This window comes from Oculina patagonica, chromosome 4, assembly GCF_052425735.1.
Source record: "Oculina patagonica isolate OP01 chromosome 4, crgOcupat, whole genome shotgun sequence".
Classification (NCBI taxonomy): Eukaryota; Metazoa; Cnidaria; class Anthozoa; order Scleractinia; family Oculinidae; genus Oculina; species Oculina patagonica.
This window is the reverse complement of record NC_135761.1, coordinates 37,356,081-37,428,169: the sequence shown is the minus strand read 5'-3', so window position 1 is coordinate 37,428,169 and position 72,089 is coordinate 37,356,081. Positions and strand designations below refer to the sequence as shown.

Here is a 72,089-nt window from a genome sequence, read left to right as displayed (position 1 = left end):
AACCGAATCAGGAGTACCCTTCAAAACATCTGATAAAAAACAAGTTCTTATAAACAAAGTCCGCGAGCAAAGAAATAAACGACAAAATCGTACTGAATCTACAGAAGTCGACGTTTGCTTGCAAGCGACCATAACACAGGAATTCACAGAACAGCAAACATTGAGCGAAGAAGACAGACTAGGAAACGACCTAGCTGATGGCTCAGAGAAGTTGCTCAACAGTGTCCTTAGAACAGAATGCCGTTTTCAAGTTATTTATTTTGATTCTAGACGGCATCGCTTGCTAAAGATATTGATCATTATATTGTTTTTTCTAGCCACCTCTGTAGATGTGAACATGTTTAAGTTCATTGAAGGATTTTTTGCATGTGTTAAGCTGTTGAGCGACCTTTTATGTGCTGAAATCGCTGAATTTTTTTTAGAGATTGCCATACTGTTAACGACTCTGTTGCTAATTTTAATTGCTTTCCTTGCAAATATGGCGGTTTCATTTATCGCACGTTATCTAGATCTCATAATCTTAAGTAACGAATTCCGCTTTCAAGGACGGGTTTTTTGCAGTTAGGTTAACTTATGTCAAATAACTTGAAAACAGTTTTTTAGCATTGTTTCAGTTTATAATATTTTGCTTGGGTTATAGTGTGCGCAGCTGACGGTTTTGTTGGGGAGCGAGTGAGCGGCAAGGTCGCTAGAAACAATCGGCAAAGTGAAAGAAGGCGAGTCTTCGCAGTAATCTCCCACGCGTGCTTTCCGACGAAATCGCCAGCTACGCAGACTACTTGGGACTCCATAGGTTGATAACATGAAATAGAACTAGAGTGAAGGAGGATTTATTTTCTATTGTCTGTTGAACTTTGCGTTTCGGGTTTTTTTGCCGAAAGTCCATAAATAAAAAATTTATTCATTTATTACTGTTACTTAGACAGACTGTTCAATTATCTGGTTGTATGAGGGTGAATTTAAGATTTGTCTTTTGTGTTGGATTAAGTTCGATTTGGTTCGATTAGTTCGGAAATCGAACGGAATCGAACTCTCTCACACAAAGTTTTGGGTTCGATTCTGTTCGATTATCGAACTAATCGAACCGAATCGTTCGATTAAGTTCGATTCAGTTCGATCAAGTTCGATTACCGAACTGTTCGATTAGTAACGTCGGGACTTTCTCATCGATCGCCAAAACCGCCGTGTTTAGGATCATTTCTAATGCCTTGAGAACCATCTCTTGAAAATATTTTCGGTCCAAAAGCCTTGGTAGTTAATTTGAAAAATTCCCAGTGTTTAAAATATCCAGGACTTAGACGGGTTTCTTTCAAATCAAAGAAATCTTCATTCAGCAAAAGCGGCCATGTTTACTTGCCTGGATGTCAAGGGTGGCATGGCTAAGTAACCAAGCCTTCAAAGCTATAATCACCTCGCGCGGGGTGAATATAGCCTCATAAGCCGAGCTTCTCGACCAATCAGAATGCTTCAATTCTTATAATCACCTCTGAAATTATACTAATTGTTATTATTGAAAGTAATAAAATGTAAGGGCAAAATGCTAAGTTAAAAGTCATCTTCAATGGGGACCTAATCAGACAGAGTGCTAAACACAGAAACAGACTCTTGAGCCACTTTTGGGATCAGGCAGTTTATTATAATTATACATAACTTCACTTAACTATATTACAATCACTGTTAAATAAGATAACTAAAGGCCCATACAGATTGAAATCACTACAAAGTTACATACACAAATTCATAACTGCCCTGGAAGTGGGTGGGTGGGAAAATATCGAAGTAAAAGCGAAACTGGAAACTGCTAAAGGCCGAGCTCTACGGCACTGCTGCTACGATAGTTAGAAATGTACAATACACTAGTCACAAGAGCTTTGTAAAGTACAAGAATGTCGACATAACATTGTGTAATCATGCTCGTGGATCTATTTTATTGGCTAGTCTAATGTCTTGTGATTTTCATGCCATCTATACAACTATTGCTCAATAGAACTGCATGGTCCGACCAGTGAAACTACTGAGCCGTCTCTTACTGTCTAGATTTATATTAATGGTATTAATATCCACCTAAACACAGAAACAGACTCTTGAGCCACTTTTGGGATCAGGCAGTTTATTATAATTATACATAACTTCACTTAACTATATTACAATCACTGTTAAATAAGATAACTAAAGGCCCAAACCCAAGGTAGAAGGTGAGTGGAATGTGAAAGGTTAAAAAAAAAAGAAAAAAAGTAAAAAGAAAAAGGAGAATAAAATTAGTTAGTGATGTGAGTTATGTTGTAAAATAGCTTTGCAGAGCATGTTAGCGGAATGTAAACGAACTGTTAAAGGCATGGTTAAATAGATTAGAATAGTGTCGGAACGCCAGTCGCCAAGAGCCTTAATTAGTTCTATGGGGACGCCTGACTGATAGGCAAAGGAAGCACCCCCCCTGCGAAATGAATGGCCAGCGTAAAGTGTAGGGTCGAACCCCAGCGAGGAGAGGTGGAGCCGCAACTTGGAAATGAATGGGCTATAGGTAAAATTATGGAGCACGCGAGAGTCGTCAACCCAGTTAAATGCTTGCGAAGACGCAGTAGAGAAAGACGATGTAAACCGAAAGGCATTGATAATGGCTGTGGTTGGACATAGCGCTGAATCTGGTATATATGGTAGCGGGATTTCCACTATTCGTTCCCGAAATTGAATAGTTTTGCTCCATCGATAGTGATAAGTGCACCCCAAGGGAAGATCTTAAAATCGGCCTTTGTTAATTGCTTAGAAGGATTAAATTTATTAGCGGCTGAAGGTAGGAGGTGAGATTTGCGAAACATACCGTAAAAAGCAGCTAGACAGATAGCCCAAAATGAGGCATCAAGGCTGGCGGTAAAATCTAACTTGCTGTGAAGGCGTAGCAATAAATCAGGTGTTATAGGTAGTTTTTGGTTAGGCATTAGTCCTTTGACCCTGTTTATACCAGTTAGCAGCGATTTAAGAGGCCAATTATTAAGTAGCGGGTTAGGAAGGCCAAATTCTTTATGTAGTAAGCCCACAATATTAAGGTAGTTCCGGATAGAAGCAGCCTTGAGGCTCCTGGCGAGAAAAGCGGCATATTGCAGCAAGTGATCAGGCTGGGCAGGTACAAGGCTGTATCCCATGTACTGACAAAAACGCAGATATGTATCACGGTGTGTTTTGTAAGTGGTCTTAGTGGATTCGGCAAATAAGTGCGCACGAAATTCAGACACTTCCTGTCGTAGTTGCAAGGCCAGTTGAGGATCGCGTGCACCTAGAAGAAATGAAAAAACTACTGTAAACAGACATGTGAGCGTCCAACGCGAGGTCGTCGACCGCTTGTTGTTGAAAGCGGTCACGCAGGATAGAATAAAACCATAATAGACTCCGGCGTTCATGGAGTCGAGAGATAGCGTCCGCAATGGAGTTGCGGGAGCCTTCGATATAAACCCCACTGATGTGAAAATTATAAATTGCTGACAGCCAGAAAAGCGCGCGTAACTCGTCCATTATGACTGAGCTACCGGTGGTGCCTTTGTTTATAATTTGTACAGCGGCTTGGTTGTCGCTATGTATAATGACTCGATGATGAGCCCACAGGGGGGCCCAGCGCTTTGCTGCCAAAATGATAGCTAGCGTTTCCTTGTGATTGATGTGCAAATGCGCCCATGCTGGGTTGTCCAGTGCAAAGTTAAAATAAAACCAATCGCCCCGAAAATATCCCCCTGCTGCGAGCGAGCATGCATCAGTCATAACATCCACGGTCGGTTGTTGATTTAAGAAAAGGCGCGTGCCGTTGAAGACTTTGAGAAAATTTACCCACCATGAGATATCGCGGTAAAAGGAATCAGACAACTTATGTTTCGCAGAGGCTGACATTGAGTTCATCGTGTCGAGCACACGTCTAAGAAAAGTGCGCCCGCCGTATACAACACGACAAGCCCAGTTGAGTTTGCCTGCGAGCCTCTGCAGCTGGTTCTTGGTGGCACAACGCTTGTTAAGGAAGGTACACACAATTGTTTGGAGCTCCATAAGTTTTTCAGCTGGTAGTGTCATAGTGCACAAGACCGTGTCAAGTTGTACACCAAGAAAGGTCAGTCGCTGCGTCGGCGGAACGAGCTTGTGTTGACTGATGGTGAAGCCTAGATCCTGAAGCAACGCCAGCAGAGTGTTGTACGCTTGCTCGCATTCTGCCCTAGTGGCTCCAATAACGAGAAAGTCGTCAAGATAGACTATAATATTATGATAACCCCGTTTGGCCATCATACGTCGCACTGCTTGTGTAATACGATGGAAAATCTCGGGCGAGCTCTTAGCGCCGAAAGGAAGCCGAGTGTCATAAAAAAAGGTATCAAAGTTGTCCCCTGTGAAACGCCATTTGCAGCCAGTTGCCTGATAGTTTGCCGGATGAATGGGAACTGAACGGTAAGCATGCTTAAGGTCTATTTTTGCCATGTAATAATTTGGTTGAAGAAGTTTAATAGCATCATCTAGTGATTGAAATTTGAAGGAGCGCGTAGTAATATAATCGTTGACCGCACGCCCATGCGGTCTAGAGCAATCGTGAATAATGCGCACTTCGGTAGAATTTGGCTTGGGAATAGCTCCCAATGCACTTACAACCGTAGGTTTAACGGTAGTGATAACATAATTGCCTTGCCTGAGTTCGTCGCGGATAGTTTGCTCAACTTTATCTCTTGCGTTCGCGTTAGTTGCCGATTTATAATTTTGCATGTCCACTGCTGTGAACGTAGTGCCAATGTCTGCCAGCTAAAAACCATTAACAATGCCATCGGATAAAAATGCCTCGTCTTCGTCGCCCGCAAGCTCGCATAGCCACAATGCTTGGTTTAAAGGCGAGTTAAAAGGGGGTAGTCAGGATTGCTGCATAGGCCTAGTTGCTTGCTGCTGAAATTGCGGAGTTTGCGAACTATGGGAATGCCCCGGGTGACTTTGGCCACAAGCTTTCCCCCCTGCAACACGCCGGTTACACGCGTGCTCGTACACACAATTGCTAAAACTACATCCCCTAGTACTATTAAAGCTGCGGCAGATAGTACGTCCCTCAGAAGTTGTAGATACAAAATTAGTGTTACGATCCCCAGGGCGATTAAGCAGGCGGTTTGTTAGCTGTGACTTGGGAATGGGCTCTAACAATACCGTGTGTAAATGATTGGAGTCGAAGCTCCACGGGTAATTATAGGTAGCTTGCAACAGACGAAATTCATCGTCATACTTAAGGACTGAGACCCACTGAAACCTATTAGCTAGTTCCATGATCTTAATAGTGTAAGCTAGATAATGTTGAATATCATCGAGCGATGGTAACTTATGGCTAGCTAAGAGATTGTAGAAAATTCTAGTGTTACTAACCACCCACTGATTCAAAGTAACTTGTTCAAGCCTAGGTTTTTTAGGGCCATAAGACACAATTAACTTAGTATTTCCGCCATCGGAAAGTGTTCGTTCGTCATCCCTCGGTACAATATTGTCAACAAAGTCAATAATTCGCAAAGCTTTCTCACCCTTGGGTAGATGTGCTGGTTTCAGGAACATCTCCGATGTTTTTGCTTCCAGCCACGAGTTGTTTCGGCCTGCGGGAGCTGTTGGAACTTGGCCGTTCCAGCTTGGAAGATGGTCTGCAGTGGTGATCGCAGCGTTGTGCAGTGGATCCAGAAGAGGCTGCAAAAGTCCATCTAGCGGCGTTCCAGGTACGGCTCTTTTCAGCGCTGAAATATTGCTTGGTCCTGGTGGTTGTCGTGGTACTTGGGGGATTTCACAATCCACATCGTCTGCTTGCATTGCGGCGGCTTGGATCTTCGTTCGCTTCTCGCTAACCTGTTTCTGTAAGGAGGCCACTTTGCGTAACTTTGCCTGCTTCTGCTCCTCCAGATCAAGTTGTTCCAATTCATCTTCCAACGCACCGATCTCTGCGTCGATGCTCTCGTAGCCGAGGTTTGTGGCAGCGTCACGGCTTTTCAAAGGCGAACTCCTCTCTTTTCCTTCGCAGAATTTACTGGGGATTCCCCAGCCGTGTTCGCTTAATGGAGCGCTACAACCGGTACAACGGGGCGTTCGTTTCGAAGAAAGATCTTCAGTACTGCCGGAATTTGACATCTTAACTGACGGCTGATGAGTACAATTGCGTTAAAGAAAAAATATCGAAGTAAAAGCGAAACTGGAAACTGCTAAAGGCCGAGCTCTACGGCACTGCTGCTACGATAGTTAGAAATGTACAATACACTAGTCACAAGAGCTTTGTAAAGTACAAGAATGTCGACATAACATTGTGTAATCATGCTCGTGGATCTATTTTATTGGCTAGTCTAATGTCTTGTGATTTTCATGCCATCTATACAACTATTGCTCATTAGCATAACCACACTGACCTACTATTGGTAATCGCGCAATCTGATTGGCTACACAGGTGCCTACTATCGATCTGTAGAAGGCTCTCGGAGCGCGCGCGTAGTCTTTGCTCAATTTTATCAATCAAAACCTTCAATAAATCAATTCTAGCGATATTCTGTGTTTAATAGATCGGTCAGTGGGTTATGCTAACACAATTAGACGGCTCGCTCTCGGTTTCTACCGGCTTTTGATAGTTGGCTCCGGGCTTCGCCCCTCGCCAACTATCAGCCGGTAGAAACCTCGAACTTGCCATCTTATTGTTAATTAGCATAACCACACTGACCTACTATTGGTAATCGCGCAATCTGATTGGCTACACAGGTGCCTACTATTGATCCGTAGAAGGCTCTCGGAGCGCGCGCTTAGTTTTCGCTGAATTTTATCAATCAAAACATTCAATAAATCAACTCTAGCTATATTTTGTGTTTAATAGATCGGTCAGTGGGTTATGCTAACACAATTAGACGGCTCGCTCTCGGTTTCTACCGGCTTTTGATAGTTGGCTCCGGGCTTCGCCCCTCGCCAACTATCAGCCGGTAGAAACCTCGAGCTTGCCGTCTAATTGTTAAATAGAACTGCATGGTCCGACCAGTAAAACTACTGAGCCGTCTCTTACTGTCTAGATTTATATTAATGGTATTAATATCCACATCAAGGCTTATACAGAGATTGGAGGGCCAGACCCCATAATGAAAAACAATATAAAAGAAATAGAAAAATAAACTGTGATAAACTTTGTTACTGTGTAAAGGGAAAATCTTAGTAAATCTGACTGAACGTTTGTATGTTAAGTAGATAGGGTGATCGTCTGGGAGAAACCAGCCATACACAGAAACACTAAAGCCCATTAGAAACATACCATGGCATTAAATTATTACTCGTAAAAGACAGCCTTAGACAGGGTTAGAAATGTATACAGTGACAAACCAGTGGGTTCGTCTCAATTAATCTCGAGTAAGCTGAACTTTCTGTGTTAAAAGACACAAGCCAGTCCGCAACACAACCATGGTGCTGCGCGCATTGCTTTGAGGAATTCAGAGTTTAAAGCAAAGCTGACTTCATCATCTTCCGACAGGAAGTTCCTTAAAGTAAAGAAGCACATAAGTGCCACATTGAAAGAGAATTTAACGTACTGGCATGAGAGGTTTACTTTAGATCTAGAGAATAGAGAACACGTTTTCAAATATCATTTTGTAGTTCAGTCAATCTTGCTTGTATGCCCATGGCATGGACACAAATTCCTTTGTTGTTTACTCTATGGTTGTTTTATTGTTGTCCTTAATTCTCTCGTCTAATCTAGAAAAGAATCAACCTTTTTACAACAACAACAAACAACATCAATCTTTTTCTCGTGCTCAGAAGAGTTTTACAATAAGTAAATAAATGCAAAGAGAAAAATTAACAATAAAAAAAGAGCACAGTCACTTAGAAATAGGTAAGGCTAATCGAGCTAAGTGGCTGGGCCAAGCGGAAAAGAGTATAAAAAAAAAACGGGACACGATTTCCATTCACACACACACAGACAGAGAACAAAAAAAGAAAAGTGTATGTACACACACAAAAATGAAAAATAAAGTACATCAATGTACCAGTTAGTAGTTGGAGATAATCAATTCTTTTAAGAGATTTTTGAAACAAGCACGACTCTTAGATTTAAGTGAGTCATCAATGGAATTCCAAACTTTAGCACCGAAGAAATGAATGTCAAATTTCCCGTTTTTAGTCCTTGCTTTTTTGGCAGATAGTATGAAATCTTACTTGCCAGTCTGGTTTAATATTGCTGCACTTTGTTAATACTCTTAAAGAAACTGTCAAAAATTAGAGGCAGACTAAAAATGAGATTTCTTTCAAATATGAAAAGCTTAGTTTTTTTTCAGATGAGTTGATAGTTCAGTTGTCAATGACACTTTTAATAAGCACGTTCTTGCTTCAGTTAAGACTTCTCCCTGGCAACAGCATTTGTTTGACAACATCAGCTTTCATAATACATTAAATGTGCAAAGGTCTAAGTTTCATGTTGTGTCATTCTTATCATTGTTACCATCAGTTCGATTACAACGTTAAGTTGACTCATTTCATTTGTGGAGTGAAATTAACATGATTAGATAACAGGGGTGCTTACCATTTACACCGAAAAACCGGAATCTCCGGGTGGAAAATTAAATGGTACGCACCATTCGGTTCTGAACTTTCCGGGAAAAGTGGGCGGTCGTGTAAGGTGATCCACATTTCCCGCTCTTTTTGGTTTTCCCGGTTGGTGTGCGAACCATTTCAACTTTCCGCTCTTTTCAAGATTTTTCTTGCTAGACAAACAAAATGGCGGACTATGGGGGAAACGAAGGTGAGTTTGAAAACTGCTAAATAACATCTGTGAATGACCCATTTAAGTTAATATTACTAAGAATTATTATGAGTCCCCTTTAATTAAAGCATTTTGATAGAAATAAAGACTGGCCTTTTCGTCTAAAATCTTAAAATGTTCAATGATTTCTGAGTATTATCGCAATTTCTGCTATCGTATCCGTACTAAAATTTTCCCTTGATCTTGTCGCTTTTATCGGCTTAGTTTTGTTCCCGACATTCGCAGTGTATCATTTTCGGTGTTAAGGCTTTTAAGCTTAAGCCAAATCAAGCACAATTACATTCAAGAAAGACGCAGAAACATCAAATCGACAGGCTCAGGCCGCGAACCTACAATATTTCTTCAAGTGCAAATTTAATACAACTTAAATTTAGACTTGATAACTTTAACCTCTGTAACTTTAAGTTCGGTCTATGTCCTTGATTCGACTCTTTCTTTTAAAGGATGTTTTGTCAGAATATTGATTATCAAGTCAAAAAAACTTCACGCTGCAGTTAAGGGGAAGTTGAATGAGACTCACAAATAATTTGGAGCAGTATACTGGCACAGTGAACGCATAATCAATAAGTTTAAGGTTACATGTATATTGTTCAATTGAAGGAAGGTCGGTTATAAACATGCATGTTGATATAATAAATGGGGACATTTAATGTAATTATCATGCAAATAATACAGTACTGATTGACCAAAAGTAAAATTTAGCTTGTTTTAATTCATGTTTTTCTTTTTCTTCTTGAATGTTAAATAGGATCATCATCATCAACTAATCAGAATTTAGATCGATGGGAAGACAGACACGTTAATTTATTAATTTGTTGCTGGAAAGAGCACAAAGGTTTGTTTAACAATGGCAAAACCACAAAAAAGGAAGTATTCCAAAAAATCTCTGCAAGTTTCAACTCATATAGAAAGCAGACTTGAAAGTTTCAGCAGATCAGTGTGCCCGAAAATGGGCAAAGCTGGAAGCAAAACTTAAAGAGGTAACGGAGGTAACAACAAAAGTGGTAATAACCGTGACTCCACTGCCTACATAATTTGGTATTGTTATCTTTTAGGGACCTTTAGGGGTGAAAGTTGATTTTGGCCATGCCCACTAATCAGCTTTTGAGGCTTCTAGCTTTTGAAAGTGGCCAACAAGCATACTTGTCACTTGTCACAAGGGGATTCAGATGTACTGCAAGTAATTCAAAAATTTAATATACAGTTTGCGGCAGTGATGAAAATGAGAGAAATTGCCCAAAGTTCGGTCACTCTTGACATTTTGTCACAAAAAATAGTGTTATTTTCAAATTACAGCGTATTTATTTGGACAAATGGGAAATATCATACCAGACAGCGCCGGAAAAATAACAAGATATGAGTCATAAAGCCATACAACGAGTGTGTTGACGTAGGCCATAAAACCATTTACTATAAAATTTCAGACGGTGAATACTTTTTTGTTGACATAAATTTGACCACATTTAACTTTTTTTATACACAGCAGAGGCATTGTAAAGATATTTGAAGGTCCTAAGCAAATTTTTAAAAGTCTATTGCGTTTGTAAACCAGACAAATACCACTGCTATTAATTTGTCACTTCTTCTGTTTCATGATCGCTCGTGCGAAACGCCTGAAATCACGCAAAGTTGGAACCGACGGTAGTACAATACACGGCTCGTTTTTCGTTAATTTATTATTTTGTTAAGGTATTTTATCCCTGGTCTGCCGGGTTAGTCTGCAGTCTGTAGTCCACATTTTCGTTTTACAGGAACTGATTAACAAACGATACAGCCAAGCTGATTATGGTCGCGATCGATCCAGCTAAAACTGTAGTTGACAGCCGTAGAAACAAAACAACGGAAGATACTTAGGATAGGATTGTTTGCACCTTTAAATCGTGAATACTAAATAAAATTGAGAAAATCAAAGTTTAGTCTTACCATTTGGCCATTTGATATAGCACGGAAGCATGGACAAAACAGCAGCATTAACTTTCCTCAATACTCTTCGGCTACTTGCCTTGTAGTCTCTTCACCATTAGCCATCATCCATATATATTAACACTTGTTTTGCAGGTGGGATTGGAACACGTACAAAGTGGTTTAAGCCCAAATAAATAAGACCAGAGGCAACAATTTCACGAGTTAGCAACTGACAAGCGTTGCGAGTCATCTGAAAATGACTCCTAAATTTGTCGCCAAAATAGGACGGCACAGTTGTTTCTAGCCTTGTATCCTACTTAGACTTTGTCTAATGACCGTAGAGGCCACAGCAAGTACCTGGGCCTCTTTTAACTCATGAGAGTCATCTTCGTCCAAAACAGCGCACAAAATCCCGTGTAATGCCATTTTTAATTAGCGCTTTATTGTCAAACACTGTTGTCATAGTTACAACGTATCTAACCTGAAATCATACCCTCCCTCCCTACTACTGCTGCGGGGGAAGGAGGGCATGATACATTTGCTTGTCGAAAGTCATGTAAAAAAACCAGATTCTCGTTTTTTGTCTGATTGGTCGAGAAACAATACTCAATGGAGCGGTGTGGACTGATTGGTTGTCGTATTTCAACGAGACTTCCGGTCAGAAGCTGGTAATGGCAAAGACGAGTCACTTTTACTATGAGGACGAGCTCTTTTCTACGTTAGCTGAAGCCCTAACAGATTTCAAGTGTAACTCTCTGAAGGCAGAACAAATAGAGTGAGCGACAATGCGTAATAATTTTGGTTCCGTGAAGATGTTTTTATTGTTCTTCGAAAACAATATTCCAGAGATGTTGGAATGTTTACAAAAGCGACCGATCGTATCTGCCGTAAAACAGCTCTTGTCGGTGAATTCCTTTTTTTGTGTGTAAGCTGAAATAAAGGGACAGCATCTAGTACAACTGATAAATATATGTTTGCAAGCGCCATCTCACCTTGCTACTAAAAGCATTTTTATCTCAATACGGCGAAGTTAAAATACAGGCTGTACATATGTACAATTTTTCCAGACGTTTTTCACGCCTTGTGGAAATCGGAGTCTCGAATTTGCCGCCAACTACAAAGAGTGGTTTGACAGTTCGACGACACATTAGTTTATTTAAATAAGGGGGCAGCTGGCGGCCGGTTAAATAAATGTATCAGGCGTTCTTTTTTCCCTCTCGCTTTCGTAAAAAGAAAAAAGAACGCCTGATCGCAGGTTACAACGTATCAACCGCTACAATAGTTTATCGGGGGCTCAAGTTTCCGTATGGGATGTGGTTGATGGTTCAAGATCCGTTTTTCCCGTTCCATCCGGATGGAAATTCGCTTACCATAAATAGAGAAATTTTCATCCGGGTGGTTTCATGTAAATGGTAAGCACCCCAGATCTTGGATTAAAAAAGTTTCGTTCATGGTTTTATTGAATATTGTCCTGTTATAACAAAGTAGGTACTACTTTTTGTTTTATTTCGTTTTGCTTGGTCTAATAAACCTTTTTACATTTTCTATTTTGGTGGTTTTTCCATCTCACAATTAATAGTTTTGTTTCCCTTCATTTAACTTTTTTCCTTGATCCCATCTGTGATGCTGCACACTGACAACTAGACAGCAATATAGCCTTTCTGTTCAAGGGCATGGGGTGAGCAATTTGCGAGCAGCAAACATAACACCTGTTGACCCAAGCAAAGGTCTCTACACTGTCAAGAGCACATCAAAGAAAAATGTTTCCTTTAGTGTTGACATTAGTCTGGGGGTCAGGGAATGCCCAACAGGCATACAAGGAAAGCTATGCAAACACCAAGCTGCTACAATAAAGAAATACCAGTTGCATTACCGAAATATGGTTACTTTAAAATCAACAACTGGGAGGCAGTATTTTGCAGTATTGGCACTGGGGGAATGCAATACCCAACCAATGTCATTCTATGCAAGTCTCCATCAAAAAGCCACCGATGAGCAGTCAAAATGGAGTTGCCTGTGATGATAAGGGCTTTTGCTCTAAAACACAGCAAAATGAACAAGTTTGCTCAGAAAATTGACCCTTTGATTCAACTGCAGATATAAGCCCAAGCATTGACTTTGCTGCTTGCCACAACATTGACAATCTTAAAAAAATAAAGTAAAGGAGGTGTGCAATGGCATTATTTTGAAACTTAAGAGTAAAGATAAAAATTTCATCCAGGCTGTAAGCAAATTTGTGCAATGATGTAACAGGCTATGAGAAGGAAGTGAAACTTCACTACAATCCCCCGTATTGCACCAGCAGAAACCTCAGGCCCCATTAGGGGGGGGTCCCAGTATTCCGTATCCCATTAATGTTTGGCCTAAATATCCCGTTTCTAATTAATTCCCATTAGCTCGATATCCCACAATCTCTTCTCTTAATATCCCATATCCCTATAATTTTTACCCAAATATCTTGTATCCCTAAAACCCCTAATGGGGCCTCAAATCTGAACAGTTACCAGACCACCATTAAAGAGAGGATTGGAAAAAGAAGGTGCAATCCACGGCTGCAGGGATAAAAAGACCAGGGGTGCATTCCATTCAACCAAAACGTTAGGAGAACCTTGCAAGGTTGTCCTAATGTTCCGGATAATCAGAGTAACCCGAAGATTCTGTTCCATTTGACCATTCCGGCTCGGGCCCAGTTTCTCCAAGTTTTAATTATAAACAAGAATCACAGGAGAATCAAAATGGATTTGTCAATGACTTCTCAATATCAGTGTTCAGAATGCTTTTTGCTTTTTTTCTCGGAAAGCTTACAGGTCTAACTCCAGCATAATTATTCAGATAATTTAGCAGGAATAGCCGCAGTTATGAGTGGTAAGTAGCACAGAAATGTTTGTAAGCTTTATGTATTAATGAATCATAAGCATACTTCCTTGTGCATGGAGACTTCCCCACCACTACTTTTAGGAAGATTATTTTCAGCGTACACGCATACTATTCGGATTCTTTACGCCTATAACTACCCTATGAACCGTCCTTACTGCTTTTGAGCGTGGTCAAGGCTTTTATAAATGCTTTAAAAGTAGTTGGTTTACAGTATTGTGAAAAAGTAATGCAAACGAAATGCGCGAATTTCGTTCTTTGTTCTCCCGAACTTTCGCGCGAAAGTTCGCGAAAAAATTCGTTGCGAACTTCGCGACATTTCACGACATAACGTCGATAGCTTCTTACAACATCTTAACAACCAGCAGCCTTCCATTCGCTTCACCATGGAAACAGAGAGTGACAGCAAACTTGTCTTTCTTGACACCGCAGTTTCGAGAGAACCAGACGGCCGCCTCACCACCAGCGTATACAGGAAGCCTACACACACTGAGCAATACTTAGCGTATGATTCACATCACCCTCAATCAGTAAAACGCGGTATTGTAAAGTGTCTTTACGAACGCGCTAAACGCCTCGTAACAAAACCATCTGTAATCTCCAAGGAGAAAAAACATCTGTCATCTGTTCTTGTATCTAATGGTTATCCTTTTTCTTTCTTGCAGAAGATCACCAAGACTAGAAAACTGAACACCAGTGCTGAATCCGTGGCTGAGTTTAAATCTACTGCCGTTCTACCTTATGTCAAAGGTCTTTCCGAGCAACTTCGCCGCTGCCTACAACAACAAGGCGTACGCGCTGTTTTCAAGTCGGAAACTACATTACGATCACAACTAGTACGACCGAAAGACGCTGTTGATTCGACTAAGCAAGATGGCGTTGTTTACAGGATTCCCTGTGAATGTGGCAAAGTTTACATCGGCGAGACTGGAAGACCTATGCAAGATAGGATCAAAGAACACGACCGGGACATCCGACTCGCACGCACCCAGACTTCCGCCATTGCAGAGCATACCAACAACACCGGACACTACCCGCTTCGGAATGAGGTAAAGTTTATTGATCGTGACTCGCACTGGTACACACGCCGGGTCAAAGAGGCGATTCACATAAGACTTCACCCTAATAATATCAACAGGGACAGTGGAATTGAAATTCCTGAAGCATGGATGCCCACGATCAAAAAACACAACAACAGGAGAACTGTACGACTGCGGACCGCCGAGGGCTTTATTATTATTATTATTATAGGGAGCAACAGTACACCAGCATGCAGAACACTAAGGATCGAAATGCACCAATCAGAGCTGTTGAAAACCAACCAATCACAGCGCAGCCGTGTGCTTTATAAGCTAACGCACAACCAGTCGACCTTATCGCCTGATTAAGAGACTAGCAGTATGCAGTCGAAACGTTGCGATCTCCATCACACGTGACTAAGTCGTGAGACAAACGAAATAATACTTTCGCTGCCTCACCGATAATTCGCGAAATTTCGCTAGGTGAGACAATAAATTTCGCTAGACTCTCAACAATAGTTCGCTTTTCTACGTGCAGACTCCACAAATGCATGCCGAATTTAAGTAAAAATGGTACGTATTGATCATTAAGCGAATAAAGCACGCAACTAACATATATAAAGGGTACTCACGTGGCATTTGCGAAAGGTTTTTAAGCAAGTTCGCTGGCTTGGCTCGATTTGACATACAGTGCTGTCGATGTATACATATTTCATCTATAGGCCGAGCGATCATCGATAAAGAAAATTAACAAGCATTTGTTATTAATTCTTGTTCATTACCTTTTATTTAAATGGCGGCTCCTAAAAAGCCATTTGGTTTAGTGAAGAAACGTTAAATATATTTTTATAAATAATAGTAAATATAAATATAAATATTGTAAAAAGAAAAAAAAAAAAAAAAAAAAAAAATTTTAATTTACTTTCATTTAAAAAGGATTTAAAAATTTAAAAAAAATTTTTAAAAAAAATTTTTATTTCTTAGAAGCATTTTTAAAGTTAGAATGAAGTTTTCATTCGTCTTTCCTTCGCTATTTACTAGTAGGCTGGAACTGCGGTCATCCATCGGCTCGCTCTGGAATATTATTTTGTCGGCGTGCGTGATCGTCTTTTGAGCGGTCGAGATCATTCAAAATCTTGGATGTATTGAACAATTTCCTCGCAATCTCTTCCACAAGTAAATTTCTGCCTGAGACTGTTTCTTTTCCTTCAGCTTTTTAAAAGTTTTATGCAGAATCACCGCTAACGTGACACTTCAAGAGAAGAAAGAAAGAATCGATTGTTTTGACTTGCTTTGGCGACGTCAGAAACTGACCAATCAGAAGCGGCTGTTCTCACGCGCTTGGCAAACATTGTAACACGATCTATCAGATAGCGGCTGGCTACTGGCTAGATGTAATATTTTTGTTCAAAACTACAAACTTTTAATACCACGACTTCTTTGCTAAAAGAAACCACTTCGAAAGTTTGATTGAATTCAGAATACTCGACAAATACCGACAACAGCATGGCGTTTCGTGTTGATAACATCTAAAAGTTCATCCGCTTTATCTGCTCACTGGCGACTTGTGAAATATTTTGCAACGAACTGAACAGTATTCATCCCGTATTCTCTGGCAACTTTGCAGTTGTTTTGAACGGTCTCTACCTCAGCAACAACTTTCATCGGAAGATTTAGTTGTTTGAAAACTAGTAGCTTTTGGTATGATGATCGATAACCACTAATTCTTCAGAAGAATGCGTGATTGTTTGAGATGGGATTCTAAACTCAGGTGAATTTTTTGTCACGCGTATGTACAGATCTAAATAAATTCACCATTTATTAGTAATTTCTTTTGTTGTTTTTTCGATTGCATACATGTAGTTGTGATTTAACAAAATTTAATATGTTGATTTGCTACACGTGGATTGTTTTGTAGTTTGAAGGAAAAACTGGGTCTCGGCTTATAGCCGAGTGTTTTGGGTTTATTTTTTGTCAGACTCGAACTGGTTCTGAAAACCGCCGCCTCGCTAGCCTTGAAAGGAAGGGACACTTCCATAACGATCAGAAAGGTTGGTGGAGATGAGGAAACGATTACGACTAAAGTTTACAAGGTACCAGTTTGTACTCCCGACCGTGGTAACACGTACTCTGTGAAGGCAATCGGAATTACACACATCAGCGACGATGTAACACCAGTGCAGATACGGCCAATGGTCGAGCAGCTCGGTATAGAGAACGAGAAGATTCGCCGCGGAAAGGGACCGGTTGACCTGCTCATCGGCATCGACCACGCCCAGTTAAACACAGGCGAAACAAAGCAGTCCGGACAGCTGGTAGCAAGAAAGACACCCCTAGGATGAGTACTATTTGGAGGCAATTCATCAGGTACCGAGGCAGCCAGTCAAATCTACCACGTGACGTACGCAACACCAGTGGAGTTAACCGATTTTTGGAAGACCGAGGCCATGGGGGTAGAAGTGAAACCCTGCATCTGCGACGCGGACAAGTTAAGTCAAATTGAGAGAGAGGAGGCTGAGATTATTAGCAGTTCATGTAAGAAAATTGGAGACCAGTGGCTAGTCCCATACCCCTGGAAAAAGAACCCGAGGCTTCTTCCAGATAACATGGCCGTAGCAACAAAACGACTGGAGGCTACGGAGCGACGACTCAAGAAAAATCCTGAGCACGCTACCGCGTACAACAAGCAGATGAATGAGATGTGTGAAATGGGGTTCGCCAGGAAGCTCACAGAGGACGAACGGACAAGCTATCAGGGACCCGTGCATTACATAAGTCACCATGAAATAGTTCGCCCTGGAAACCGAAGCACCCCAATCCGTATTGTCTTCAATTCTTCTTCCAGTTATCAAGGACATGTTCTCAATGACTACTGGATGAAAGGGCCGGACTTGTTGAATGACTTGTTTGGAGTTATTCTGCGATTCAGGGAGAGAGAATGTGCATTAATGGGAGACTTGTCCAAGATGTACCACAGGGTCTTAATACCGGAAGTGCCAGATCAACACGTTCATCGCTATCTATGGCGAAACATGGAAACTGAAAGACCGCCAGATGTCTATGTCAAAACGGTTTTGACATTTGGAGATAAACCCGCACCGGCGATGGCTCAAATTGCGTTGAGGAAAACTGCAGAGGAAGGCGAGGAGTTATATCCTGAGGCAGCGAAGGTGCTGAAGGAAGACGTATACATGGATGACATTTGCCACTCAGAGGACACAGTACAAGAAACTCGAAAGGTAGCTGAAGACTTAGACAAGATCTTAAGGAAGGGAGGTTTCAGTGTGAAAAACTGGAAATCAAACAAACCATCGACACCCGTTAGCGAGGAATCAAGCGAAGAAGAAATGAAGGTGTTCCATACAACGAGTTCTGGAGAAGAAGATAGTGTATTAGGAACAGCATGAAATAGTGCGACAGACACCATCTCCCTGAAAGTCCGTTCAGACCTCCTGAAGCTCTCGCAACAGATCATCAAAGAATGGAGGAAATCAAGCTAACAAAGAGAATGTTGCTAAGGAACATAGCGAAGATTTACGACCCCATCGGATTAGCAGCTGCGCTCACCATCCGCGCCAAGATTGGAATGCAAGAGCTCTGGCGAATGGGTTTCGACTGGGACGATGAGTTACCGCTACAGGTGAAGACAAAGTGGGTGCAACTCCTGGATGAAATGCAAGAGCTTGGCAATGTTACATTTGCAAGGTGTCTTCTAACAACCTGAGCCGTGGAGCCGCCACTTCTGTGCGTCTTCTCAGATTCACCGAAGCTTTTGGGTGTTGCGCATACATCAGGAAGAAGAATCCAGACAGCACTTATGAAGTTAAACTAATAGCTGCCAAGTCACGAGTGGCCCCCCTCAAACAGCTGACCGTCCCGCGCCTCGAGCTGCAAGCAGCGGTACTCGCCTCCCGACTCGCCAAGACAATACGGGAGGAGTCTAGGATACAGTTCAAGTCCGTCCACTTTTTCACAGACAGCACTATCACCCTGGCTTGGATAAAGAGTCCTTCACGCGCCTTCAAGCCGTTCGTATCTGCAAGAATTGGAGAGATTCAAAGTAATTCCGAACCAAGTCAGTGGAGGCATATTCCTGGTGAGGTAAACGTGGCTGACGACCTATCCAGAGGAATCAGCGTTCAGGATTTGACGGGGAGATGGAGTGAAGGACCAGAGTTTCTACGACTTCCGGAAGAACTCTGGCCACAGCCAGACGCAGTGCAGGCACCCCCAGAAGAGCACATGGAGCGCCGGCGAGCAGAAGCGGTTTGTCAGGTGAAGATAGCTGAAAATCCGATTGACCCTCAAGCATTTTCCAGCTGGAGGAGACTGATTAGAGTCACAGCGCGTATAAGGAGACTGACCGAGAAAATACGTCTCAGGAAACACGCCCAAGAGGGGCGCCAGGGTTCGTTAACCCCCGAGGAACTCCTGCAAGCAGAAATGTTCTGGATTAAAGATGCACAGAAAAGCCTACATGATCGCATGGCAAAGGGCGAGTTCAAGACACTGAGTCCCTTCACTGACGACAAGAGAATCATAAGGGTTGGAGGAAGACTGGACAAAGCGATTGTGTCCTACGAAATGAAACACCCCGCCCTGCTCCCGAGTACACACTGGATATCACTCTTGATAACGCGACACATGCATCAATTCGGCCATCCAGGAGTGGTTACTACAACCGCCAAGATAAGACAGCAGTACTGGATCCTGAAGGCCAACAAGCTGAGCAAATCGGTGAAATCCCGTTGTGTTTTCTGCAGAGAAATGGCGCATAAGACCGAGGAGCAACTGATGGCTGACCTGCCCGATCTACGTCTGGCTCTGCATACCCCGCCATTCTACTATACTTCATGCGACTACTTCGGACCTTACAATGTCAAGATTGGAAGAAACAAGCAGATGAAGCACTATGGCGTAATATTTACCTGCCTGATCACTCGAGCAGTCCACCTGGAGTTAGCCGTGGACTTGTCTACGATGGAGTTCATGCAAGTCTTAAGGAAATTTTTCTCCATTCGAGGTCGTCCAGCGCTCCTGATGAGTGACAATGGGTCACAGATGGTTGGAGCAGAGAGAGAATTACGAGAGATGATCGAAGGTTGGGATGTTGACGAGCTGAAGACGTTTTGTGCAGAAAAGGGAATCCAATGGAAGTTTGTAACACCTGCAGCTCCGCATCAGAATGGCTGTGTTGAGTTTCTCGTCAAGACGTGCAAGAAAGCGCTGAAAGCTGCCATCGGTGACCAAGTGTTAACGCCGTTTGAGTTATACACCTGTCTGATGGAAGTCGGTAACCTCGTTAACCAACGCCCGATCGGTCACATTCCTAACGACCTGGATGACGGTGCGTACCTGTGCCCAAACGACATGCTGCTAGGGCGAGCTTCATCGACAGTACCACAGGGACCGTTTAAGGAGACGAAGAATCCATGGCACAGGGTAGAGTTCATTCAACGGATTGTGGACTCGTTCTGGAAACGCTGGGCCAGAGACGTCTTCCCGACACTCGTTCCGAGGAAGAGATGGCACGCAGAGCGCCGTAATGTACGAGTCGATGATGTCATAGTCATGGCTGATAACAATGCTGTCCGCGGTAACTGGAGTATCGGCAGAGTACTTGAAGTTCATCCTGGAACGGACGGTTGTGTGCGCAACGTCAAAGTGAAAACATCAGCCGGGGAGTACAATCGACCAGTCACCAAGATAGCAGTGATCTACCCTGCAGAGGGATATGACTAAAGACTGTTAGACTGAGTTCAACTAGACACCCCTTATCGGGGCGGAGAGAATGTTTCGTTGATCAAATAGGCGTTGTCTCCTATTGACAGACATTTACTTGATTACTTTATGATTGAAAATCTTGATTGACATTTGATCTAGACATTTATTCAAAGTGTTACACAATAGGTTATAAAAACATATTTCAGTTCAGTTCAGTAAAATCGGATGTTGAAGTAAGAACGACGTTTGTTTTGTCGTCACTGTTAAATGCGCTAACCAGGACTGAGAATTTGTAAGGAAAGCTAATCGGAAAGCTAACCTGTGAAGTGAAGTACAACTGATGTTAACGACCCGCCACAGAAGTAAGTTTCGATCGGGTTGATTAAGTTTGCTGTGGAGTTTTCTGTTACGAAATCAAGTATAAGGTTATGTTTGTTCTAATCACGACGTTAAATGTATCTCTCTTAGATCGAATAATTATATTAAAGCCTGGATTTGATATTATGCGGTTTGTGGTGGTCGTCTTCTGTGCTAACCAGTTCCAAGAGGAAACACCCACCGCCATCCTTGAAGCGATGTTTGGAAAAGCCGCGAATTTGATAGCTACCCCACGAAGTGTTATCCAGAAACCTGGTGTGAAAGATGGATCAATTGTGGTTGCTGGAGCGTGTGAAAAGATACACATCGTGACTACAGGCAGGCTAGCTAAGCCAACTAGCAAGTTCCTAGCTTAGGAATGCATATAAAGTGGAAAAGGTGCTATCATTTGGGGGGACCCTAGAGACTGTATTTTGGCAGTACGACATATTTTTTTAAAAAAAAAAAAAAAAAAAAATTTTTCCCTTATCCAACACCTTAACACACAGTAGCAACTTTAATACTGATAAAAATCATGAAAGGACTACACTCACTAGGTGTCATAATAGAATATGCAAAATTATCGTTTTTAATCTTCTTTATATGTTACTCCAGTAGATGCCATAATCTCTATAGCTTACTACAAGTAACACCTACAATTATATCACAACGCCTATTTTTTTTTTGATGATGTCATGGAACAAGATTACTTGTGGGCATCAAACCACTGTAAAAACATCATCAACATATTTACACCTGTGGCCCGGGAATATGGTAAGAAACTTTTTGATAAATACTTTCAATATTATTAATTTCTTTAAAAATACTATGTTTCTATTAAATAATGTGTTGATCCAGAAAATATCCATGCTCCCCTCACAGAAGGGATTGGAAATTCCGGGGAGGAGGGGGCTCACAAAGACCCAAAACTTTAAAGCAATGTATGAAGCTAAATTGGAATTTCCAGAGGGGTGGGGGGGGGGGTCATAGGGCAAATCCCTTCCCTGGAGGGTATGGATATTTTCTGGAAGCACACAATCCTAATAAATACAAATTGCCATACAGAACTGAAGTTCAATTCTGCTCTTAGTACACCTACCGTATCTGATAGTACCTAATATAACACTACAAGTCCATTAAACCATTAAATGACAATCACATTTTTTAACAGCTTAATGTGTTTATACTCTAGACTTCACCGCAAGTGAACGGCATGATGTGTGCAACAAAAACCTGCAAAAAGGTAAACCCCAGCCTTAAGTTCAATTGCCTTAAATATTAAATAGTTACATACAAATTTAAATGAAGAAGACTACATGCAACATATTTCAATTTTCTAATACCATATTTTCTCATTTAAACGCTGGACCCCCGGACTCCTATAAACACTTGGTCAAAATTGCTAATTTTTAAATTAAAGCCGGCGGTGTTCTATCGGCATCCTGACATTTATTTGCAGTCAAGCTAACAAGTAAATAGTACGCTACTATGAACACTTACTAGTACAGTATGCCACTTTGATAGTTTTAATAAATGTTCAAAGAAAATGCCGGGAGTAACATAACTTGAATGGATGTTCGTATTTGTGTTGTCATGACTAACACACAGTCTTTCTTTCTTGTTAGTGCTCACTGTCACACCAACTTCCAATAAACGCTGGGTTCACCAAGGCAACTTTGAAATAAACGCCAGACGAGTTCCCAGCATTTCATTAAGAAAATACAGTATACAAAAACAATATGAAATAATAGTTTACTATTAGTAATGTTGCAGTTGTCAAGTAAGCATATAAAAATCACAAGTCATTTTAACAACGCTTTTGACTTATATATTCTATCTATTTTATAGTATGTGGCTAAGCTTTATCAGAAGATAAAGAAGCATCATAAATACTGGGAACACCTGGTAAATGTATACATTTTTGTTCCTTCTTTCAGTCACTAAATACTATTATAAACTGTCACAGAGAAAACAGCAGATGAATCAATGAATTAAACACATGTTAAACTTAACATTACACTGAAATTATCTACAAGTCACGCCTGACCACGCCATGCAATTTCAAATGACATTGAAAACATCACTTTCATGGCCAGACATCACTATGCATATTGATTTTTTCCTTGTTGCACACTTAAGGACGTTCGCGCTAATTGTTTATGCGCATCCTAACTGCGCACGTAATTCATGTCGCAATGTCACGCCACGCCATGCACGAGTGTGCGCACTGAAGACATTTTCTAAGCACATATAGGGCTGGTAGTCGTTGTTTGAACTTTGCAATTAACTCTCTTAGATGGTCGGTGACCCCCACATTTTTTTAAACGGATCACTTTTCTTGACAATTATCTATGTTTTGCGTAAAAATGAAAAAATCTATCAATTAAAACTTCAATTTTTTTTGGTCCCACGTACGTTCGAATGCCTCTTTTTGAAAATTTATATGAATTTCCCTGAGCACTATTTAACAACCATTTAAAAATCAGTTACAGCCAACCATAATCCAACTTCTTTTCACTTTTTAGGCAGCTACCACACACCCAGAAAGTGACACTGACACTGAGTAGTCACACTGGCTAGCCAAGGTTAGTTTACTACGCAGCATATAATGTCACTTACAACACTGTACTTAATGCAGACACATGTCTAAAATCATGCCATAAACATCTCATTTATTGCTTGAATCTTAGATGTCAGCTTCAAATACAATGTACCTAATGCCCAGTATAAAAAGATATGGTCCTATTAAAATTCTTCAAAGTTTTTTTTTATAAAACATATATAAATACTACAAAATGTCATTTGTTACTTCACTCATTTCTTTTTTTTTTCAGCTCACTTAAACTGCCTGATACTTGATACCTGAGGATACACCAAATGTTGAGTTCAGATAATAAATTAACCTAATTGCTAAAAATTAAAAATAATAATGTAAAATATAATGTAAAATAACCTTATACACCACTCAAATCAAAAGTTCAACATCCCCTTCCCCAAGGCAACACCCCAGGCATTTTAATTTTTGAAAAATTTGTGTTCAAATTTGTGTTCCCCAGAGCCAAAAAGCCATTCAAATGCCCCACCATAGATCCATTTCAGATCATTAAAAATTCCTTTTTTCCAAGAATTAATTCACGCACACAACTCTAAAATACAGGAAAAAGCCTTTGTAACCCTTCACTTTTTATCCAAGTTGTCACACAGTGACAATCTTTTCTTTTAAAGGCCTTAAACTCGCCATTTCATACCTTATTTCATCCTCCACCATGATCTATCAACCCATGTTCACTTACCCAGGGATGGCAAACGCGTCAAATGCCTGGGGTATCACTGCCAAGAGGGGGGGGGGGAGTTAAACCTTTGATTTGACTGACACATAACCTTAAATCAAAATTTAATTACATTAAAAAAATGCAATAAATAAATCTTACGTTTCATTTTCATCATCAGTTGTCTTCTATGTATAATCTGGGGGCCCTGCCAGAAAATGCACAATCTCACTTGTCTCAATTTAAAAATCGGTATCTCACTGTCACAAAACCAGTCTTTTGTTGCAACTTGATTCTGCATTCTGACTTCCTTTTGCACCACATTTACGCTTGTCAAAATTTACTATTCCAAAACTTTCCTCTACTCGTGCACTCTTTGTTTCCCTCAGTAATACAGTCAAATTACCCAGAGCATCCTGAGCAAATCTTCAGAGCCAAATCTGCATAGAATATATTCTCTTTCCCATAATGATGAAGTCCAGTAGCAACACGTCCATCATCTCAATCCTTTTGAACCTAACAACAAAACATATATATAACACCCAAATCATTGTCATATTCTTCAAAACAAAAACTAATTGCTCCCGTTAGATGACCTTTATACATGTAAGCATATTCATTTTGGTTACAGAAAATATCCATACCATTCCCGCCTCGATGAAAGTTCTTCGAAATTCCAATTTCTCCAGGCGTCTAGTTCGGTTTTTACCACAGATCGTTGTTGGTGATGGTATTTGCCCAACGTACCCGACGTATAGGATTGTTCATAGACAAGTTTTGATAAAGGTCGCCTCTACTTTCTTTGTCCTTGCCTGTCCTCCACGTTTTAGATCCATACAGCTAGTAGCCGTATACGTAAGCTTGACATTGCTATTAAAAAAAGTTCTTCCCTTTACATTGTTCGCCTGTATTTTTGTTATGAATGAAAAAAATTCCATCACATCACAAATGCCGGAATGTACTAATTCTTCTGTATTCACGTTCTGTATTCAATCACTAAACTAAGTTTCCATTTTCCGTCAAACTTCTAGTTCTATCCTGAAATTTTGCACCCTCGTTCCCCTTGACCAGCGGTCATTTCATTAAGCTTGGGCCGCCCCCCCCCCCCCCCCCCCCACCGAAAAAAATACCCCCAAAACCCCCCCCCCCAATACTATTAGGCAGCGGCCGAAGCCACGAAAGAAAAACCAAGGACATAGCAAGGGGGAGGAGGGCTGGGGTCTCCATGACCCCTCCCCTCCTTTGTGAGTAGGCATGAATAGATTGTGCCGGTAAATTCAGGAAAAGTTGCTTCACAATATACCCAAACGTTGCTCTAAAGTTGCTCAAATATCAAAAAGTTGCCACCAAAATGTAGAAAAGTTGCTTGCTCTCCAGAGTGAATTTTGCGTTTTTTAGAAATTAAAGCGCTTGCAGGTTTAGTAAGAGTTGCCCCAGCGTCTATTACTCGCACTTTAAATACCAAGATGGCCGGCGGCAGGCTCTATGTTGCTGCGAGTAACCGCTGGATTTAAATAGAAAACCGCTGTCCAGATTTCGCGGGCGTAAAGCAAGTGTTATTTTATTGCCATTTTATTGTATATCCTTAGTTTTAATAAAATCAGTTTTGATAAAACCAGTTTTAATAAAATCCTACGAAATGATACCACCTTTTTATGGTTTGGATCGGTTTTATATCAATTTGTTGCTCAAAAGTTGCCAAGGAAGGCAAAAGTTGCCCTAGGTTGCTGGTACTACAAAAAGTTTCTTTCGATCGGGTAGACATCGAGTCACGTAATGTAAAGCGAATCCTTTGGTCTTTATTTAACAAATATATTGTGAAGTATTTCTCTCTTAAGCGTAATCTTTTTTTGGCTGTGCCATTGAAAGGATTATAGAGATATAAAGAAAAATTCCCTTCACAAACATGCTCTGACTTGTAACGCTTACGTCATTCGGCAGGCTAGGGAAATTCCAAATGCCATTACGTTCTTGTCAAAGAATGTGCTAGCTGACATGACAACTCTTAAACTTTGACAACTTTGCGTATTCTCTGATCTTTTTCTCTTTTTTTGTCTTTACAAAGACTGTTAAGTGTGAATTATTCGATTTTGAAGCGTTTAACTCATAGAAAATGATAAATTTCCACGCTTTCAAAGAGAAATATAATTCAGCGGGACAGAATCTGTGAATAAATACAATTACGTTGGTGTAAAAGAATGTGCTGACATGACAAGTTTCACTTTCGATCGGCTAGACCTCGAGTCACGTAATTTTTCAAAGCTATCCAGCCACCTTTGAAATCTTTGCGAATCCTTTGGTCTTTACTTAAAAAATTCAGTGTGAAGTATTTTGAAGAGTTTGAATCGAAGAAAATACTATAATTTCACACTTTAAAAAATACGCTTTAGCCGGCAAGAATTTACATTTATTTACATTACGTTTGTGTCCTGGAATGTGCCGGTGTTGAATGCTGATTTAAAATATTCTTTTTGTTTCACGGATCAGGATCGTGGGAATTAAATTTGACCACCATTAGCATATAAGAAAACTATTTAATCTCGGATGGAACTAGTCAACCATGAAATTTCACGCAAGGTGTTTTGTTACCATCTTGTTTGTCAGTCGCAACATTGTTTGACGCAGGTAAAGGGGTTAAGGGGGGGGGGGGTGCATTTTTTTGTTCCCCCCACATGGCTCCCCTAAAGTGCACAAGAGACAAGCGCAGCTGTAAGCTCTAAGAGCTCTTGTTAGGTGATTATGTGTTCCTGGGCCCAATTGAAGCAACACCTCTGGCCATGAATGTAAATGTTGTATCCTGTAGAGAGAACGCTCTGCTAGAAGTCTCCTTGGCATTGAAGCCAGAAGGAAAACAAATGAATGCACTTTGTAAGATAGACTCAGGGGCTGAAACAAACATTATACCTAAGTCCCTATACCAGCAACTAAGCCCTGAGACACTAAGCTTACAACAACCTACAGTGAAGTTAACTGCTTATGGTGGAGTAGAGATCCCAAATCTTGGATCTTGCCAAATATATGTGTAGGGTCCTAACAATCCCAACCCCAGAGTCATCCAAGCAGAAGTTGTTGACGTTGATGGTCCTGCCATAATTGGTAACATGTCTGCACAAGATCTAAACCTCCTAAAGCTCAACTGGCCAGTCACAGCCAGCACAAATGCAACTACCCAGAATGTTGTCCAAAGTGAAAAGCAAATGCCCAATGTACATACTGTTAAACTATTTGACATCAGAGGCAAGCAACACCCCTTCCCACTGACAAAAGACTATCTGTTGAAAGAGTATCAGGATGTCTTTACAGGAATTGGCCGCTTCCCAGGACCCCCATACCACATCGAAACTAACCCTGACATTCCCCCAGTACAGCATGCCCCAAGGCAGGTTCCAGTACAACTACAGCGAGCCTACATAGAAGAGCTAGACCAGTTAAAAGAATCCGGAATTCTGGTTGAGGTCCAAAATGAGTATACCCCTTGGGTGAACTCCACTGTGATTACCATAAAACCCAACGGGTCGATCCGTCTGTGCTTGGACCCTCGGGATCTCAATAAGGCAATCAAACGCAACCCCTATTATGTGAGAACCATAGATGATGTGATACCAAAAGTCAGTGGCTCTACCCACTTCAGTATCCTTGATGCACACAGCGGAGTTTGGCAAGTTGCTCTTGATGAGGAGAGCAGTAGGCTGTGCACCTTTAACACCCCATGGGGAAAGCATAGATGGACAAGGCTTCCATTTGGCCTTACCTGCAGTGGAGATGTGTTTCAAGAAAAAATGGATATGTTCTTTGGCAGACTGGAAGGGCTCAGCGGTATCGCAGATGACACATTTGTCTATGGTACAGGCGAAGCACATCATGATCAGCACATACTAACTGTCCTTGACACATCAAGAGAGAACAATGTGAGATTTAACGCAGACAAATTCCAGTTTAAAGTGAAGGAAGCGTCCTTCTTCGGGCTCACAATGACATGGACCCCCGACAGGATCCGCCCTGGCGAAACCAAAATAAAAGCAATCCGTGACATGCCTTCCCCGAAGAACCTTACAGAGCTGCAGTGCTTTTTGGGCATGATTAACTACCTGAATAGGTTCTCACCCATTCTACCCAAGTGTCAGAACCTGTGCGACAGCTGATGAAAAAAGATGTACCATTCTTGTGGCAACCGGAACACCAAAGGTCATTTCAGAACCTCAAACAAGCAATCACTGAAGTACCAGTCCTAGCCTATTACGACCCCGAAAAGGAAAACCTTATCCAGTCTGATGCGAGTCTTAAAGGCCTTGATGTGTCTTGATGCAAGAAGGAAAACCAGTATGCTATGCCAGTCGATCGCTTACTGAAACTGAGTCTCGATACAGTAACATAGAGCGAGAGTTACTTGCTACTTGTTGGTCGCTTGAAAAGCTATTACGTGTTTGGTAAGAAGGTGGTCATTGAAACCGACCACAAGCCACTCGAAAGTATCTGGAAGAAGAGCATATCAAGCACTTCACCACGTCTTCAGAGGCTTCTACTTAAAATGTCCAAATACAACGTGGAGATCAGGTACATTCAAGGAAAAAGCAACGTGATAGCAGATGCCCTTTCCAGGATTAGCCACATGGAGCCCCCTGTAGCAGACAATGAAGTCCCCGTGGTGGAACTGGATACGATCTCTCGAACACTGCCAGCCAGCCCTGCCAAACTAGATGAAATACCAGAGTGCACTGATCAAGACGTTGTACTCAGTCACCCAAAAGATGTCGTGCATCATGGATGGCCAGAATATCCAAATGAATGCCCACAAGACCTGAAAGAGTTCTGGAACTTCAGAGAGGACCTGAGTGTTGAAAATGGCCTCATTCTTAAGGGACACAAACTCGTAATTCCCAGTAAGCTACGCCCACAGATGTTACAAATCATACACCAAGGACATATGGGAACGGAGAAATGTCTCCTGAGAGCAAGGGACAGCCTGTTTTGGCCAGGCATATCAAGAGACATTAAAGAGATGACAGAGAACTGTCTGACATGCGCACAATTTTCCAAACAGCAACCAAAAGAAGCATTGCATCCACACAATGTACCCAGTTATCCATGGCAGAAGCTTGGATGTGATCTGTTCGACTATCTAGGTGCCGAATACTTAATAGTCGCAGACTATTACAGCAAATACCCCATAATTAGAAAGTTGAGCTCCACGACATCTGCTGCAATAATTAACCACCTCAAATCAATCTTTGCAGAACACAGCATACCAGAAACCCTGGTATCTGACAATGGCCCTCAATACAGCAGCAGGGAATTTGCAGCGTTCTGTGACCAATGGGGTATCAATCACATTACTAGCTCACCAGTGTATCCAAAGAGCAATGGATTTATAGAAAGGATGGTACAAACCGTAAAGAACCTTCTAAGGAAGTCCGAGGCTGCAGGGCAAGACCCATATCTTGCACTCTTATCATACCGGGCCACGCCTGTTGACAGCAACTTACCATCACCAGCCAAGTTGCTGAACAATAGAGAATATCGCACACAACTACCCAGCAGTGGACAACTCCAACGGTCGCAAGCAAAAGAATGCCACCAAGATCAGCTGCAGCACCGCCAAGATGTTCAGAAACTGCAGCATGATGGCAAGTCCACACGTGAGCTACAAAAGCTAGTACCAGGCCAACCGGTATCGGTGTTTCAACCAAAAACCAAGACCTGGACTCCCGCGCAAGTGAAAGAGGAAACGAACCACCCAAGATCCTACATTGTAAAGACAAACAGTGGTTCTGAACTAAGGCGCAACAGAATACAGCTAAAACCGTCAGGCCAAGTACCAGCAAGCTTTGAAGGGCAACTGCTCTCTAACCAAGACAACCCACCACAGTCCAGTGCACCTACATCTACATCCCACCAAGTCCCGTCACTAGGATTACCACAGACACCCCAGAAACCAGCTACAGCTGCTGAGGGAAGTCCCGACCAGCATTTGACAACCAGAAGTGGTCGCGTTGTAAAGAAGCCATTAAGGCTGGACCTTTAAACTTTGTTAACCAGAACAACTCAGCTTAGCCGTCTGAGAACTTTGTTGCGTTGGATTTAGTTTGAACAATACTTGTGTTGTTTAGGTTCCAATTTATAGGCCAAGTTAGTTTCTTTCACCCGGCAAAGTTTTCAGGGTGGAGATGTAAACATATCAGGTTTTGCGCATGCGCGTGAGGACTGGACAGAATCATACACGTGTGCTTGTACTGATCTGTACTCGTTTAATAGATACACTGTTAGATAGAATAAAAGTTAGCTTCAGCACACTTGGAATATCTTTACAGTACAAACCCCCCCCCCCCCCGAACAAAAGAACATTAGAAATAGACTATAAAGGGGTGTGGGCACTGAAGCAGCAGTGTACCAAGCAAAAACTGACACAAGTGACCCCCCTGATAAAAACAACTTTCTGTATGCAGACACATTTTTTACCGTTAACTGTTTCTGTATGAATTGGAATGTATAGAGATAACTGATTCACTTACTCAAATCCAATTTCTAACATCTTCAGGACACCCTCCCAGAACAGATGGTATAGATCGCTGGGAGTGCAGTTTGCTGATGACCATTGTGCAATAGGGAACCTAAAGCCACCATCACTCAGGAAAACAAACTGTATCACATGAGTTGCATGTTCTGATTCACTGTCCTCACCTACAAATGACGTTAAAAGATTAAAGTACTGACAATATTTGTTATTATTGAAAGTAATAAAATGTAAGGGCAAAATGCTAAGTTAAAGGTCATCTTCAATAGGGACCTAATCAGACAGAGTGATCAAGGCTTATACAGAGATTGAGGGCCAGACCCCATCATGAAAAACAATATAAAAGAAATAGTAAATAAACTGTGATAAACTGTGTTACATGTCATAGCAAAGGCGCGCCCCACAAATTATGATTTCATGCCAAAACTCATTCACCGATCCTCCAAATGACATAATAGCATTCACAAGTGAATATCGATTGGTGCATGGTGCATGGTGCATGGTGCTGCACGCATTGCTTTGAGGAATTCAGAGTGTAAAGCAAAGCTGACTTCATCATCTTAGAGTCCGACAGGAAGTTGCTTAAAGTAAAGAAGCACATAAATGCCACATTGAAAAAGAATTTGACGTACTGGCATGAGAGGTTTTCTTTAGATCTAGAGAATAGAGAACACGTTTTCAAATATAATTTTGTAGTTCAGTCAATCTTGCTTGTATGCCCATGGAATGGACACAAGTTCCTTTGTTGCTTACTCTATGGTTGTTTTATTGTTGTCCTTAATTCTCTCGTCTAATCCAGAAAAGAATCAACCTTTTTACAACAACAACGTTTTATTTCGTGCCCAGAAGAGTAAATACATGCAAAAAGAAAAATTAACAATAAAATCAAAGGCTCTTCGAGCAACCTCATGGTAATTTGGTAATTCGATGAAGTGCCGACCTTCGCATTTTTTTCTAAATAAGTGTCCAATAAAGTAATTCAATCTCATTTTATTTGCGTTTGAATGTTTTATTTTTCCACATGAGTTGCGTCATTGATGGTTCGTGCTCTCAGGTTTCGTAGCGCTATTCAGTTTTCACCACAAAAATATTTACCGGTTAGTGTATTACCTTTGATCCTTTTTAGCGTTAAGTAAATTTGTTTTGTGAATATCTATACTTTTTTGTCAGCACGTATAGCGTTATTTTTGAGCAGCGGATAAAATTCGAGAGAAAGATACGCCCGAGCAGTTCGTGTTTCTGCTCGACTCAAAAAGATGAAAAACAGATGACGTGACACGAGGTGACGTCACGCGAAACAGAAACGTGCTGTGGATTCAAGCTGTGGATGTGGTGTTAACTACAACACGTCACATGGCGGGAGCAGGGATGGCGCAGTGGTGAGAGCGCTCGCCTCCCACCAATGTGACCTGGGTTCGATTCCCGGACCCGGCGCCATATGTGGGTTGAGTTTGTTGTTGGTTCTCGTCCTTGCTCCGAGGGTTTTTCTCCGGGTTCTCCGGTTTTCCTCCCTCCACAAAAATCAACACCTCTAAATTCCAATTCGATCGGGAATCCGAGGGCCACAGGTTTGTCAGTCGAAAGACTGTTATGTGCAACCCTCGTAAAACAAAGTTGATTTATTTATTTATTTATTTATTTATGGCGAGCGTAATAATTTTTTAACCGTAACTACGTGTAACTCACAGCTGCTATCAGTAATGTCACAATTTCACTTAATTTGCCTTTCAATGTTTTCTTGCGTGAATGGGTCATTGATAGTTTTTTTTTCTTCAAATAAGCGTTCAATAATGTGCCTTTGAATGTTTTATTTTTCCATGGGAATTGTGTCATTGATGGTTCGTACTCTCAGGCTTCGTAGCGCGAATTCTATTTCATCACAAAAGTGTTACCTTTGATCCATTTAGCATTAGGTAAATTTGTTTTGTGGATATGTTTACTTTTCTGTCAGCACGTATAGCGTTATTTTGAGCAGCGAATAAAACTTGAGAAAGATGCGCGTTTCTGCACGACTCAAAAAGATGAAAAACGGATGACGTGACACGAAGATAATGTGACGCGAAACAAAATCGTGCAGCACGAATGTTGTGTTTACAATAAAGACGCGGTAACTGCATGTAGCTGATGTAGCTTATAGCTGCTATCAGTTATGTCACAATCTCACTTCGTTTGCGTTTGAATGTTTTCTTAGGTGAATGGGTCATTGATAGAGTATGCTCTACGGCTTCGTAGAGCGAATTCTATTCTCTTTTATCACCAGAGGATAAGTGTAATTGAACCTCTTTCGATTTGTTTTGTAAAAATTCAACCTTGTTCCCTGAAAGAGAGAGACCCTGCGGAATGAGGTTATAGGATAATTTGTTTTTGATTGACATGTGCTGAATGGCGTTTTAAACAACCTTTCTGTCAGCACGTTAATGCATGAATTAATTGCGGTTTAATATCAGAATGGAGTGACGGAAACACGTCACTTCAAGTTCGCGAATCATCACTACACCTCATTACCATTCGGTAAAAAGAGCACAGTCACTTAGAAATAGTTAAGGCTAATCGAGCTTAGTGGCTGGGCCAAGCGGAAAAGAGTATAAAAAACGGGACACGATTTCCATTCACACACACACAGACAGAGAACAAAAAAAGAAACGTGTATGTACACACACAAAAATGAAAAATAAAGTACATCATCATCATTTTTTCTTTGTCCCACGCTCGTGTCATGTAGAATAATATTCTTCACTATTTATCACCGAGCTTAAAATCTACCATCTTTATTATTTACTACAAATTTGATGATTTCGACATTGCTGATCCTAGCAGTATGCAGGACGCGTGTCACATATCAACCTAGTAAATGGCCTAGCTCACAGCGAGTCTCGCGTAGCTCAGTTGGTTAGAGCGCCCAACCGGTATTCTGGGAGGCCATGGGTTCGATTCCCGTCGGGGACTCAGATTTTTTCTTTGTCCCACGCTCGTGTCATGTAGAATAATATTCTTCACTATTTATCACCGAGCTTAAAATCTACCATCTTTATTATTTACTACAAATTTGATGATTTCGACATTGCTGATCCTAGCAGTATGCAGGACGCGTGTCACATATCAACCTAGTAAATGGCCCAGCTCACAGCGAGTCTCACGTAGCTCAGTTGGTTAGAGCGACCAACCGGTATTCTGGGAGGCCATGGGTTCGATTCCTGTCGGGGACTCAGGTTTTTTCTTTGTCCCACGCTCGTGTCATGTAGAATAATATTCTTCTCTATCAATGTACCAGTTAGTAGTTGGAGATAATCATTTTTTAAAGAGATTTTTGAAACAAGCACGGCTCTTAGATTTAAGTGAGTCATCAATGGCATTCCAAGCTTTAGCACCGAAAAAACGAATGTCAAATGTGCCGTAATTAGTCCTTGCTTTTGGCAGATAGTATGAAATCTTACTTGCCAGTCTGGTTTGATATTGATGCACTTTGTTGATGCTCTTAAAGAAACTGTCAAAAATTAGAGGCAGACTAAAAATGAGATTTCTTTCAAATATGAAAAGCTTAGTTTTTTTTTTTCAGATGAGTTGATAGTTCAGTTGTCAATGACACTTTTAATAAGCACGTTCTTGCTTTAGTTAAGACTTCTCCCTGGCAACAGCATTTGACAACATCAGCTTTCATAATAACACATTAAATGGCAAAGGTCTAAGTTTCAGGGTGTGCCATTCTTATCATTGTTACCATCAGTTCGAATACAACGTTAAGTTGACTAATTTCATGGTAGATTTCATTTTGATATTAATGTTTGTTGTGGAGTGAAATTAACATAAAGTTTCGTTCATGGTTTTATTGAATATTGTCCTGTTATAACAAAGTAGGTACTAGTGAAGAAATTATTCAACATGACACGAGCGTGGGACAAAGAAAAAATCTGAGTCCCCGACGGGAATCGAACCCATGGCCTCCCAGATACCGGTTGGGCGCTCTAACCAACTGAGCTACGAGAGACTTGGTACTACTTTTTTTTATTTCGTTTTGCTTGGTCTAACAAACCTTTTTACATTTTCTATTTTGGTGGTTTTTCCATCTCACAATTAATAGTTTTGTTTCCCTTCATTTAAGTTTTTTTCCTTGATCCCATCTGTGATGCTGCACACTTACAACTAGACAGCAATATAGCTCTTCCGTTCAAGGGCATGGGGGTGAGCAATTTGCGAGCAGCAAACATTACACCTGCTGACCCAAGCAAAGTTTTCTACACTGTCAAGAGCACATCAAAGAAAACTGTTTTCTTTAGTGTTGACATAAGTCTGGGGGGTTAGGGAATGCCCAACAGGCATACAAGGAAAGCTATGCAAACACCAAGCTGCTACAATAAAGAAATACCAGTTGCATTACCGAAATATGGTTACTTTAAAATCAACAACTGGTAGGCAGTATTTTGAAGTATTGGCATTGGGGGAACGCAATACCCAACCAATGTCATTCTATGCAAGTCTCCATCAAAACGCCACCGTTGAGCAGTCAAAAATGGAGTTGCCTGTGATGATAAGGGCTTTTGCTCAGAAGATTGCCCCTTTGATTCAACTGCAGATATAAGCCCAAGTATTGACTTTGCTGCTTGCCACAACATTGACAATCTTAACAAAATAAAGTAAAGGAGGTGTGTAATGGCATTATTTTGAAACTTAAGAGTAAAGATAAAAATTTCATCCAGGCTGTAAGCAAATTTGTGCAATGATGTAACAGGCTATGAGAAGGAAGTGAAACTTCACTACAATCCCCCATATTGCACCAGCACTACACTACAGACATTTGCCAGCAGAAACCTTAGGCCCCATTAGGGGGGGGGGTCCCAGTATCCCGTATCCCATTAACTTAAGCACACAGTAGCAACCTTAAAACTGATAAAAATCATGAAAGGAATACACTCACTAGGTGTCATAATAGAATATGCAAAATTATCTTAGTTCTAATTAATACCATTCTTTATATGTTGACTACCAGTAGATGCCATAATCTCTATAGCTTACTACAAGTAACACCTACAATTATATCACAACGCTTATTTTTTTAGATGATGTCATGGAACAAGATTACTTGTGGGCATCAAACCACTGTAAAAACATCATCAACATATTTACATCAATGGAGCCACTATGGCCAGGGAATATGGTAAGAAACTTTTTGGTAAATACTTTCAATATTATTAATTTCTTTTAAAAATACTATGTTTCTATTAAATAATGTGTCGATCCAGAAAATATCCATACTCCCCTCACAAAAGGGATTGGAAATTCCGGGGAGGAGAGGGGGGCTCACAAAGACTCAAAACTTTAAAGCAATGTATGAAGCTAAATTGGAATTTCCAGAGGGGTGGGGGGTCATAGGGCAAATCCCTTCCCTGGAGGGTATGGATATTTTCTGGAAGCACACAATCCTAATGAATACAAATTGCGATACAGAACTGAAGTTCAATTCTGCTCTTAGTACACCTACCGTATCTGATAGTACCTAATATAACACTACAAGTTCATTCAACCATTAAATGACAATCACATTTTTTAACAGCTTGATGTACTCTAGACTACATCAGAAGTAGACGCCATGCTATGTGCCTCCAAAACCTGCAAAAGGTAAACCCATCATTTGCTTCAAGTCCAATTGCGTCAAATATTTAATAGTTATATACAAATTTAAGTGAAGAAGACTACATGCAACATATTTCAATTTTCTAAAACCCTATTTTCTCATTTAAACACTGGACCCCCGGTCTCTTATAAACGCACGGTCAAAATTGCTAACTTTTTTTAAAAAAAAAAGGGGGTTGGTGTCTTGAAGGGTTTTGGCATGCAGCCCAGGCTTCAGGCTGTTCGTGTTTGTGTTGTCATGACTAACACACAGTCTTTCTTTCTTGTTAGTGCTCACTGTCACACCAACTTCCAATAAACGCTGGGTTCACCAAGGCAACTTTGAAATAAACGCCAGACGAGTTCCCAGCATTTCATTAAGAAAATACAGTATACAAAAACAATATGAAATAATAGTTTACTATTAGTAATGTTGCAGTTGTCAAGTAAGCATATAAAAATCGCAAGTCATTTTAACAACGCTTTTGACACATATATAAGAAAGTCAAGGAACACCACAAACACTGGAAAGAGGTAAGGTCCGGGTCGCACTAGAGCAAAATCAAATCTTTTCCAAATTTTGGTGAGGAAAAAATTGGCCAAAATTTTGCAAGTTCCAAATTTTGGCGGAGGTCGCATCAAACCTAAATCTTTTAACCAAAACTTTGTTGATTGTCACATACGTCAATCACAAACCCATCTAATAAGCGCTCGTCACACGACACATACAACAAAGCAGCTTGCGCGCAAATTGTGCAAATATTGATCTTCGCCATATGATTATTTTCACGGCTTGTTTCGTACTTCTTTTTTTCTTTTGAGTTACCGGTTGCCCTACTTTTGATGGCTTCTTTATTTGCGATCGGAGGAGATTGTTCCATCCTTGCGCCGACGGAGGATTCTTTCGCAAACGCCATCTGTTCGTGCTGCCAGTAACCAGAACTAGACCCAGGGTACGGTTCATAGAGGTTTGGATAGAAGCCCCGCTCACATTCCTAATTTGACGTTAAATAACTGTAGAAAGTGCCAGATGGACCGGGTAAAAAGCTATTTTGTCCCGCCATTGATTGTGCTTGCCAAACTAGAAGCGACAAACTAAACGTAATTTTATCCAAACATGTTTTGGGTAATATGACAGTTTAATGGTTAGAAAAACAAAATTGTCTGTTTTGCCAAAATTTGGAAGCCTCCGAGGCAGGACTTCGGCTTCTTTGAAGATTGGCGTATATTTGGCGATCCGCAAAAAAATGGCAAGATTTTGAAACTTGGGGTCGCACTTATTTTACGCTACGTGTTGACATATTTATGACTTACACAGACAAAATTCGCTCTAGTGCGACCCGGGCCTAAGTGTATACATTTTCGTTCCTTCTATAAGTCATTATAAAATGCTCCAGTTATTCCCAGCTCTATGATTGGTCCATTTGAGTTTATTATAACTCCATAAAGCAGTCTGCCTACGTCACGCACATGTGTTATAACTCAACATATACATGCAAGCTACGTCATGGATTTTTTTGCCAGGAAAAAATTTGACAACCAGCCTGTCTGCCATTATGGCTGAACAATTTCCACGGTTGAGCTTGGGTTGGAATTCCTGAATACCAACAAAAGTGACAGTGTTGAAGAGTCTCAAAGTGAGGCACCTGTTGAAAAAAAGAAACGGTTTGCAGAACTAACTGAAGTGAAAAGAAACCGGCTTTTGATGGAAACGCAAGCAAAAGCACGAAGAGCAAGACAAATTGGTCTGTTAACGCTTTCAAAGGTAAGGAAACTCACAATAAATATAAGTTGAAGTGAACATGGACTGCATATACATCCCAAACACTAAAAACGTAAAACCAGTTTAATACAGAAATATAAAAATTACGAACAAAAGCATATTACAGCGTTCCATAAGAGAGTTTACACTTAAGCTTGTTTACATTTTTGTCAACAGAAAAGCAACATTGCACTTCGAAATACAAATTAGTTAAAGACCCAGTTAAAACTATCTCAGAATGGAGTGCACAAAAAGTCTCTGTGCTGCCAAAACTAGAGGAGATGAACGACAAACAACTTGACGACAGCTTGGCACAGTTTTATACAGAAGCACGGAGCAAAAAGGAGAAGAGTACAGTAAATCGTCTCTAATTTCGTTCAGAAATGCAATAGAGAAGCATTTGAACAACCCACCTTACAAGAGAAGTTTGAAGCTGAATTCGGCTGCATTTTCAAGTTCCAACCGTATGCTGAATGCCAAAATTAAGAGCCTGAAACTGCAAAGGGAAGGAAAATGTGCAGCACAAAGAAGCCATCCCTATTACGAACTTGAAGAAATTGAAAGCTGGTCCTAATTTGCGCTGTACAAATCCACGGTCTTTGCTGAGAAACATGTGGTTTCATGGTGTCCTGTACTGGTGTAGGAGAGGTCGAGAGGGGCAGAGAAGTTTGAAGCCGACAAGTTTTGAGTTTGCAGTGGATGAGCAAGGCAGGCACTATGACCCACGACGAGACCAGCAAAAACCACCGTGGTGGACTTCAAGACCATTCCAGCTTTGAGAAGATGGCTCGTATGTATGAAACATAGAGTGAGACCGATGGCTATCGAGCCCTGAGCTTGTACATCTCCAAGCTAAATCCGAAATGCGAAGCTCTTTTTCAGCAACCTCGGCACGACTGGAAGGAATCCGCCATCACACACCACGTATGGTATAAAAACCGTCCATTTGGTGTCAACCCTCTCGGAAACATGATGAAAGAAATAAGTGCAGCAGCCAGGCTTTCCAAAGTTTACACAAACCACTGTGTTCGGGCGACAGCGATTATTTCGTGCCACAGAAACCCGAACAGTCTCCAGCACTACAATTCCTGCCCGTCGTCTACCCAGCTCAGAAAATGCAGCGATGTTTTGTCCAGTGCATTACAAGAAGAAGTCTTCACGAACTGATAATCCTGATAGTGAGCTCCAAACAGCAGTGCCAGGCACAGTGGTCGAAACACACAACCGAAAGTCCACCACGGCCATTCACAGCGAAATGCTTGGTGGCATGTTTAATTCTTGCACCGTCGGTCCTGTTCAAATTAATTTTTAGTCCCCTGAACGCAAAAATCAGTGAACTGCTTCAGGTTTCTCAAGGTTCTTTTACCTTCAATAACTTCTTCAGAATCGTTTTTGATGTAAAAAAACGTTTGTTTCTTGCCACAAAAGGAACCGTTTTACTTTTCATTCAGCATTTAAGCCATAGAAAAAAGCACGTACAATGTAAGGAGAAATTTCGTGTTGATGAATTGAAATTCGAAATTGTTTTTTCGTTTAATTGTCGTTATTAGAGTGTGGCTGTTTACATTTCATAAAAGAAATAAAAAAAAACTTGCTCCTCGTGCATTGTTGAGAACAATCTCCTCGTGCATTGTTGATAATTTTAAAGACACTCGAGAAGTGTGAGAAGCACTTGGCTGCGCCTCGTGCTACTCTATGCACTTCTCTCGTGTTCTTAAAAATTCCCGCGTTCTTATATAACTCAACAATGCACTCGGGCACGTTTTTTATTTCTTTTCTAGATACTGTTATAAACTGTTACAGAGAAAACAGCAGATGAGTCAATGAATTAAACAGATTTTAAATTAAACATTACACTGAAATAATCTAAAAATCACACCTGACCAAGTTATGCGATTTCAAATGGCATTGAAAATATCAGCTTCATGGCCAAATATCACTATGCATCTTGATTTTTCCTTGTTGCACACTTAAGCCAAAAAATGCTGCTGTAGATTGTAGCAAGAAATCCACTTTAGCAATGAAACAAGATGACAACAATGATAGTTTAGTTTTATCCATCTAACAGGTTTTACCAAAGAGTATTGTTATACTAAGAAAAACCTTCTATCAAGTCAATTTTGATAAACAACGTAGGATATATAAAGGCAAATTCAATTCCATTTTTATGAACATTGTACTAACAGATGAACAAGACGATCCCTCACATCAATCTCTAGGGTTTGCCTCTCTCTGAAACTTTATATGAATTTCCCCTAGCACTATTTAACAACCATTTAAAAATCAGTTACAGCCAACCATAATCCAACTTCTTTTCACTTTTTAGGCAGCTAGCACTCAAACAGACCCTGAAAGTGCCACACTGAGTAGTAACACTGGCTAGCCAAGGTTAGTTTACTACGCAGCATTTAACACTACTTACGACAATGTTCTTAATGCAGACATATGTCTAAAATCATGCCATAAACATCTGATTTATTGCTTGAATCTTAGATGTCAGCTTCAGATACAATGTACCTAATGCCCAGTATAAAAAGGCGTCAGCTGTCAGCTTCAGATACAATGTACCTAATGCCCAGTATGGCAAGGCGTTAAAACTTCTCGCCAGAGAGGGTTCGAGAGCTCAGTATGAAGCATGTGGATTAGCTACAGTTGGGGACCAACTACTTCTGAAAGACGTAGTTTGTTCAGTGGACGAAGTTCCAGTGGCTGCGTACAGGCGCAGCAAGAAACCTACTGTACTAGAAGTAAAATCATTGTCACCATTGGACCAACGAGTCTACAAAGCAAAGTAAGGCCTAATAGATTCAGGTTAATTGCTGATTTTTTAATTAGTACATATCATGCACACTGTCGTAAAAATAACTCACACTAATTTTACCATTCCCTATAACTCCAAACACTCATCAATCCCTGTTTTGAATGTTCGATCAGTCGACCGTTCTTTAATCGCAATAGGTTTCGTGTGACATAAAGGATTGACTGCTTTGCAGCTCTTGAATAAATATGAATCCAATGTTACCTTCCTGTCCAAATGATTGAAGATTTCTTGTTCTTTAGTAGTTGTAGAAAGTACAATTTTAAATGGACTTCTTTGTTCTTTACCAATTCATCTACCAGGAGAAAAGCTGTGTCAGAAGCAGCGATTGCAAACTGGCCTGGAAATGAAATGCCTAACTTCAAGAAAGATCCGGCCGCTAAAGAAGAACTCGAAAATTTGGTGGCCGAGATTGTTCCTAAATGTTCCTATGAGCCTGCAGGCTTTGACAAAGCAAGCATAAGGCAACATATCCTTGATGTCATAAATGAACGGAGGAGGAGACATCGAAATGGCCATGACTACACTCAGGTGATTGTTGATTCTCTGTTATATTATTTTGTCATCACTGGTATGTCAAATGTCATTTGTTACTTGACTCATTTTTTTTTTTTTTTTCGGCTCACTTGCCTGAGGATACTCCATATGTTGAGTTCAGATAATAAATTAACCTGATTGCTAAAAAAAGGAAATATTATAATGTAAAATAACCAAATACACCAGTCAAATCGAAAGTCCAACATCCCCCTCCCAGGCAACACCCCAGGCATTTGAATTAAACTTTTTTCATTCAGTATGGGCTTTGGCAAGAGGAATTAATGGCGATATTGCTGTGAAAAGGAGGCAGCGTGGCCGAGTGGTTAGAGCGCCGAACTTGAAATCCGACCACTAGCTGGTGTTATTTTCGGTAGCCCCGAACTCAACTCCTCTGCTACGCTTGTAAACAGCCAACAAGTCTGCCTCCTGCCAGTTGGGATTCTTAACCATGTTACGTTCATTTACAATATTTGTTTCAGAGTTAGTTTACATTGGCCCTGAAAAGCCCCATTCATTTATTTTTATTTTTTATTTTTAAAAGGAAATCAGAATTGGATGCCAATTTAAGGCTATTCTATGCTAAGGCACGTAACAAAGACGGGGGAAACTACAGCCGAAGCACACTGCCAGTGGACCAACAAAAACACAGCTAACAGCTGTGGATTCTCCACTTAAGTGATGTAAGATGGAACTTGTGGAAAATGTTAGTTTGCTTGCAGTGCAATCATCAAGCACAAAAGAGTATTTGTCACAAATGAGATGAGAAAATGATTTGCTTCAAACTGTGAGGCGTGGTTCAGTTTGTGTACATTGTCATCAGAGTGGCCACAACAAAAATACATGTTGAGGCTTACAATGCGATTCCCACCTAAAAATGCAGAAATAAGGATAAACACCCAGAGGTCGCTAAATAACTGAGTGAAACTCAAAAATGGTGGAAACACTGAAAACAATTGGAGACAGCTAAACAAACCCTGGAACAATCACACTGCAAATGGAAAGATCGCATATTTTTTTTCTGGTAACTCGACCTCTAATAATTCAAAAATTCTGCTAACTTAAACTAAATTTTGTTTCCCTTGATCAAGATTTGGGTCAAATTTAACCTGGTAACTCGAATTCTGATTCTTGGAATTCACCACTGATGCCCATTGATTAGAGCAACGGACAGATCACATATTTGACAGCCATTTTCCACGGTTATCATAATAATTTATTATCGTGTTAGAGTTTCTGACAAGATAAGTTTAAATTGCACTTTGATGTATATTGAAGTGATGAAAAATCAGTAAACCATCAATTTTTAACTCGACAAAGTGAATATTCTATCGAACCCAATTACTTGAGACCCCACTAATTCAAACTGTTTCGTTTCCCTTCAGAGTCGAGCTACTGGGGTTTTACTGTTTTAAAAAAGCATGTACTGTGTTTAAAATTGTTTTAGTACGGGTAACACACAGCTGTTGAGTTTAAAATATTGAGTTTATAAATAATCAAGTCAAGTTACCAAGACTGAACTGAAACTCTGCTCGGGCTTGTTTACACTCAAAGGATTTCATGTGTTAACAACGTATATCTAGGAAAAGTTTGCATTAAAAGCTCATGAGTTTATGCTGCTGGTAGTTGTTCCACATTGTTGCGGCTGAAACTTTCTGCTTTTGCAATGTACCAGACCGCACTCTACTGTTTATCTTGGTACAAAGAAACTTTTTTAATAAACTTTTTTTCGGTGAAATGTAATAAACAGCTAACTTCTACAAATCATAATAAATATGTTTTCATATTGCTATCACACGTGCTTTCTTCCCCCTTTCTGCAAGATTTATGATCATTGCCATATGTTTAAAAAAGGCAACTTGTTTTGTTTCAAACATAAAAATGTTTCGGCTATCTGCGTGCATGACATACTGGGCCAGAGAATTTTACTGCAATGAGCTTCCAGAACTCTCTCTCTCAAGCAAAGCCCTTTGAACGCCCAACAACAAGAAATCGAGGATAATCTTCAAATGCTTAGAGTGCAAATAACAAGTGCAAAGGATGGACTAGCGAAACTGAACGAGAGACAAAAAAAAATTCCGCTCTCTTGGAGAGATAAGAGTTCGAGTTTGCAACAATTGTCACCAAGGCGAGCACACTAAAACAACATGCTCTGGACTTCCATGCAACGATATCAATCGGTGCAAAATAAAGGACAAGCACCCAGCTGTATGGTGTTCATGGGTAAGGGAGTTTTCTCCCTCCGTGCCTCTTACCACCACTCGTTTCATAAATAATTCTTATTTTGTATGCTACAGAAACAGAGATACATTCGGCTCTGATGAACCACGTAGTTTGAACAAAGCCCTGATTATATTGATTTCAGCAACTTAGGCGCATTTTTTTCAAAATTCATCTTTCTTGACTAGCTGTTTAGCTCAACGTCCAGACAAAGCAATACGCAAGTAGCAACCAGGAGATAAGAAAATATTAAAAGAACAATACTTACAGTTGGCAATAATAAATGAATAAATTTAAAATGTAGTATCTAAAAGAGTATTCAAATAATAATAACCAAATTTCTTTTTTAACAATGTATTTGATTTAAATGAACAATCAACGCGATCTTCATGTCAGGTGGAGCAGATTATCTGCAGTGATATTGATGAGCAGTGTGGAATAGTGTACTGTGCCCACAAAGCTGACACTGTTGAAATGGCATTACAGATCAAGGAATTTCTGACTGTCTTGTTCTTTCCATGCCAGTCCTTTATGCAATGTAAGCTTTTTTAGTTCCCTTCATTCTTTCAAATGGAATTATTCCTTGTTATAATTAATTTTCAGAAAGATGTATCAACCTGATGCACCAACTAATGATCCAATTACTATAGTGAATTTGGCACAATTTGAAACTGTTTATTAATAAGCGATATTATCAAATATCCGAAATAAGTATTTTGTTTACAAAGTCCTTCTCTCGTTTATTTAGGGAATATACAGATTTTAAGACATTTAATTTTACATGTACTGGTACAAGCCACTCACCTAGTCGAAGCGTAAATTTAATCTAATAAAGGGCCTACATCAATGACCATATAAAAAACATTTTTCAGATTCAGATACATGGATTCATCCACGGGACATTTTACCACTGCTTTGATTGACTTTGAAGAAGAGGAAGAGTTAACTTTTTCCATCAGACTGTCGATGAGACTGTCAGTTCGTATTTTGAGGTTCCTTGCATGCCCCAAGAACCAGTCCAGCCCAGAGTTGTATACGATCAGCTTGTGCATAGAGCTGGCAAAGCCACCTTCTGACCTCATCAATAAGGCCAAAGTGCACGAACTGCTGACGGCACTGAAGAAACAGGATCCTCAAAAAACGAACTGGTGGACTCCCTCCTTTTAGAAAGCAAGTTTGTTGACGTTACTACGTTTGTGAACATCATTTGGTACCATTGTTTTACGTTTATTGAAAGTTATTTGAAGGAAAACGGAGAGGAAGTTGTCCTATAGCTAACAAGAGGAAAATTAACCAGAGTAACCACCAAATTATTTCAACTTATAGACAGTGAAGAGTTTTGTGATCTTGTTCGTGGCTTGGTAGACGAGGATGAAATCTCAAAAGTGTACTTTTCACTATTCTCACAACACGTGGTAAAGATATACAACTTGTTCCTGTTGTATGGAGCGGTTTTCACTTGAGTGTCGAAAGTAAATTGCGTTTGCTTTGGTTTTGAATTACTACGCTTAGTGATTGGCTTAAAAATCTCGCGCCACTTTCTTAGCCAATCAGAAGTAAAACCAAAACCAATCGCGACTCGCTCGCGCACGTTTTCCCGCGCTTCGTGCCAGCTACATGTATTTGCTTCGAGTTTTGATTGGTTCACTGGATTGTCTGTGTCCTTTGTGATTGGCCAGAGTAATTACTTTGGTTTTGGTTTTACGACACTCAATTGAAAACTGCTCTATGCAAGAGGTTGTTAACAGAGATACAGTGGAGGAGCCCATTGTCATTAATGTAGAAAGAAATGGGGGCATGTGGCAAGGCCGAATTTAGGCATGTTGGCGGCAGGGTGGTAAAGAAGATTTAGCAGAACACGAGAAAGTAGTTGAGAAAAAATCTGTTAACGGCGAACAGTGAGACTAACATCCGTGAAAAAAAACGGTTGTGTGAGATCATTGAGGAAGCGTTGATTAGGCCATATGACAAGTTAGAGGCAGGTTCTGAATTCCCCAAAAGCTTGGAAGTTATGGAGAATCTCCAATACCGAAACAGGGGCTTAATACACTTTTCAGGCAAGGCATACAAGTTCTTCCTTAGTCTTGAACAGAAGAGAGTGATGTTAGTTAACGATGCAAAATTGAAGAAAGAAAGGGAAGGTTTGGTGGAGAAGGTGCGTCTAGAGATGACGAGTGATGAATGAACAGAACTGAAATGCGATCCTCTATGATGGTCAACACACTTTCCGCATTAATTGCTTCCAAAATAAACCTCTTTCATAACTTAAAATGCTACCAGTTTAAACCTAGCAAAGATGTCCTTCGTAAAGCAAAGAAGGCTGCCATGTCGTCTTTACCAAAGTGAACTGTTCAATTTTAATTTCCACTTCTGAGATAACTTTTTAATATAAAAATAAAGTCAGGCCTGTATTATTCAATGGTTAAGTCAACATTTGCTTTGGTTGATCAATAATAAATCTCTTTTTTGATGATGCACATTGTGTGGATACCTGGGGTAAGGACTTCAGACCTGCCTATCAGCAATTGGGTGTGTTAAGAAAGTACAACTTGCCATTTGTTGCACTTACTGGCACAGCTACAGAACAGACTTTGCAAACCATTTGCACAGTGCTCCAGATGGACACCCATGAGGTGGTCAAAATGCCTTGCCCAGAAACAATCTTTGTTTTTCTATTATTTTAAAGGAAGTATTTGTATGCAAATAGGGTTTTTATGTCTTCAACCCTGGCCGACATTTATTGTTGAGGTGTGTTGTGTGACATAATGTCACGATTTTGAGGTCACTGCTAGGGGTCATGTATTGAATTATCATACCACCCTCCACTATTTGCATGCTCACCATCAATACTTGCATCGTGCGATTTAGTGGATACAGCTCCCCCTTCTTTTCATTTTTAAGGTTAGCTGTGTTGTTCTTTTTACTACTCGTTGCCCTGCCCGATTTCAAGAGTTAATTGCTACAATACCACATTTGGTAATTTTTTCCTTAAATAACTTGGGAATTTACCGTCTGCGTTCCTGCAAAGTCAGAGTTATAAAGCGCCTTTTCTTCACTGTGCAGTGTTTTAGCCTTTTCAAACGCCCACAGTCCTTATTTAAGGCCATTCTTTTGTTAAGAGGTTAAAAGGTGCTTTAGAGGTCAGATTTCATTCACGTGTGGACCAAAATTTCAAACTTCAGGATACTGCGTTTGTCCGCATGTTCGGCATTGGCAGTCAAACGGTTGCGAAGCTACGCGATCTTCACGTTAGGTGGAGCAGATTATCTGCAGTGATATTGATGGGCAGTGTGGAATAGTGTACTGTGCCCACAAAGCTGACACTGTTGAAATGGCATTACAGATCAAGGAGAAAGGAATTTCTGACTGTCTTGTTCTTTCCATGCCAGTACTTCATGCAATGTAAGCTTTTTTAGTTCCCTTCATTTTTCCAATTGAATTCTTCCTTGTTATAATAAATTTTCAGAAAGATTTAGCAACCTGATGCACCAACTAATGATCCAATTACTATAGTAAATTTGGCACAATTTGAAAACTGTTTATTAATTAGTGACATTATCAAATATCTGAAATAAGTATTTTGTTTACAAAATGAGAATTTACTATGTCAATTTGCAAAACTGCATAGCATTTTCAAGAGATAATGCATCAGTTATGTTGGGCAAACACAACAGTGTGTTTCAACAGATTGCGGAGATAAAGCCAGGTGTTTATCCTATCGGTTGTGCGTACCAACTGGCCCATTTATGCGCGAAAAAGGCAGCCAAGAAACTGTCTATAGATGTGGAACAGTTGGTAATCTACCTATATTACCACTTTGATAAAAGTTCAAAATGAAGGACCTGTTGAAAAATATCAAGAGTTCTGTAATGTCAAAACTCGGAAAATACTAAAACACAGCAGTACACATTGGTTGTCGCTCATGAAATGCGTGGACCGAATTTTGAGACAGTATGAGGCCTTACAGTCTTATTTTGTGTCATGTGTGACAGAGAAGGAGGGCAAAAAAGAATTAAAAGAAATTATTTAATGGTAAAGTTAAACCACTCCATGACAAAGGTTTACATGCTCTTCTTGCACAAAGTCTTGCCAATATTTGACGCCTTTGCAGCTCTATTAGAATGTGTGGAACTCATGATTCACAGAGTTGGTGACTGTATAACAAAGTTAACAAAAGAGTAATTGGGACAGTGTATTGACCTCCAGTTTATCTGTAAGGCAGACTTATTCCTTGAAATAAACTACAACGACCCCACAATTCAAGTCACAACATGGGGCAGAATGCATGGACATCGTTAATTATTCATACTCAGTGAAGGGGCAAATTTGAACACGAGCGCGCCCACAATAAGAGAAGAAAGGGCCAAAATCGGCCCAGTAGCGTTGATAAAACTCGCTTCTCTGATGTAGAGAAGTAAATATCTTACAATGCATGTGCGGATTTTTGAAGATGAATGTTGTCTCCACAATGAAAGGCTAAAACGAAGAAGATTGAACAAGCATAAGGCATGTTCTTTTGCACTTGAAAATACAGTAAAATTGGCCTTTTTTCGTATGGAAGCCGTTTTTGAAAGCGAATTTCTACAAATCTTTACTGAATTTTTTTTAAATGCACGCATGGAAAATGAAACTTCAATCTTTTCTTTACAAGAATCCGTTTAAAGTTTAAAAATCAGTGAAAAGGAAACACTGTTCTTTTCGGTTTGAAAACTACTAGTTGGATTTGCGTTTGAAAATGGCGCGTTTCGAGTGAGTAGGCTATTGTTTTAAGCCTTCGATTGAATAACAATGGTCACCAAGAGAAAAACAATACCTATTGAAAACAGGCACTCAAGTGGAAAATGTTTTACACTTCGCGCGAATTTTAAAACCTAACTGAGTGTACCAGCCAACTTATTCGAATCGCCGACCGCAATGGAAACCTTTGAAATCGTTAGTGATTGGGAGCTCTTTTCAGAGCTCTTTGAAAACCCGATCAATCCGTTACTAATCAACATGGTTCCTCCATTCGTTGACGAAAGCAACCTGATGTTTTACCTCCAAATAAAAGGCGAAGCAGTGTTAAAATGGCGAGATGTTTGCGGACATCCACGGACAGTGTTTGACCTGCTTCAATGGAGCATCTTGCCGCTTGGTTACGGGTTAAGACCATCTGCTTAAGAAAGAGTAGGAAATGCACTTGGCGAGTGTTCGGTGGTTTCTCAAAAAACTCGGAAACACTAAGGACGGAAAAAAAGAAAAACTTTAAAAGCAGAGACTTGGCTAAAGGTCGCCATAAAACCAGAGGAGATCGAGCATACTCCCTTCGACGTCATGGTAGAGAATGCGGAGGAAAAAGCGGCTTCCTTGTACGAAGAGATGAGGAAAAATCTTGAACACACTGGCAAAGACTTGGCAGTTGTGGGAAAGAAGCAACAACAAAGACATTTAACTCAAATTAAGTAAGTCGAACTTTAATCTTACAACCAATGTCAACGGTTACCATGTAAACAATTCAGTAACCAAGGAAAGTTTTTTGACAATTATTAGCTAATAAATCGAACTGCTTGAATGGAATCAGTTTAAAATATAATATTGTTTACAATGTACTCTCCTTTTTGGCAGAAATAAAGCTCAAGACGCGCTGTGGTTTGGAAAAACATATGGCCTTATCCCCCAGTCATTAATGGTTGAAGACAGGAATGGAATGGTCAATGAAATAAACCTGACCCAAACAGGTAAACTAACTTTGCAGTTTAGTATGATGCATAAGAATAATAAGAAAATGATTTAGCAAACACAGGTATAGCCGTATTCTGTTCTCTTGCTTGACAGATGATGCTGAAAAAGAAAATACTCCGGTCAGCGAGAGAAACTCAGAAAGCCAGGGCAGCGAGCAAGGACATCAGGGAGACAGTTGTAAAGGTGAGTTAACCTTATAGCACACATGTGATCACAGAACTACCAAACTTTACTAAGTTAGACCATTTTGTTTCTTTTCAGAAAGGAAAGCTCAGTTTTACAAAAACCTTCCAGAAGAAGAGAAGGACAAAGTCAAGTCTATTCTCTACATTATGGATAAATTTTCAGTGTCGATACAAGCCTATCACGAGTTGTCACAACAAAAGCCAGCATTGCCAAGATCATACCTGGTCTAGGCCTGCCAGCAAGCCCGTGATGATAAGTGGGAGGTAACAAGGACGCCTGGCGAGTGTCCTTGAAGAACTTTAGCGGCCAAGGTAATGAATGTGTGTTTTTTTATTATTTTGGAGAACAATAAAAAACAATATTGCTCCAGTCCAGGGCTTTGTCCCACTGACTGAACAAGTAAGTAACAGTTACCAAATCTTTTACTTACCAGGTGTAGAAAAGAAAAACGATGACATACGACGTTTCTTTCACCGCAAGATAAATAGGTGGGATGCCAGCACAAGTGTGCTCCTTGTCGAGAAGCGTCAAGAAGACTTAGGAGGATATGAGAGGCAGCCTAGAAAGTACATGAAAAAAAATGAAGTCTTCTGGTGCAATGGTGGCAAACAACAAATAGCCAGAGACTACCCACGCATTTCCACACAAACAACACAGCCCAGAGAAGATTAATGAACATTCCATAACATGATGTGTTTACTAGTTAATTAACATTATCAAGCGAAAATATAAAAAAAAAAACATGACAGTAGAATTATACATATTATCAAGAAGACAACCAAATTTTCATTTTCAGAATTCATTTATAAACTTTACAAACACTAGAGATTCATATTCTAAACATTTTTATATCTATAAAATATGTCACATTAAATAAAGTATTTATTAACTGACAAATTTTGTGTGGTTTTATTTCTTAAGCCCTGATCAAATGGGGATGATAGTTGACGGTAGCTGGAACTCATCTTCTTGTCTGACCACTAACTTTCCTGCGCTATCATTGACTATCATAAGCTTTTTGACCGGGGCTAAACTTTATTTTGGTTAGGTGGGATCCGAGAACAAGTTAAACAAGAAACCCACGGTTTCAACATTTGCGAAGTTTAGTTTTTATAGCAAAGCTAAGATTTGAAAGCAGAACCTTAATCATTTGAGGCCAAATAGAGTCCAAAATTATTATAACAGGGTTGAACTTTTTAGCCTGTTAGCAACAAATTTGACAATAAAATCAATCCATGAGCTTATAAAAAGCAAATATTTCAGTGATGTCAAGGAAACGTTGCATGAATATGAAAGGCAGCAACAAAAGTACTTAAAAAAAAGATAATGCCTTCTGGTGTCAAGGTGGAAAAGAAACAACCAAGGATTTATATAATTTTTTTATACCACTACCTCAAGGACATGACACAGTCATTCAGCATACTGAAAAATATTAAAACAATCAAATCTACTATGATTTCTGACTAGTTGATTTTAAATGATTAAGTTCTGATTTTAAAGTAAAACCCCTTACGTTTAAGGAAAAAATTACATGTGTGACTTCGAAAAGTTGAAAAACTCATGCGAACAACCATAATTAATTTTGCAAAATTCGATTAGAAAACAATCGACTTATGAAACAAAAACAGACAACGCAGTAGGGCTGCGTTGTCTGTCTTATCATTATTATTTAGTAGCAGACTTACCTCTCAGACAAGAAACTCCCATTCAAGACAATCAACGTTCAAACCGGGCAGCAAGCCTTGGACGCAGCCATTATTTTGAAAATGCACGCAAAGTTGCTGTATAATAACCGCTTGCCAAAGGTATGCAGCCGTTTCTAGATCCCAGTGCCCACACCTGCTGTTTTAGTCACACATCTTGTAACTCGTCACAGCCGGTATGGCTGAACAGCAAAGATCGCGATCGGTAAGAGGTTTTTTCTCATCATTGCCGTATTTATGGTGTTACAACCCGATCCATAAATTCTTGCTTTAAAGCTTTTCAAAGTTTCATTGTACATGTAGCTTACATTCAATGACAGTGATGTCTTCGACTTTATGGAGGAGTTGCAGTCGTACTTAAAGGGGCATCTTCAGTTGTTAGACAAAGTAAATTAATTCCTGCATACTATAGGGCAACGAATATCGATATATCAAATTGAGAAAGAAGCAAACAACAGCTGAAAAAAAAAAAACAGCATTACTGAAAGTTAATTTTAATTTTGTATACTATAAGTTGGCAAATTTCCGGAACTTGTGAATTTTAGCTAACCCATGCTACAGAGCAAGCTCTTACACTAAGCATTTACATTTGCACCAATTTTCAGGCGAGGCCACCGGTGGACTATCTCGCTCGATGGTAGGTAGCAATTAATCTCTTTTTTAAAGCTGAAATTTTTAGAAAAGCTTTAGTTGGTTTATAAGCCGCCGAACAATAGGCATTCTACGCCATGAACTAATTAAAATTAAGTATGAAATAGAAAGTAAAATCACAAAAAAAGAATACCGTAGTTATTCGGTTATAAGGCGCACTCGGTTATAAGACGCACCCCAAACTTGGCAACTCGACTGTGTCAAGTTTTCAAACTGAAAATATCACTAAAATACTCGGTTATAAGACGCACCATAAACTGAGGACAATCGACCGTTCAAGTTTACTTAAAAATCAGTAATAAACTCGGAACATGTTCGTAGACAACGGCAAAAAGGTTGTGAAATGGTTGAGTTTAATTAGCAAAGCAAAATTATCACACCATCATAAACAAAAAGCCAAGAAAACACTTTTCATCAAGTTCATTTATGTCACTAAACAAAGCGAAAAAGTCGCGTATTAATTTGAGTTTAGTTAACAAAAGCAAAAATTGTCACACGCGCATAAACAAATACTGACACACGCTTGATTAAACAAAAGATTAAAAGTCACACGCTTAAAAACAAAAGGCAAAAAAAAGTCACACATTGACAGCCAAACACGCTTCCATGGGCCGTTACCGACCAAAAGATCCTGAATTGGATCAGCTGTTGGCCGACTGGTTTACTGATCAAAGGAGTCAAGGTTAGCAAATGCTTTCTTGTTTTTAAGTGCTTCCGGTAATTTGTTGTGATGATCGATGTTTATCTTTTGTTGATTACATTTATTGATCGTACTGTTTTCTGTTTTTACCCAGGTCTTTCATTGAACGGCATGATGCTCCGTGTAAAGGCAAAGGAACTCAGCACCGATCCCGAGTTCAAAGCATCCCTCGGCTGGTATCAGAAGTGGAAGCGCCGCCATTCAATCTCCATGCGAGCCAAGACGACCCTGGCCCAGCGTTTACCAGCTGACATGGAAGACAAGATCGTGACCTTTCACCGGTTCGTGGTTAGAGCCAGACGTCGCTGTGACTACCCGCTGAGCCACATCATCAACATGGACGAGACTCCGATGCGGTTCGAGTTACCGGCAACCAGAACGCTCGAGTTTACAGGGAACAGGACGGTGCCGATCATGTCTTGCGGTGCAGACAAGCAGAGCTTTACCGTAGCACTTGCAGTGAAAGCAAATGGAGAGAAGTTGCCCCCAAAGGTCATCTTAAAAGGCGTCCGTCAGCTCAAAATTCAAGTGCCGCGGAGAATGCAGGTCTCAGTACATAAAAAAGGCTGGATGGATGAAGAAGGTAACGCTTTGTTATTTTTACAGACTATTTTTCATAAGACTCGACGTGTTGTGCTTTGTGACGAATCAAATTACCGAGCACGTGCTCTGAGGCATGTATCGCCTTCCAGATTGATCGTCGGGGACATTGTTTACGTTTCGTCGCAGTTTGACTGTTAAAATTCGAGATTGTGTTTGCTTTCATTAACTCTAATTCTTTATTGTTATTCTTGGTTTTCATGTTACGTCATAAAATTCTGAAATCAAAATTCACTAGGCCTGCTAAATTTTCGTTGTCATTAGGCGAAAGATAAACTAAAAATATATCTTTTTGCAAATTTCCAGATCGATAGTGTCATTCCTTTTTAAAACAGAGCACTTTGAATATTTGAGTTCTCAGTCGTATGTGACATCAAGCTGAGTGCCGTGACAAAGCTGTTTTGTTTGAAAAAAGGCCTTTCCTTTCCATTTTGTGCAGAATGAACATTTCAGATATAATAAGTGGTGTTTGTATGAAAGTGTACTAGCTCTTAAGCCAAGGATGGCCGCTGTTGTAAACAGAATTGAGTTCCAGATGGTTTCTCTGACATCACGGCGGCCATTACTGTGTCCCTCAGCAGGACACAGTGATGGCGGCTCCATACTAAGCTTTATAAATTTGCGTGGAAAGGTTCGGAAAATAACTCGCGAACGGTACACCGCACAGACCTGAAACTTGGAGAAATTATTTATCTATTTATCATCTATAATATTTGAAATTCATAGCTTCTGTAGTTGAATGGTTTCGAATTTATTTTTTGATTGCGTGACAGTGAAAACCAGTAATTCTTTCTTTTGTAGGAACGAAAGAATGGGTCCGTAAGAATCTCCGATTCACTCCGGAGCAGAGAGCTTTGCTGGTTTGGGATTCGTTCCGTGGCCATCTAACCGATGGCGTGAAAGAACTGTTGGCGCGAAGAAATGTTGACGTTGCTGTTATCCCCGGCGGCCTTACACCAGTACTCCAGCCCCTCGACAAGTGCCTGAACAAGCCCTTCGAGACAAGAGTACGAACGCAGTATCAGGCCTGGATGGTGAACGGACCATTTACATACACGCCATCGGGAAAGAAGCAGGCTCCGAGCAAAGAACTTGTCTTGCAGTGGATCAACAAAGCGTGGCAGGAGATTCCCGCCAAGATGGTCATAAAGTCCTTCAAATCGTGTGGCATCTCTAATGCTCTTGATGGCACCGAGGATGACGCTGTTTACGATGAAGAGACGGAAGGCGGAGAAGCTGTGGATGCGGACGAAGACGAACTCGAGAACGAATTCAACACTGACAGCGAAACCGAAGACCAGTGAGCAGTAATAAAATTCAAACGGTTCTTTTCAGAACCACCCCGGTTCTTTTAAGAACCACCACATCTGTAAAAGTTAATGACCAACGTTGTTTTCCTTCATATTTACTGAAAATCATAAGAATAACTTTGATCGGAAATTTTTGTTTCCTGAAAGTATCCACTTATAAGACGCACCTAGACTTTGGCGGTAATTTTCAATAGAAAACAAGATTTTCTCGGAAAAAACGGTGCGCCTTATAACCGAATAACTACGGTATTTTAATAAAAAATGGATAATTAAACCTATATAATAAATATGCATCATTGTTATTATTTCAAATGTTACTATCCTTAAGGCTATCTTTGTGTGTGTTGAGAATTGTAATAGTGAAGTGTAATTATCATATTTATTAATTAACTTTATTTTATTTTATTTTTTCATTATAATTTTTTTTCCTATTCCTAAAATGTATGTAACTTTACTGTGTAATTAATGTTCTTTTTTGTAATTGCAATAAAAAAAAAATAAAAAAATAAAAAAAAAGTCACAAACCGCCAGCTGAGACTTGGTTTAGCAACAAAGCAATTTATTAACGGCAAAGATCTTGAAGGGACATCTGGAATACGGAAGTTTTATCAAGAGGTTCGTAGCTTCTTCATTACAGCTTTGGATTACATAAAAAATAACTTTCCTCACAACCATGAAGTTGTAAAGAATGCAATAATTCTGGATGAAACTAAAAGAGGATCAGCAGACAATACTAACCTCAGTGCTCTCTTAGAGAGATTTCCTGGACTGGTGGAAGAAGAAGAGTTAACTGCTCTCAAGAAATTCAGTAGTCGCAAAAGAAATTAGAGATGTGGACGTCGTAATATGGGACGAGGCTAGCATGTCCAGTGCCAGAATCTTCAAACTTGTAAATAGTTTGCATCACAAACTTGCTTGAGATTCCAACAACATGTTTCCCTTTGCTGGAAAACAGTTCATTATTGTTGGCGAAATTTTGCAGCTATGCCCAGTTCCGAACAAGTTTGACGATGGCAATTTTATGTTCAATTCTAACGTTTTCAAGTTGTCATTGCTTCGAACTGACCAAGATTATGCGTCAACTATTGGTAGAAATGAACTGTGTGGCATCATTAAAGGAACTGAGACTTGGGCTTTGCTCCCCAGAGTGTTTTGCTTATTTATCAGAATTGCCGCGAATTTTACTTCTACTCGCTTTCAAACGAATTTGTTCACCTTACTTTAAAGGATGTATTACTGGGAATCTTAGATTTAGAATGTCCCCTACTTAATTATCTCCTGTTGATAGCCCAATTATAACTCCGGGCTTGCAGAAGATCTCAAATTCTTCCACGCCTTGCTGGCTTCAAGATAAAGATCAAAATCAAATTTGAAACAGAAAAATACATTTGCACTAAGAATAATACTTTAAATCAATTTAATAAAAATGGGCCGGCTTTTGTCCTGGGTAGTTATTTATTACTTGCTGTTATGTATTACATCTAAGTTTATGAAACAGAAAAAAAGTCTTGTAAATTAGGTGATTTTTGTTGTTATGTTTTTCCTCCTTTTTTGTTTCTGTTTTTTCCTTTAAGTCAGTAAATTTTCATCGCTAGTTAGTAGCTATGTTGTCGTAAATTAATTAAATTAAAAAAAAAATTGTCGCGAGAGTTGTCCATGCAAGAAGCCGGCAATGTTGTTCACATTTGTTTTAAGAAGGTCCCGGCAGTCCTATTTAACGGTTCCATTGTTGGTAACCTTCCAGGGGAGGCAATTCGTTTGCAGGCATTGTTTGAAGGTGACATCGGAATGATGAAGTGGGCCGGAGAAGATAAGCTGATTCTGAATGAGGGGTGTAAGGTGATGCTTGTGTGGAATAAGTTGGACACTTTGAAAAATGGTTCAGTTGGAATCTTTGAAGGAACAAGGGGTGATGGCATGGCCAAGGTAAGAGGAGGGTACGGTTCTTATCAGAAGAGAGACGTGGATTAATCTAAACAGGCTAGGAGAGAGGATTGGTTTTGTCTGCCAATATCCTCCGGTTGTTGCATATGCTGTCACCTGCCACAAATTCCAGGGATTGACCATGCCAGCATGTGGTTGTGCATAGTATTAATGAATTTGTGTTGGGCCTAATATATGATGCTGCGTCCCAGGTCACATCAGTTGCTCATTCACAGTTATTAAACTTTAAACGTGAGCAGCTGTTGAGACCTCCCTTGGAAGTCATAAAGCAGTGTTTTACCGATGTTGGCCACCCAGAAGAAGACTGCTGTCGACAGTAAATAAACCAGTAAATAAAAGAAAGGAATTAGATCTAGAAGAGGAGGAGTTAATTTTTCCATCAGAGACTGTCGATGAGACTGTCCTGTTCGTATTAGGAGGTTCCTGGTGTGCCCCAAGACCCAGTCCAGCTCTGTGTTGTATACGATCAGCTTGTGCGTTACGAGTCAGAGCTGGCAAAGCCACCTGCTGACCTCTTCAATAAGGCCAAAGTGCACGAACTGCTGACGTCACTGAAGAAGCAAGATCCTCAGAATGAATTTGCCAAGTCAAAAACGAACTGGTGGACTCCGGCCTTTTAGAAAGCAAGTTTGCTGACGTTACTACGTTTGTGAACAGCATTTGGTACCACTGTTTTACGTTTATTAAAAGTTATTTGAAGGAAAACGGAGAGGAAGTTGTCCTAGAGCTAACAAGAGAAAAATTAACCAGAGTGACCACCAAATTATGATCTTGACCAAACTGTGATCTTGTTCGTGGCTTGGTAGACGAGGATGAAATATCAAGAGTACACTTTTCACTATTGTCACAACTTGTGGTAAAGATATACAACTTGTTCCTATTGTATATGCAAGAGGTTGTTAACAGAGATATGGTGGAGGAGCCCATTGTCATTAACATAGAAGAAATGGGGGCATGTGGCAAGGCCAAAATTAGGCATGTTGGCGGCTGGGTGGTAAAAAGATTTTGCAGAAAACGAGAAAGTAGGTGAGAAAAAATGTTTACCGCGAACAGTGAGACTCTAACAGCGTACAAAGGAAGAACCTCTGGCCAGTTGTTAATCACAGGTACCTAATTCACCATCGGGAGCTGCTTCAGTCATTAAGAGGAGAAAGCCTGGTTCTTGCTGGGGATGGTAGGTGTGATAGTCCCGGGCACAATGCGAAGTATGGCACCTACATTATTATGCATGTACCCACAGAGAAAATCCTAGATTTCGCACTTAAACAGGTTACCGAGGTTGCTAACTCCAACTGCATGGAAAAAGAAGGATTAAAAAGATGTTTGCAAAATTTGGAGAGAGATGGCCAAACAATCAAGCTATTGGCAACAGACAGGTAAGAGTTAGAAAGTAACGTATTAGGCAGTTAGTCATAGAGCTGCTTATCACAATTCCTATTATTACTTCCCCGTTTCGACTTCAGCTCACTCACTCCATGCACATTAGTTTTTTATACAATACTTTTGGTTCACGTTGTTAGAAGCCCTCCATCCTTTCCTCCCTTTGTGCGATAAGTTTTTGTGTGTATAGTGGCTTTCCCATTTGCTCGCATTACTTACATATGAGGCAGTAGACAATGTATTGTGCTTTTTTTGCAATGACAGGCACACCCAAGTTCAAGCGATGATGAAGGACTACTCCCACATAAAGCACCGCTTTGATCCAAGGCACCAAGAAATTTCTGAATGTGAGTTTGAGTGCTGTTGCAAGAAAGCTCTCAATGAGGAAGGCCTGAGGATTAGTGACGGCTTTGAGCTTCTGTGCAATGATGGGAAGGGATATGACAGCATGGACGTTGCAGATACCATGGAACACTTAGTCCAGTCCTTTTTTGAAAGGGGCGATTCACCAGATGAAATGGCTGTTGATTTGCAAACTGTCCACCTGATAATGACTAAAGAAATTAGAAGTGACTTTCATTTAAATCCTCTATCTACATAAAGCATTGACTCCTTCCTATAAAGAATGCATGTAGAGAATCCTGATTGTAACTTTATGGCTAAGAAAACAAATTTCTGATAGACATCAAACACAATCAAGACAAGGACATTTTGGAAGATTCTTTGAAGTTGAGGGTGTCAAATTCTCCTTAAAGACACGCTTAACAACCCTTCTTTATCAAGATAACCTTGACAATTTTTATACTGTCTGGCAATATACCTTGTTCGTGTTAAATTAGTGTACGTGTTAGTGGCCTAAATTTCCATTGCTGTAGAAAACAATAAAAAAGGATGAATCGTATCAAAACAAAAATGGATAATGTGACCGTTCGATAAACTACTAAAAGATGGATGCTCTCAACCTTACCCAAGTGGCAGCATGTCCTGTGTGCAAAACAGACCTTGATAATTCCAAAGTAAAACCAGCAACGAGAGTGATTTGCAAATTGCAGTTGATTGGCAAATTAAAAATGGAATGCAATAAATGCAAAAGTCAAGTCAACTATGAGGATTCAATACACCATTTTTGCCCCCAATCCATGAAGCAGACTTACCAAAGACCAAGAAGGGCGAGTTACAATTTTGGTAAGATTAAAGAGCCCTAAAATACCAGAGTGGGGACACAAGGGCAGAACTTATTTCTCGGTAAGCATTATTTAAGTCAAACAGAATTGCTTTATATATGTATTTGTGTGGCAATCTTTTTTAAATAATGAACCTAAGAATTAGAAGATTAATAGTTCATTGTTTACATACAGTAAGCGTTCCCTGAAAATAGCTATTGACGTCTGCTGAGAAACTCGCATTTAAAATAATATTCATTTCTACCGAACTAGCATTGACATAAATAACTGTGCTCTCAAGTGTCCATATTAAACTTTCGTGTTATACTCTCATATAGTTATTTTGTATACTTTAGAGTAAAAAGATTTTGGGTAGAAATATCCCTCTAGTTGATCCTGATCCAGGAAAATGCTACACTCGTGCAAAGAAAGCAAACTGCTTTTTATGTTGCATTGAGTACCCTCCAAACACTTCAGAAACCCAGCAGCCTGCAGAAGTATGAGGGGTCATCGCCGCCAAAATCCTGTTTCAAATTCTGTTACGTAGAACCTGTAATACATTAGAACCGAAATTGAACAGACAGAATAGAATTTAGGAAAACAGAACAGAAATTCAACAAGCAGAACGGAATTTTAAACATTGTAAACCACAAACATAACAGAAATTGGAGCAGCAGAATAGAAATTGACTTTGTTCCAATTTCTGTTCTGTTGATTTGTAGTTTATAAATTCTCCTCTGAAAACACTAGAAAAATTGAACAAGCGAAATAGAATTTAGGAAGACTGGACTGAAATTACACAAGCAGAACGGAATTTACACAACGTAACAGGAATTGGAGCAAGAGAACAGAAATTGACGCCGTTCTAATTTCTGTTCTGTTGATCAGCGAACCGAGTGGAACCTGGGAAAGACCCAGTTGAACATTATAATTTATGAATATTAATGCAATATAGTTCGCGCGCAAAGAAAATTTATTCCACTTTGAAAATGGCTTCCGTACGAGAATGTATACAAAGTTATGTTGTGGATATTCAAAGGCGTTTCGAAAGGGGAAACCACAAAGCTGATGGTTTAGATTATATAATATTTCGCCTTGATTGGGTGATTAACATCCTTTTGAGATATTCGGGTACGGAGAGAATTGACTCGAGGGTAATCGACCTTCTTCGTGAGGTGAAGGATACAATTACTTCAAGGCAATGTCCAAACTCTCATGCTGCGGGAACTATTTTTACAGGAATGCAAGGAAGACCAAAGTTTAGTATTCCAAAAGAACAGCTACAGTTCCTTATCGAACACAGAAACATTGCTTGAAAAATACGGATAAACTTTTCAGACAAATTGTACAAGTATTATAGCCACAGTCTCTTACGACGTCCGCCATTCCACGTTTTACCAAACACGCAAGCGGGGGAAATGTTAGTTCCATAATTTAGCAGTGATTCTGTTAACAACAACAACAACATTTTTATTTGCACCTATTCATTCAATTATTAGCTAAAACAATAAATAACATAAATAGAGTTAAGTGCATGGCTGCCCAGAATAACCACGATTGGCTAACAAGATTGGGCAGCCATACTTAGTTTTTATCACAATAATTTATAATAAAGGTCAGGTATATTTAATATATCTGTGTGATTGCAATGGCGAATTTTCTCATTGGCCCAGAGTAACTATAATTTTACGAGCTCCGTTCTTCATCTGGCTTCTTCCAGTATCGACTTTAAAACATATTTTTTTGAACTATAGATAAATCCACTTGCGGAGATGTACATTTTTGTGCATCAGAAATGGCTCACCCCAGGATTTTTTTTGAGACTAAAATCTGTATAAGTTTAAGCTGCCTATTTTAAAACTGCAGTTGCGAAACACCGAACTGCACAAAAACTTTAAAAGCTGTGGTGGGAAGGTCAAGATGAAACCGGATATCACAAACAAAGTAGATACATGTAACATGGTTGCAAATGCATTATTTCCTGAAAAGTCCCTCAGCTCTGGTGCTAAGGACACTGATTTGTATATTCATGATATAAATCAGTAGTTTTTAATATTAGTTTAGAGTTACGTTCATTTTGTATCGACTAAATTATAAAATTGTTGTCACTAGAATTATGAGACAGCGTGTAGTTTTTTGCTGTACTATCTTAGCATAATACAGCTAATTATGTTGGCGTGATTCGACCACCAATGGAGTTGACGAAGCAACAAGTTGACATTTTGCATGCAGAATCAGTGGCATATAAGATTGATTCGAATCGTAGTGTATCACAAACTCGGCAGACTGTAGCTGGACAAAGGTCACAATTGTTATCCGAAGACTAAGAAGGTAAAAATTATTTTTCAATGGCTGGATTGCTGGTTATAAACTAATTTGAAGACCGCATGTTGTATGCGCTGGCCAAATCAATGAAAATTGAAAATCCTGTTTACTAAAAGTGTTTTTAAAATTACAATACCTTATATATGTTAAATAGATTTTTTAACTGCAGAGGAAGTAAAGTTGTAACTTCCCAGGTATACATCACGTTGGAGCAAAGTTTGCAGAGGATTAATGTAACTTGGCCTCCTATCGAGGAGTGTATCACAAACTCGGCAGACTGTAGCTGGACGAAGGTCAAAATACGAAGACTAAGAAAGTAAAAATTATTTTTCAATGGCTGGATTGGTTATAAACTATTTTGAAGACCGTATGTTGTATGCGCTGACCAAATCAAAGAAAATTTTAAAAAGTTCAGTAAATAAAATTCATCGCTACTTTCCAAAGTTTTACAAGGGTAGTATTGGTGTAGTATCTAATTCAAATGTAGCAAGTAGCCGGCCTTTACCTTCTATTTCTTTTATAGATGAATTGCCACGTCGGCAAGGTACACTTGAACACTTATGCCAAACATCAACTAGCAAAGGTAGGTACTTACTTAATAGTGTTGTAGTGTCAAATCAAGACATGTGATGTAAGTTGGAGGTGATACTTTTGCAAAAGGTTCATTTGTTAACTGTTTATTTCTTTCCATTGTGTATCAGGGGTAGCCACAGAAAAAAACAATAAAACATGTTTTGCATTTTAAGACAGATATTTTTATAAAGTGTACCAGTGTTAAGTGATAAATAAAAATCGTATCATGACAGGTCTAGCTCATTTAACATTTTATTGAGTTTGTTTTGCAGCGGAATAGTAGTAGGTAGTACAGAATAGTACAGTAGGTAGGTCAGACCTGTAGGTATGGGAATTCTAGTATTTGCTCTCAGAACTGGCATGAGTCTTATGTAAGAGTATTTGCTCTCACTTTAGCTTACTTTCTATGAAGTTGAGGATATGTATTTCTCAGCAGGGCCCCTTAAGAGCAAGCAATTGAAAGTTGACAGTGATGATCTTAGTCAAAGGAACTTTTCTGACTTACTGAAGAATTTACTGAATTGACTGAATTGTGGTTTACATCCAAAAAGTTCAGTACTTAAAAGTGTGGTCAATGCCTCGAGTGACAGTTGAACAAAGTCAATCAAAAAGTGATGGCAGTTGATCACATGTACAATAAAGCAATACCTAAGTCACGTTATGTTCTGTGCAAGCCCCATGATGCACTCAATTGCATGCTGCAAAATGACAGTAGACAGTCATGAAAAACTCTTTACTCAGGGGGCCAGTACAAACCAAAGAAATAGTGGCTAAATGGGCTAACTATGACAATCTCTACAATGCCAGAAAGTGACATTTTCACTGCAATTGACAATCATCAGGACTTTTCGAAAATGTGAAATTTACAGTAGGGCTGGGTTATTATTACCGGTATTTGCACTTCAATGTGTCTTGCCAAAAGACTTTGAGATGTGCCTGGTATCAAAAAGTTATAAAAAAAATTACACTTTAAAAGAAGTCGCAAATTCTCCAGTATTAGCATTGAGCATGTGAGCCACCTACGTCAGTAATTTCAAATTGTTGTAACAGCTTGATTTGATTAAGAAACCATTTGAGTATATTTTTTAAATTCAAACATTCTTGTCAATCATACATGTTCTAAATATGTACCAGAACTTTATCAATTTAAAGCTTCTTAATTACATAAGGGCATACAAGACGTCCTTAACAAATTTTAAACACCCAGTAAATTTATGCGGGGACCAGCTAATGCAGTACTACTCCGGTTCACATGGCAAGAAGGTCAATGCATGAGTGCAATATATTTGGAATCTACTTGAGAAAGACTTCAGTTCTTCATAATCTCAAGATGTCTTATAGTATTTGTAATCTTTGTCATAACTGTTTAGCCATTGCATTTACATGTATAATACTAAAATCAAAATCTTCAATTGTGTCTTCAAAGTGATACATGTATTAAATAATGTCAAGTGATTCAGACTCTCAACAGCAAGTAAGAAACATGGGGAGAGAAAGACAATGTAGCCACAGAGAACCACATTATTCATTTCTTTTTGTCAAGTCCTTTGCTTCCGTTTTGTATCGTGCATATCTTTTAACTACTATTTCTATTGTTTTGCTTAGCATTTTTGTGGTGCTTTATTAGTTATCGTTGTCAGTATGTTTTAGTTGCCATGAAGCTCACACAAATTTTGAAAGTTTTGTAGTTGTTCCATTATTTTTTCACTGTAAGTTTAGCTTGTCTGTGTTGTTTGTATTAAATTGCTTGTTTACCGGTAAGTGCATATTTTTGGAGTTGTGCATGGATTTGTGGCGGTAAAGTTTAAAAAGCAAAGAGGAGGCCCTTTACCCCACACTTGGAAATTTTGACCTCAAATTGGGCCAAATTTTCTCTCAGCTGCGCGAGAGCTAGGCCCAAAAGAACAAGAAATCCAAGATGGCATCCCAAAGTGAGCCTGGCCTGGAAGAACTTATTAATGAGATCACAGGAGCACTAACCGTCAGACAGACAGATTTCAAATGTACACAAGCTGAAAGATCTGGATGAAACATTTAAAGCACTAGAAAAAGTTGCTAAAGCTGTTGTGAAAAGAAAATATGGTACCCTATGCTATTGCCATGAGCACGAAATCAGTCAGGTATACCCAATGTTGGAAAATATAATGATATGCGCCTTTCTCCATGGATGAGTAAAATCCATCCTAAACACATAAACCAATGCAAAATAAGGCGTTTGTACCTCTCAAGAACTGGGAATTTAACAATGCATGTGCAAAAACAACAGTGGTTGCCACTAAATCACCAAACTCACCCAGTGCATTGATTGCAATTAGGGCTCATGGATGACAGAAGGATTTGAAAAAATGTCCCTAGTCTTGATTCACTGTCTGTCAAAAGCTGCGTTCATTCTGCCTTGGATGATATTAACAATTCTACATTCTGCAATAAAATTTGCCTTCTACCTGGGGCGAGTATTCTTCAGACCACACATTTCTGGGTGGTTTAAGACTTAGCAAGTGATGGCCAAGAGAAAGTTGAAGCGTTGTCATTGAAATGTTACCTATTTTCACCTCCAGGGGCTCGCTGCTCAACAAACTACTGAAATTCCATCACATTAATAATACTATTTAAAAAGGTTACTGTCAGCCTCTGCCATCTTCTCTGCCATCTAAATTTGGACATTTCGCAAGTCAAAACAAAATCCTTAAAAGAAGTGACCAAAAGAAAATCCCGAGCCAGGAAAGGCACAAAAACAATGAGAAAGGAATCTGTAAAGAAATTACTAGAGCAAGAAAATCAGCTCAGCTCACCGTTGGCAGATTTGCAGTGTAACAAAGAGACAGAATCGCTTCTCGTTCATATAGTGGCATACATGCCCTTGGAGATTATTGACTTTAATTGCGAGGAGGTCTTAGATGGTTCACATTCACCTGTAGGTGAGTTATTGCTTGACACACCAGCCGATCAATTATTGAATGACTACGACTTAACATTGTTAAATAACTCGAAAACATTTTTTTAAAAACGAAGCAAGCGAGAGCAGAGTGTGTGTGTGTGTCTGTGTGATGGAATGTTATTGTGAAATACGTTGCGTCATGGATTTGTAAACAGTATACATAATACTGGGCGCTATTCCACTCCAATTTGTAAAACTATGAGTTTTTGATTTAGTTTACCTGTTTAAAATGAATATAGCGTCTTTTAAATTATAGCGATTATCTAAAGTATTTGGGGGAAATATAGGCGAATTGAAAAAATACAGGAAATATAGGGATGCTTGAAGCCCTGACAGAGGTTTGTTTTGTTACTGAGGGTGCCAGACACCACAGACATGTATAACCGGGCCTTCAAGGAATGGAAGAACTTTCACTCCAGCACAATATCATTGGACACGCTTCACTAGTTAGTCTAATCAGCACATTTGTATGCTCATGCGCACTTTGCTGCCTCATGTAGCTTACGATTCATTACTACAAATTGAAGCAAATGTTGCCTAACCTGAAAAAATTGGAGGCAGGAAGGATAGAAAGCTAAAGAAAGAAAAATGAGCAAGACAGACCAGAAGCCCAAAAGGGGTTAACCAGACAGTATGACGAAAGAACTTTTAAAAGAAATCCTAACTGAGCATAGTGTGGCATCCAAGAAAAGTTCATCAAAACAAGAATTGATCGCAAAAGTATTAGAACTAAGGAGAAAGTTAGAAACTAGACCTCCAAATGGAACATGTGGAGCAAAAAATGGACCTTTGCCACGACCAGATCGTTCTGATGAACATACAGATAAAGCAACTATTATTGATTAAGATGTTAATGACCTCAGATATTCTTCCCCTGGATTAGAAGTTATAAGCCAATGTGAACTATGCAATGATGAAAACTTAGTCGGTGTGCGCAAGTTCCGTTGCTGTAAGGAAGTCGCCAATGCGTCTGCTAAAATGGCCTTTGAAGGATCGATTGAACGCATCACCTGTATAACACAACACAACGATTATGTGGCTCTAACAAACAAAACAGTGCTTTTTCAAGTCGCTCCACTACTGAGGGACAAGAATGGGCGAACATACCACCGTCGAACCGGAGTTCCAGAAATGAAATGAACGTATCCAGGCGTCTAATCGGGAAGAATCTTTATTTAATTTTTGCGAAAGGCGTTCTATCTAGTAGTGATGGTGGTACATTGTATTCACGTAGATCATGGATAACTACAGTTCTATTTAAGACATTTAACAGTGTAATGATTCTTTTTAACGGTGTACATTATTTTCATTTTCAGTTGCTCTAAAAGTCTTATTTTGACGGAGGTGCTGGTAGGCAGGAACTCTGCCCCAACAGTGGTAAATTTACTCCGGTGACGAAGTTAAAAGCAGCTCACCACAAAGCTGGTCATGACCTTAAGATCTTGTTCCACGAACTTGTGGATCACTTTTCTTCCGAGGAAGAGCTTGCAACTTCAATGGCATTTGGGACAAGGCAAGTTTCAGCCAACACATAGGTCCTAAGTCCTGGGATCATTTCTACCATTCAGGGTAAGAATTCTATCATTGCTTACATTACTGACCCATGCACATTTAGTCTACATTTTAAAAGTCATGAAAAGTGGCCCAATGAAAATGTAGTGTTTCTTGGAATTTGATGTTCTGAAATATTTAAACATGTTGACCAAGATATCTAATGAATTATTTTACTGAGCAAATTTGATGGACAAACAGCTTTGGCCCTAAAAAGCTCAGTCTGGTTGCTTCCTATTAATATCACCTTGGCACCAGTTATGTGAGTCACACAACTCTCCATGACACGCGTTGCATGACAAATCAACCCTTTCTTCCTTTCAGTCAGCCGTAAGATCTTCTAGTTCTGAAGCTTCACTTTGGCTTAAATGTTTTTGTCTCAATGATCTCGTTTCTTTTTTAGCTTATTTACTGGCCAGTGCAACAAGCTTAAACATTCGCCCCCTGGACTTGCAAAGATATGCAAGATTTTTACTAACAAGTGCACGGCTGCAAAGGCTGAGAAAAGAAAACAACTTATTTCTATCAATTAAACATGTGGGGATGCTTGGAAAAAAAATAGCAATGGAGCATCTTCAATAGACCAGAACTTATGTTTTCTTTTATACATGAAGATACACAAGTATCAGAGCACAAATACAAGAAGCAGTGTTGTTTCTGGTTCATCCTTGATCCTCATTGGTCAGCTGACTCATTTCACATCTATCATTTGCTATTTTGCCCTTCCCAGGTAGCAACATAAGCCAGGCTATTCAATTACTTGGTAACAGATTCTAAGATGAGATGGAAATACATGTCCCTAGCCAATGGCGAGAAGACGTCCAAAAATTTACTTGCCATAGTTTGCATATCGTATTCTGTTTTCAAAACAGTAGTCCCTAGGCCCCGAGGGACTATGGCCGTATTTAGGAAATATTCTAGCGGCCTCTTAAAACTTTTATGTTTATGTGTTTGTATGCTAGTTCTAAAGTGCTATGTTAGCAGTGGTAGATTATTATTAAGGGTATCTGTAAAATATTTCCTATTTTTTAGTTTCATTACTTTAAATTTTTCATGGCATTTAATTATGTGCGCTATTACAGGAGACAATAGACTCAACCAAGCTATAGAAATTCGAGGATGTTGTAAGTGTTAATTTCAAAATGCTCTCTTTAAATGTCCGAGGTATTCGCTCTCTAGAGAAAAGAAAAGCATTGTTTATTTGGCTTCAAAAGCAAAATGCAGATATTATCTTTCTCCAAGAGACGTATAGTACGAAAGACATAGAAAACGCATGGAAATGTCAATGGAAAGGACCCATTTTTTTCGCACACGGCTCCAATCGTAGTTGTGGAATTATATGCAATGAAATCACAAAATCAGGAAGACAGCCAAAATGTTAATCTTAAATGGAAAAAATATACCGAGAGTTTATAGATTTCTTAGTGGGTAACTCCTTTGTAGCCAAATAGTATTCTTTAATTTAGTATATAAATTAAGCCATATAAATTGTAAGTAATGGTTATTGTAAGTTATGTAATCCTGTGTTAATTGTATTATTATCAGCAGCACAAAACGAAATCGTATAGAAGTGGAAGTGTTTGTAGATGTAATTGTAGTCGTGTTGTAAATGATGTAAGTAGCGATTTTAGTATTGTAATTTAAGTAAGGTGACTGTATTGTAGTGCAAGTAGCTGTGTTGTATAACATTTGTATTATAAGTAGTGTGTTGTAATGAACTGTATTTAGCCTCAGTGTTGTAAGTAGGGTTGGCAAATTCATTAAAAAAAAAAAAAAAAAAAAAAAAGAGAAGACGTCCAAAGTGGCCAATGTTTACTTTCACTGCCCTTTAGACTGTGTACAGCCTAACAGCAACCTTAACCTTTGGTACCATCTTTGTAGTGTACCCCAAACATCGTCCCAGACTCTTATGCCAGGAAAAACCACCCCGGGCTGAAATTTCCATACCAGTTTTTGAAACCGAGCTCAAACTTTCAGCCCTGGTAAACGGGCTTAACAAAATCATAAGGAGGTTATGTGCATTAGCTTCGTCCAGGTGTACTCTTTGCTCCTTCAATGGCACAGCAAATTAAACTTGCATAAGACTCATGCAAGAGTATGAAAGATCCTTGAAAGGTTGTCGTTGTAATACTTTGTCGTGTTTAAAGATAAACTTTGGATTTTTACAAGAGACATTTCCGTTGCAACTATCAACTATTGTTGATTTAAATAATTTTTGATTCAAGTTTCTTGGCTGGCCGCTCTAGGTGTTTTATCATTGTTAGTAGATATAATATTTCATAAGCATGTTTTCAGTTGATCGGATTCACATGTTTTGAGGAGTCTCTCCTTGTTAACTCGGAGTACTTTGGAGCTATCTTTCTTGGAGTTTCCACCCTTGGTGTTAGATAAGATGCAAGTCGTTTTTCTATATTTTCCTTTCTTATATTTTTCATTTATTTTCATTTAGCTTTTCATTCCATGTATCTTTTGTAACACTACAATCGTCTATTGATTTCTAATTTTTACCGTAAGTGATGTACAAGTGGCCCAGCCTAATCTCCAAATAAATATTGTTGAATTGCTGACTGTTGTGCACCGCTTTGGTTAAGCTGGCAAACTCCATCATACGAACCCCCACGTCTGCTACATTGGAAACACGGCAGTAAAAAATCTGTTCTGTTGTTTTGGAGGAAACAAGGTAAGCCGTATCTTTATAATGAGCTTAACAAAGGTCATCGAACATAAATGACCACCAATACAAAGACGAACCTTATGGAAAACGATCACCAGATGATCAAGTACTGAATAGTGATCAAGAACTCTGTCCCAAAAAGGACTACAATACGCCGTTGAAGAAAAACGCAAAGAAACAATAACAATCCATAGATTGTAATTCCGGAGCCAAAGTCCGAAGAGTGTATGGAGGCACACACACAGGAGAAAACTACCTCCACCGAGCCTCCCAAAGATTGGTGGATGCATGCACAGAGATGTAAGGATCACTGAATCAGCAACTGTTGCCATTCAGACTGAGGCACCTGATAAGTATTACAGGATACGTTCAAACATGGACACAGTAACTATTCTCATATGATGATCAACTGTTGCAATAAAAGCATGTACTTGAATCAACATTAGGTACTTCTTTCACCTTACTCCTTCATTTTTTTAGATAATAATAAGATTATTATTAATTATTAATTAATTAATTATTAATTAATGCATATATTTTGGCGACTAAATTTTTTTTACTGGCGACCAAACCTGAACAGTCAGTGGCCAAATGGCCACTAAGGAAAAAAGTTAACTTGGAGGGTTGTTAATTGTAATAGCTGTATAATGATAGGTTTAAGTTGTTTTTACGTTTTTTTTTTTCTTAGTCAGGTGTCCACAATTAGTAGAGGGGACTTTTCCCCTCAGCTAAACATTTTTAGACACGGAAATAAAGTTTGTTATTATTATTATTATTATTATTATTATTATTATTATTATTATTATTATTATTATTATTATTAGATACTGGAAGGACAACATCAAGGAACTAGTGAATCAGTACATGTGTCAAATGTACATACATTTACAACCATCTTCCTACCAATTTCCGTTACTACACCATCCTGGCAGGACTCTGCTATCTGTGCAACGAGTTTGGAAAATTTTTGAAAAAGTTCATGTGTTTCCTTACAAGTGTAGAAAGAGTGACAACAGTTTCTGTTAAAGATTTGAAGGCAAAAGTTTTACAGGATCAGCGCTTCACGAAGACCTAGTTTGCCAATTCCTCATGCTTAGAACTCTGTATGAACAATGTATTTGCCTCCTGCGCAAAGCCTCATGACAGGTTTTGTCCTGATGCATGTGGCCTCATTGATGTTTCTGAGCAAGTGCACATACTGCTGTCCAGCAAGCATATCAAGTGCTAATGAACAAGGCCGCGAGTCAACGGCTCAGGAATTACAGCGTTGTGAGCAGATTCATTAAGCTGACACAGAAAAGATGTATCGGAAAGTGCTGCTGCGATTCTTTGTCCAGATAACGTGGATAAACTTGAAGAGGACTGCTGTATCTTTTCCAAAGATTTCCTCAAATTTGTTGGTGTGGCAAGACATCTTGATACATTGAACATCGAAAGCTGGGAGGAAATATCGCAGCAAGCGATATTCAAAGCGAAAAGTACCTTCAATCCCCGAGAAACATCAATATGTCTTACCGCTAGCAGTTCAGCGTTCTCACAATTGCTTGTTTGTGTTCGTTAAACTCGGTGCAAGACATTCATGCAAGGGGACTAAATCTAGAATCAAAAGAGCTGCTCTTTAACGAAGACGTTTCCCAGAATTTCATATGGACTTATCACTTTAGACATTGGTTCAGGAGACTATTTTGTTGATGCATTCAACACTGTGTCAGAGTTTGATCTTTTTCTAAGATTTGTGGTGGATGTTTACATTTTTGTGCAGGATCGTTGAACTTGTATTTTTGTTTATTGTTAAGTTCACTGAAGGAAAGCACTATTTGGCACGAACATTTCCACCAATTATATTTCATGTAAGTGATCTATCCAGATATGTCCAGGATTGAAGGCTAATGAGATGCACGTTCCTCATGACAGGAAGAATGGAAGTTTATATAATGAGTTTATATAATGAGATTGGATACCAGTAATTTGTAAAGGGCAACTCGGCCAAAAACGTTTCCTACTGAAAAGAATTTACTTGAATATTGATATTTAGAAATGCCCAGCCTTTGGCCTGTGACTATAGGCTAGCATATCTGTGACTCAATGGCAAAAATGTAATTTCTTTGTCACTATTTTTTCTCCCAAACAGATTGATGTCTACAGTTTCGGGGTGCTAATATTTGAAATGGCCAGCAATCAACCTGCAAGTACAGAAGACAGGTGGTGGCACATACAAAAAATGTGGCACAGAAATCTAAAGGAGTTAGTAATTTAATGTCTGGAATTCGAACCTTTGGAACGCCCAACCATGAGTGACATGGTTTGTGAATTGGAACGAATTATGGACGTCTTCGAGTGAATTAGGTTGAAGGTTGAAACATTTGCACTCTTGTCTGTTATATTTAGACTACATTGTCATTATTTTAAAAACCTACACATATGAATTACTTCTGTCATGTTCTGGTGAAGCCATAAACAAGAAAAAGATGAACCATGCGAGCCAAACCTTTGGTCAACTTAAGATAAAATACCCAATGATCGGGGCCCAGCTTGAGAAATGTTTTGGTGAAATCCAAGGAGGTAAGAAAGCTTTTAATTTAATGCAATTTAATAAAGCGAATTTGCAATCCTTGATGTCACTCGTTTCCATGAGGTAGACAAATTATTTTAGAATCAACCATGCTTTACAGAATTGCTTACTCCATCTCAACAGAAATATAATATTTTTGATCAGAAAAAAATAAGTAATTTCGCAGAAATTCTTCCAAAATTTGTGACTCCCGTACAATTAGCAACCTGAAAACCAAGTACAGGTGTCGTACAAATAGCCACAACGCTTCTTTTTTTATATTTAAATAAATCCACTTTTTCACATATTCCAAATACCAATTGACATACAAACATTGCATCAGTTTCACTTTTTCGTTTTTCCTTTAATTCGTGGTTGATTCAGTTACTTGTTAAAACCTTATATTTTAAATGTAAATTTTTCACAGTTAATATAAAATCTTTAAAAGTAAATGAGGAAGAACAATAGTTTGTCACCAGCAAACAAAACTTGCTTGAGGTATGATATTACTTTACAGTCGTTTTTTTTTTTTCTCAAAGGTTTGAAAGCCGCGAACAGTGAGGAGAAGAAAGCAGAGATAAAAGAAAAAATAAATAACCCTTTTAGGAAGTCTATTGATATGCAATGACTAGATGTTTGCTAAGAAGGTTTAAAGGGACTATGTCATGGACATTTTGCAAATTTTTGGTCTAAACGGTTCTGAAAAGTGCAGTCCACAACAAATGACACTGAACAGGAACAAAGACCAT

General features: G+C 39.5%; 1 protein-coding gene, 3 long non-coding RNA genes and 1 pseudogene across 5 annotated transcripts; all 5 read left to right on the top strand.

Moving 5' to 3' along the window:
- Positions 1-19,585: 19,585 nt before the first annotated feature.
- On the top strand, positions 19,586-20,310 carry LOC144647862 (uncharacterized). Its single transcript, XM_078507557.1, has one exon. It carries the CDS (start codon positions 19,609-19,611, stop codon positions 20,308-20,310), a length of 702 nt encoding a protein of 233 aa, XP_078363683.1. The 5' UTR covers positions 19,586-19,608.
- Positions 20,311-21,285: 975 nt separating this feature from the next.
- LOC144650180 (uncharacterized) lies at positions 21,286-42,933 on the top strand. 2 transcript variants are annotated; one of them, XR_013570032.1, is made up of 4 exons: positions 21,286-21,892; positions 22,498-22,554; positions 23,175-23,234; positions 41,695-42,933. It is a non-coding gene; the product is annotated as an uncharacterized LOC144650180 (long non-coding RNA). The 2 variants fall into 2 exon arrangements; XR_013570031.1 differs by lacking the exon at positions 41,695-42,933 and adding an exon at positions 23,484-24,383.
- A 5,149-nt stretch (positions 42,934-48,082) lies between these two features.
- Positions 48,083-48,815, top strand: LOC144652315 (uncharacterized; annotated as a pseudogene).
- LOC144652332 (uncharacterized) lies at positions 48,609-49,836 on the top strand. Its single transcript, XR_013570474.1, has 4 exons — positions 48,609-49,087; positions 49,185-49,274; positions 49,353-49,588; positions 49,711-49,836. It is a non-coding gene; the product is annotated as an uncharacterized LOC144652332 (long non-coding RNA).
- A 16,095-nt stretch (positions 49,837-65,931) lies between these two features.
- On the top strand, positions 65,932-66,638 carry LOC144648923 (uncharacterized). Its single transcript, XR_013569801.1, has 2 exons — positions 65,932-66,133; positions 66,519-66,638. It is a non-coding gene; the product is annotated as an uncharacterized LOC144648923 (long non-coding RNA).
- The last annotated feature ends 5,451 nt before the right edge of the window (positions 66,639-72,089 follow it).

Excerpts from the sequence above, each read along its gene's own strand:
- LOC144647862 (XM_078507557.1), top strand. The coding sequence starts at position 19,609 with ATGAGTGACAATGGGTCACAGATGGTTGGAGCAGAGAGAGAATTACGA.